The sequence below is a fragment of the Podarcis gaigeae genome, assembly GCF_964106915.1.
Source record: "Podarcis gaigeae genome assembly, chromosome: 3".
NCBI lineage: Eukaryota > Metazoa > Chordata > Lepidosauria > Squamata > Lacertidae > Podarcis > Podarcis gaigeae.
Window position 1 is genome coordinate 14,853,009 of NC_139680.1, and position 71,123 is coordinate 14,924,131.

Here is a 71,123-nt window from a genome sequence, read left to right on the forward strand (position 1 = left end):
AAGCCTTCTGTTTCGACAGCCAAACCTCTCAGGGGAGCATTTGCAACAGTTTTGCACCATTTTTGAGTGAATGGCCGAAAGTCAGATTTTTGATGAAATTGTGACCCCGGGCCTTAGGGATTTTATCAAAAAAATCATTTTCTGCCAGTTAAGTTGTCAAGGGCTGATTTCTCTTCCGGAGATAAAAAGATTTCTGTTTCGACTGCCAAACCTCGCATGGGAGCATTTGCATCCGTTTGGCACCATTTTTGAATGAATGGCAGAAAATCAAATTTTTGATGAAATTTTGACCCCGGGGCTTAGGGATTTTTTCAAAAAAATCTTTTTCTGCCGGTTAAGTTGTCGAGGGCTGATTTCTTTCCCTGAGATAAAAAGCCTTCTGTTTCGACCGCCAAACCTCTCAGGGGAGCATTTGCAACAGTTTTGCACCATTTTTGAGTGAATGGCCGAAAGTCAGATTTTTTATGAAATTGTGACCCCGGGCTTTAGGGATTTTATCAAAAAAATCATTTTCTGCCAGTTAAGTTGTCAAGGGCTGATTTCTTTTCCTGAGATAAAAAGCCTTCTGTTTCGACCGCCAAACCTCACAGGGGAGCATTTGCAAACGTTTGGCACCATTTTTGAGTGAATGGCCGAAAGCCAGATTTTTTATGAAATTGTGACCCCGGGGCATAGGGAATTTTTCAAAAAAATCTTTTTCTGCCGGTTAAGTTGTTGAGAGCTGATTTCTTTCCCTGAGATAAAAAGCCTTCTGTTTCGACTGCCAAACCTCTCAGGGGAGCATTTGCAACCGTTTGGCACCATTTTTGAGTGAATGGCCAAAAGCCAGATTTTTTATGAAATTGTGACCCCGGGACTTTGGGATTTTTTTAAAAAAATCTTTTTCTGCTGTTTAAGTTGTCAAGGGCTGATTTCTTTTCTGAGATAAAAAGCCTTCTGTTTCGACCGCCAAACCTTTCGGGGGAGCATTTGCACCGTTTGGCACCATTTTTGACTGAATTGCAGAAAGTCAAATTTTTGATGAAATTGTGACCCCGGGGCTTAGGGATTTTTTCAAAAAAATCTTTTTCTGCTGTTTAAGTTGTCAAGGGCTGATTTCTTTTCTGAGATAAAAAGCCTTCTGTTTCGACCGCCAAACCTCTCAGGCGAGCATTTGCAACCGTTTGGCACCATTTTTGAGTGAATGGCCGAAAGTCAGATTATAGATCAAATTGTGACCCCGGTGTTTGGGATTTTTTCACAAAAATCTTTTTCTGCCGGTTAAGTTGTCGAGGGCTGATTTCTTTTACTGAGATAAAAAGCCTTCTCTTTCGACCGCCAAACCTCTCAGGGGAGCATTTGCACCGTTTGGCACCATTTTTGACTGAATTGCAGAAAGTCAAATTTCTGATGAAATTGTGACCCCGGGGCTTAGGGATTTTTTCAAAAAAATCTTATTCTGCTGTTTAAGTTGTCAAGGGCTGATTTCTTTTCTGAGATAAAAAGCCTTCTGTTTCGACCGCCAAACCTCTCAGGCGAGCATTTGCAACCGTTTGGCACCATTTTTGAGTGAATGGCCGAAAGTCAGAACTTTGATGAAATTGTGACCCCGGGGCTTCGGGATTTTTCAAAAGAATCTTTTTCTGCCGGTAAAGTTGTCGAGGGATGATTTCTTTTCTTGAGATAAAAAGACTACTTTTTCGACCGCCAAACCTCTCAGGTTTGCAACCGTTTAGAACCATTTTAGAGAGAATGGCCGAAAGTCAGATTTTTCGTCAAATTGTGACCCCGGGGCTTAGGGAATTTTTCAAAAAAATCTTTTTTGCCGGTTAAGTTGTCAAGGGCTGATTTCTTTTCTGAGATAAAAAGCCTTCTGTTTCGACCGCCAAACCTCTCAGGGGAGCATTTGCAACCGTTTGGCACCATTTTTGAGTGAATGGCCGAAAGTCAGATTTTTGATGAAATTGTGACCCCGGGGCTTAGGGATCCTTTCAAAAAAAATAATTCTGCAGTTTAAGTTGTCGAGGGCTGATTTCTTTTCCTGTGATAAAAAGCCTTCTGTTTCGACCGCCAAACCTCTCAGGGGAGCATTTGCAACCGTTTGGTACCATTTTTGAGTAAACAGCCGAAAGTCAGATTTTTGATCAAATTGTGACCCCGGTGTTTGGGATGTTTTCACAAAAATCTTTTTCTGCCGGTTAAGTTGTCGAGGGCTGATTTCTTTTACTGAGATAAAAAGCCTTCTGTTTCGACCGCCAAACCTCTCGGGGGAGCATTTGCACCGTTTGGCACCATTTTTGACTGAATTGCAGAAAGTCAAATTTTTGATGAAATTGTGACCCCGGGGCTTAGGGATTTTTTCAAAAAAATCTTTTTCTGCTCTTTAAGTTGTCAAGGGCTGATTTCTTTTCTGAGATAAAAAGCCTTCTGTTTCGACCGCCAAACCTCTCAGGCGAGCATTTGCAACCGTTTGGCACCATTTTTGAGTGAATGGCCGAAAGTCAGATTTTTGATGAAATTGTGACACCGGGGCTTAGGGATTTTTTCAAAAAAATCATTTTCTGCCAGTTAAGTTGTCAAGGGCTGATTTCTCTTCCGGAGATAAAAAGATTTCTGTTTCGACTGCCAAACCTCGCATGGGAGCATTTGCATCCGTTTGGCACCATTTTTGAATGAATGGCAGAAAATCAAATTTTTGATGAAATTTTGACCCCGGGGCTTAGGGATTTTTTCAAAAAAATCTTTTTCTGCCGGTTAAGTTGTCGAGGGCTGATTTCTTTCCCTGAGATAAAAAGCCTTCTGTTTCGACCGCCAAACCTCTCAGGGGAGCATTTGCAACAGTTTTGCACCATTTTTGAGTGAATGGCCGAAAGTCAGATTTTTTATGAAATTGTGACCCCGGGCTTTAGGGATTTTATCAAAAAAATCATTTTCTGCCAGTTAAGTTGTCAAGGGCTGATTTCTTTTCCTGAGATAAAAAGCCTTCTGTTTCGACCGCCAAACCTCACAGGGGAGCATTTGCAAACGTTTGGCACCATTTTTGAGTGAATGGCCGAAAGCCAGATTTTTTATGAAATTGTGACCCCGGGGCATAGGGAATTTTTCAAAAAAATCTTTTTCTGCCGGTTAAGTTGTTGAGAGCTGATTTCTTTCCCTGAGATAAAAAGCCTTCTGTTTCGACTGCCAAACCTCTCAGGGGAGCATTTGCAACTGTTTGGCACCATTTTAGAGTGAATGGCCAAAAGCCAGATTTTTTATGAAATTGTGACCCCGGGACTTTGGGATTTTTTTTAAAAAAAATAATTCTGCAGTTTAACTTGTCGAGGGCTGATTTCTTTTCCTGTGATATAAAGCCTTCTGTTTCGACCGCCAAACCTCTCAGGGGAGCATTTGCAACCGTTTGGCACCATTTTTGAGTGAATGGCCGAAAGTCAGATTTTTGATGAAATTGTGACCCCGGGCCTTAGGGATTTTATCAAAAAAATCATTTTCTGCCAGTTAAGTTGTCAAGGGCTGATTTCTCTTCCGGAGATAAAAAGATTTCTGTTTCGACTGCCAAACCTCGCATGGGAGCATTTGCATCCGTTTGGCACCATTTTTGAATGAATGGCAGAAAATCAAATTTTTGATGAAATTTTGACCCCGGGGCTTAGGGATTTTTTCAAAAAAATCTTTTTCTGCCGGTTAAGTTGTCGAGGGCTGATTTCTTTCCCTGAGATAAAAAGCCTTCTGTTTCGACCGCCAAACCTCTCAGGGGAGCATTTGCAACAGTTTTGCACCATTTTTGAGTGACTGGCCGAAAGTCAGATTTTTCATGAAATTGTGACCCCGGGACTTAGGGATTTTTTTTAAAAAAAGTAATTCTGCAGTTTAAGTTGTTGAGGGCTGATTTCTTTTCCTGTGATAAAAAGCCTTCTGTTTCGACCGCCAAACCTCTCAGGGGAGCCTTTGCAACCGTTTGGCCCCATTTTTGAGTGAATACCCAAAAGTCAGATTTTTGATGAAATTGTGACCCCGGGGCTTAGGGATTTTTTCAAAAGAATCTTTTTCTGCCGGTTAAGTTGTCGAGGGCTGATTTCTTTTCCTGAGATAGAAAGCCTTCTGTTTCGACCGCCAAACCTCTCAGGGGAGCATTTGCAACCGTTTGGCAACATTTTTGTGTGAATGGCTGAAAGTAAGATTTTTGATGAAATTGTGACCCCGGGGCTTAGGGATTTTTTCAAAAAAATCTTTTTCAGCCGGTTAAGTTGCGGAGGGCTGATTTCTTTTCCTGATATAAAAAGCCTTCTGTTTCGACAGCCAAACCTCTCAGGGGAGCATTTGCCACAGTTTTGCACCATTTTTGAGTGAATGGCAGAAAGTCAAATTTTTGATGAAATTTTGACCCCGGGGCTTAGGGATTTTTTCAAAAAAATCTTTTTCTGCCGGTTAAGTTGTTGATAGCTGATTTCTTTCCCTGAGATAAAAAGCCTTCTGTTTCGACCGCCAAACCTCTCAGGGGAGCATTTGCAACCGTTTGGCACCATTTTTGAGTGAATGGCCAAAAGCCAGATTTTTTATGAAATTGTGACCCCGGGACTTAGCGATTTAAAAATAAAATAAAAAAATTCTGCAGTTTAAGTTGTCGAGGGCTGATTTCTTTATGAAATCAAACCTCTCAGGGGAGCATTTGCAACCGTTTGGCACCATTTTTGAGTGAATGGCCAAAAGCCAGATTTTTTATGAAATTGTGACCCCGGGGCTTAGGGTTTTTTTTAAAAAAAATAATTCTGCTGTTTAAGTTGTCAAGGGCTGATTTCTTTTCCTGAGATAGAAAGCCTTCTGTTTCGACCGCCAAACCTCTCAGGGGAGCATTTGCAACCGTTTGGCAACATTTTTGAGTGAATGGCTGAAAGTCAGATTTTTGATGAAATTGTGACCCCGGTGCTTAGGGATTTTTTCAAAAAAATCTTTTTCATTTAACAATGGAAGAAAAAGATAGATTTCAGAGTGAAACTGGTTTGGAAATAACGAAAAGAGTGAAATATCTGGGGGTGAACTTACCATCTAAGAATGTGAATTTATTTAAAGATAACTATGAAAAATGCTGGACAGAAGTGAAGAAAGATCTACATACATGGTCTAGGTTGAGACTTTCCTTGTTAGGATTGCTGTTATCAAGATGAACGTATTGCCGAGAATGCTGTTTTTATTTCAGACATTACAGATTGTGGACAAAATGGATTGCTTCAAGAGGTGGCAGAAAGATATATCTAAATTTGTCTGATAGGGCAAAAAGCCCAGAATAAAGTTTAAGATCTTAACAGATGTAAAAGATAGAGGGGGATTTGCCCTGCCAGACTTAAAACTCTATTATGAATTAGCAGCATTTTGCTGGCTGAAGCAATGGCTACTTCTTGAGGACACAGACATTTTGGACTTAGAAGGGTATGACAATAACTTTGGTTGGCATGCTTATCTATGGTATGACAAGGTAAAGGTGCATAAGGGCTTTAAAAACCATATTGTTAGGAAAGCATTGTATAACGTTTGGATTCGATATAAAGATTTGTTGGAAAGTAAAACCCCCAGGTGGTTATCACCAATGGAAGCTAAGGCAGTGAAAAAACTTAACATGGACACCAATTGGTCAAAATACTGTGAAATCTTAGAACAAGATGGTGAAAAGCTTAAACTTAAGAGTTATGACAAGCTAAAGCATAAAGTTCGAGATTGGTTACACTATCATCAGATAAATGAGGTATTTAAGCAAGACAGGAAAATAGGATTCCAGAAGGAGAGGTCGAAGTTAGAAACAGAATTGTTAGAACCCAATACTAAGAATCTGTCTAGAATGTATAACTTGCTGCTGAAATGGAATACACAGGAAGAAACGGTTAAATCAGCTATGATTAAATGGGCACAGGATATTGGTTATGACATTATGTTTGCTGACTGGGAGCAGTTATGGACCACTGGTATAAAATTTACGGCATGTAGTGCCTTAAAAGAGAACATAATGAAAATGATTTATAGGTGGTACATGACACCAGTCAAGCTTGCAAAAATATATCACTTGCCCAATAACAAATGCTGGAAATGTAATGAGTCTGAAGGAACCTTTTACCACCTTTGGTGGACCTGCCCAAGGATTAAGGCCTACTGGGAAATGATCTATAATGAACTTAAGAAAGTCCTTAAGTGGACTTTTTCAAAGAAGCCGGAGGCCTTTCTCCTGGGCATGGTTGCCCAATTGGTACCAAAAAAGGATAGGACATTTTTTATGTATGCAACTACATCGGCAAGAATTCTTCAGGCAAAGTATTGGAAGACGCAAGAACTACCCACTCTGGAAGAATGGCAGATGAAGGTGACTAAATTTATGGGACTGGCGGAGATGACCGGCAGAATCCGTGACCAGAGGAAAGAGACAGTGGAGGAGGACTGGAAAAAATTTAAATTATATCTTAAAAACTGTTGTAAGCTTCTGGACTGTTAAGATGTCAGGGGGTAAGAAACAGAGAATTACAGCTGTAAATAATAATATTAAGAAATTGGAGAGAGATACAAATGGAAAAAAGGACCAAAGGGTTGCTAAAAAATTGCAAAACAAGGATGCAGTGTAAGGGAGGGATGGGGAAGTCACATATTTTGTGTTTTGTATATGTCTATTTCTTTTCTTTCTTTTTTTCGTGTCTGTTGTTGTTTTCTTTTTTGTCTTTTGTTAGTTGTGAAAATTAATAAATATTATTTTTTTTAAAAAAAATCTTTTTCAGCCGGTTAAGTTGTCGAGGGCTGATTTCTTTTCCGGAGATAAAAAGCCTTCTGTTTCGACAGCCAAACCTCTCAGGGGAGCATTTGCCACAGTTTTGCACCATTTTTGAGTGAATGGCCGAAAGTCAGATTTTTGATGAAATTGTGACCCCGGGCCTTAGGGATTTTATCAAAAAAATCATTTTCTGCCAGTTAAGTTGTAAAGGGCTGATTTCTTTTCAGGAGATAAAAAGCCTTCTGTTTCGACTGCCAAACCTCGCATTTGCATCCGTTTGGCACCATTTTTGAGTGAATGGCCAAAAGCCAGATTTTTTATGAAATTGTGACCCCGGGACTTAGGGATTTTTTTTAAAAAAAAATAATTCTGCTGTTTAAGTTGTCGAGGGCTGATTTCTTTTCCTGAGATAGAAAGCCTTCTGTTTCGACCGCCAAACCTCTCAGGGGAGCATTTGCAACCGTTTGGCAACATTTTTGAGTGAATGGCTGAAAGTCAGATTTTTGATGAAATTGTGACCCGGGGCTTAGGGATTTTTTCAAAAAAATCTTTTTCAGCCGGTTAAGTTGTCGAGGGCTGATTTCTTTTCCTGAGATAAAAAGCCTTCTGTTTCGACTGCCAAACCTCGCATGGGAGCATTTGCATCCGCTTGGCACCATTTTTGAGTGAATGGCCGAAAGTCAGATTTTTGATGAAATTGTGACCCCGGGCCTTAGGGATTTTATCAAAAAAATCATTTTCTGCCAGTAAAGTTGTCAAGGGCTGATTTCTTTTCCGGAGATAAAAATATTTCTGTTTCGACTGCCAAACCTCGCATGGGAGCATTTGCAACCGTTTGGCACCATTTTTGAGTGAATGGCTGAAAGTCAGATTTTTTATGAAATTGTGACCCCTGGGCTTAGGGATTTTTTCAAAAAAATCTTTTTCTGCCGGTTAAGTTGTCGAGGCCTGATTTCTTTTCATGAGATAAAAAGATTTCTGTTTCGACCGCCAAACTTCTCAGGGGAGCATTTGCAACCGTTGGGCACCATTTTTGAGTGAATGGCCGAAAGTCAGATTTTTGATGAAATTGTGACCCTGGGGCTTAGGGATTTTTTTTAAAAAAGAGTTTCTGCAGTTTAAGTTGTCGAGGGCTGATTTCCTTTCCTGTGATAAAAAGCCTTCTGTTTCGACTGCCAAACCTCTCACGGGAGCATTTGCAACCGTTTGGCACCATTTTTGAGTGAATGGCCGAAAGTCAGATTTTTGATGAAATTGTGAGGCCGGGCTTAGGTATTTTATCAAAAAAATCTTTTTCTGCCAGTTAAGTTGTCGAGGGCTGATTTCTTTTACTGAGATAAAAAGTCTTCTGTTTCGACCGCCAAACCACTCGGGGGAAGCATTTGCAAACGTTTGGCACCATTTATGAATGAATGGCAGAAAGTTAAATTTTTGATGAAATTGTGAACCCGGGAGTTAGGGATTTTTTCAAAAATATCTTTTTCTGCCGGTTAAGTTGTCAAGGGCTGATTTCTTTTCTGGAGATAAAAAGATTTCTGTTTCGACTGCCAAACCTCGCATGGGAGCATTTGCATCCGTTTGGCACCATTTTTGAATGAATGGCAGAAAGTCAAATTTTTGATGAAATTTTGACCCTGGGGCTTAGGGATTTTTTCAAAAAAATCTTTTTCTGCCGGTTAAGTTCTCGAGGGCTGATTTCTTCTCCTGAGATAAAATTCCTTCTGTTTCGACCGCCAAACCTCTCAGGGGAGCATTTGCAACAGTTTTGCACCATTTTTGAGTGAATGGCCCAAAGTCAGATTTTTGATGAAATTGTGACCCTGGGGCGTAGGGATTTTTTTAAAAAAAATAATTATGCCGGTTAAGTTGTCGAGGGCTGATTTCTTTTCCTGAGATAGAAAGCCTTCTGTTTCGACCGCCAAACCTCTCAGGGGAGCATTTGCAACCGTTTGGCACCATTTTTGAGTGAATAGCCGAAAGTCAGATTTTTGATATAATTGTGACCCCGGGGCTTAGGGATTTTTTTAAAAAAAAAAGTTTCTGCAGTTTAAGTTGTCGAGGGCTGATCTCCTTTCCTGTCATAAAAATCCTTCTGTTTCGACCACCAAACCTCTCAGGGGAGCATTTGCAACAGTTTTGCACCATTTTTGAATGAATGGCCGAAAGTCAGATTTTTGATGAAATTTTGACCCCGGGGCTCAGGGATTTTTTTTAAAAAAAAGTTTCTGCAGTTTAAGTTGTCGAGGGCTGATTTCCTTTCCTGTGATAAAAAGCCTTCTGTTTTGACCGCAAACCTCCCAGGGGAGCATTTGCAACCGTTTGGCACCATTTTTGAGTGAATGGCCGAAAGTCAGATTTTTGATGAAATTGTGAGGCCGGGCTTAGGTATTTTATCAAAAAAATCTTTTTCTGCCAGTTAAGTTGTCGAGGGCTGATTTCTTTTACTGAGACAAAAAGCCTTCTGTTTCGACCGCCAAACCACTCAGGGGAGCATTTGCAACAGTTTTGCACCATTTTTGAATAAATGGCAGAAAGTTAAATTTTTGATGAAATTGTGACCCCGGGAGTTAGGGATTGTTTCAAAAAAATCTTTTTCTGCCGGTAAAGTTGTCGAGGGCTGATTTCTTTTCTGGAGATAAAAAGATTTCTGTTTCGACTGCCAAACCTCGCATGGGAGCATTTGCATCCGTTTGGCACCATTTTTGAATGAATGGCAGAAAGTCAGATTTTTGATGAAATTGTGACCCCGGGGCTTATGGATTTTTTTCAAAAAAATCTTTTTCTGCCGGTTAAGTTCTCGAGGGCTGATTTCTTTTCCTGAGATAAAAATCCTTCTGTTTCGACCGCCAAACCTCTCAGGGGAGCATTTGCAACCGTTGGGCACCATTTTTTAGTGAATGGCCGAAAGTCAGATTTTTTATGAAATTGTGACTCAGGGCTTAGTGATTATTTTTTAAAAAAATAATTCTGCAGTTTAAGTTGTCGATGGCTGATTTCTTTTCCTGTGATAGTAAGCCTACTGTTTCGACCACCAAACCTCTCAGGGGAGCATTTGCAAGCGTGTGGCACCATTTTTGAGTGAATGGCCGAAAGTCAGATTTTTGATATAATTGTGACCCCGGGGCTTAGGGATTTTTTTTTTAAAAAAAGTTTCTACAGTTTAAGTTGTCGAGGGCTGATTTCCTTTCCTGTGATAAAAATCCTTCTGTTTCGACCACCAAACCTCTCAGGGGAGCATTTGCAACAGTTTTGCACCATTTTTGTTTTGTTTTTTTTTTATAATAATTTTTATTAAGGTTTTCCAAATTAGAACAAATCAAAACAAATTAAATCCAATCTATTGCCAATAACTAGGACTTTCCCTCCCTACCCCCTCTTGTGTTCCAAATCTTCCAAATAAGCAATTAAATTCAACAAATTCTTATCCCCAAATTACACTCTTCATCAATAACCCAATTTATCCAAATTCCCATCCCCTAAGATCGATCTATACCCTTCAACGAGTTTCCCCCTTTCAAACATAGTACAGATGGAAATAAGATAAATATAAATAGTAATTTTACAGCCTTTGGATTCCAATTTTCCCTCCCCTCTTTCCCCTTTGCGTTTCACCTATCCCTCCACTTCTAATATCTTCCTGGAGTTCCCACATTACACTATGTCCCTCAGGTTCTTTGCCAGTCTTTAATTACGGATGTCCAATCGTAGAAGGAGTCTATCAAATAAGGGCCCATTTCTTCTATCCAGGTTTTTATATCCAGGAGTAAAAACTCCAATTTTGTATCCATAAGCTTGTCAAACCTGAATATCCCAAATGTTCCCCCAGTTCTGTCCAGTTCTTGTTGTTTCCTTGTTCTTATCAATCATTCTCCTCCTTTTTATTTCTCTGTTCTCCCACAGAAATGTTCTTTTTCCAAAAGTTTCTAGTGTCTCTGCAGAGGTTTGTTATTCTTGAAGCAAAGCATTACATCATGTTCCTTTCATTTTCCAACAAATAGTTCCATTGTTTCCTGTAGTGTGTAGACCTCTGTAGACAAAATAGTGTTCCATTCCTGCAGTTTCCCAGGAGATTGAAAGTTCCATTCAACTGTTCACATTTCCTGTGAAAAACACATGCAATGTCCCTCGGCTCCTCTAGAACAAAGTTCCCTTCCAGAATCACATCCACCAGACCAAGTAGCTTGTTGACCGATATTTAAAACAGTTTGTATTCAATTTGTAACAAATATAACCGGCAAAGTCCTTATAACAAAGTCTCTATTTTAATCTTCCTTTTTGACAGCTCTTTGACAGCTGTCAAAACCTCCATCACTTTTCTCCAGGCAGTTTCACGAATCGCTCCAGGGATTCCGGGGGGGTTGCTTTTTTTTTTTTTTTTAAACAATTCCACTTTTCTCCTCCAGCTCAATCTTATAATTTTCCCTCGCGAAGTTGCTGATTCGGCAAGATAAGGTTACACTCGATCTTAGTTGTCCAGTCCTTTGTTTTGGCTCTTCTACAATTTAGGGGTAGGCTGACTTCCTTTTTTCCACCTCCCCCGTTCGCTCCGAATTTTAAAAATTTATCCCCCTTTTTTTTTAGTCCATATTCCAATTACTCACGGGTTCTTCTTTAGAGCCGAATTTTCAATGGAAGAAGTCAGCGCTCTCCGCCGGATGGCATGCGGCTGCGCTCGGCAGGGATAGCAGAGAACTCAAAGCACCACGCTTCTCCCCGGCACCCGATCCGTAGCCTTTAAAAAGGCTCCTTCACGAGTCGGGAGGGCGCTAACGGTGCCAGCCGAGTCTCCATGTCCACGGCCTCAATCTGGCCGTGGTTTTTAAGGGTCCCCGCATCGCCGGTGCGGTAGGACCCAGCCCCTGCCAAGCCGGCTTCCTCCGGAGCTCGGAGGGAGCCCGCCATTCGGCGATGGCGCCGACCCGGAAGACCAGTTTTTGATGAAATTGTGACCCTGGGGCTTAGGGATTTTTTTAAAAAAAAATAATTCTGCAGTTTTAGTTGTCGAGGGCTGATTTCTTTTCCTGTGATAAAAAGCCTTCTGTATCGACTGCCAAACCTCTCAGGGGAGCATTTGCATCCGTTTGGCACCATTGTTGAGTGAATGGCCGAAAGTCAGATTTTTGATCAAATTTTGACGCCGGGGCTTAGGTATTTTATCAAAAAAATCTTTTTCTGCCGGTTAAGTTGTCGAGGGCTGAATTCTTTTCCTGATATAAAAAGACTTCTGTTTCGACCGCCTAACCTCACAGGGGAGCATTTGCAACCGTTTGGCACCATTTTTGAGTGAATAGCCGAAAGTCAGATTTCTGATGAAATTGTGACCCCGGGGCTTAGGGAGTTTTTCAAAAAAAATCTTTTTTCTGCCAGTTAAGTTGTCGAGGACTGATTTCTTTTCCTGTGATAAAAAGCCTTCTGTTTCGACCACCAAACCTATCAGGGGAGCATTTGCAACCGTTGGGCACCATTTTTGAGTGAATGGCCGAAAGTCAGATTTTTCATGAAATTGTGACCCCGGGGCTTAGGCATTTTATCAAAAAAATCTTTTTCTGCCAGTTAAGTTGTCAAGGGCTGATTTCTTTTCCTGAGATAAAAAGCCTTCTGTTTCGACCGCCAAACCTCTCAGGGGAGCATTTGCAACCGTTGGGCACCATTTTTTAGTGAATGGCTGAAAGTCAGATTTTTTATGAAATTGTGACCCTGGGGCTTAGGGATTTTTTCAAAAAAATCTTTTTCTGCCGGTTAAGTTGTCGAGGGCTGAATTCTTTTCCTGTGATAAAAAGTCTTCTGTTTCGACCGCAAACCTCTCAGGGGAGCATTTGCAACCGTTTGGCAACATTTTTGAATGAAAGGCCGAAAGTCAGATTTTTGATGAAAGTTTGACCCTGGGGCTTAGGGATTTTTTTTAAAAAAAAGTTTCTGGAGTTTAAGTTGTCGAGGACTGATTTCTTTTCCTGGAATAAAAAGCCTTCTGTTTCGACCGCCAAACCTCTCAGGGGAGCATTTGCAACCGTTTGGCACCATTTTTGAGTGAATAGCCGAAAGTCAGATTTTTTATGAAATTGTGACCCCGGGGCTTATTGATTTTTTCAAAAGATTCTTTTTCTGCCGGTTAAGTTGTCGAGGACTGATTTCTTTTCCTGTGATAAAAAGCCTTCTGTTTTGACCGCAAACCTCCCAGGGGTGCATTTGCAACCGTTGGGCACCATTTTTGAGTGAATGGCCGAAAGTCAGATTTTTGATGAAATTGTGAGGCCTGGGCTTAGGTATTTTATCAAAAAAATCTTTTTCTGCCAGTTAAGTTGTTGAGGGCTCATTTCTTTTCCTGAGATAAAAAGCCTTCTGTTTCGACCGCCAAACCTCATAGGGGAGCATTTGCAACCGTTTGGCACCATTTTTGAGTGAATGGCCGAAAGCCAGATTTTTTATGAAATTGTGTCTCCGGGACTTAGGGATTTTTAAAAAAATAATAATTCTGCAGTTTAAGTTGTCGAGGGCTGATTTCTTTTCCTGTGATAAAAAGCCTTCTGTTTTGACCGCCAAACCTGTCAGGGGAGCATTTGCAACCGTTTGGCACCGTTTTTGAGTGAATAGCCGAAAGTCAGATTTTTGATGAAATTGTGACCCCGGGGCTTAGGGATTTTTTCAAAAAAATCTTTTTCTGCCGGTTAAGTTGTCGAGGGCTGATTTCATTTCCTGATATAAAAAGCCTTCTGTTTCGACCGCCAAACCTCTCAGGGGAGCATTTGCAACCGTTTGGCAATATTTTTGAGTGAATGGCTGAAAGTCAGAACTTTGATGAAATTGTGATCCTGGGGCTTAGGGATTTTTTCAAAAGAATTTTTTTCCTGCCGGTTAAGTTGTGGAGGGTTAATTTCTTTTCCTGTGATAAAAACCATTCTGTTTCGACCGCCAAACTTCGCGGGGGAGCATTTGCGACCGTTTGGCACCATTTTTGAGTGAATGGCCAAAAGTCAGATATTTGATGAAATTGTGACCCAGGGACGTAGGGATTTTTTCAAAAAAAACTTTTTCTGCCGGTTAAGTTGTCGAGTGCTGATTTCTTTTCCTGAGATAAAAAGCCTTCTCTTTCGACTGCCAAACCTCTCAGGGGAGCATTTCCAACCGTTTGGCACCATTTTTGAGTGAATGGCCGAAAGTCAGATTTTTTATGAAATTGTGACCCCAGGGCTTAGGGATTTTTTCAAAAGAATCTTTTTCTGCCGGTTAAGTTGTCGAGTGCTGATTTCTTTTCCTGAGATAAAAAGCCTTCTCTTTCGACTGCCAAACCTCTCAGGGGAGCATTTCCAACCGTTTGGCACCATTTTTGAGTGAATGGCCGAAAGTCAGATTTTTGATGAAATTCTGACCCTGGGGCTTAGGGATTGTTTCAAAAAAATCTTTTTATACCAGTTAAGTTGTCGAGGGCTGATTTCTTTTCCTGAGATAAAAAACCTTCTGTTTCGACCGCCAAACCTCTCAAGGGAGCATTTGCAATTGTTTGGCACCATTTTTGAATGAATGGCAGAAAGTCAAATTTTTGATGAAATTGTGACCCCGGGGCTTAGGGATTTTTTTTAAAAAAAAGTTTCTGCCAGTTAAGTTGTCGAGGGCTGATTTCCTTTACTGAGATAAAAAGCCTTCTGTTTCGACCGCCAAACCTCTCAGGGGAGCATTTGCAATTGTTTGGCACCATTTTTGAATGAATGGCAGAAAGTCAAATTTTTGATGAAATTGTGACCCCGGGGCTTAGGGATTTTTTCAAAAAAATCTTTTTCTGCCGGTTAAGTTGTTAAGGGCTGATTTCTTTTCCTGAGATAAAAATCCTTCTGTTTCGACCGCCAAACCTCTCAGGGGAGCATTTGCAACAGTTTTGCACCATTTTTGAGTGAATGGCTGAAAGTCAGATTTTTGATGAAATTGTGACCCTGGGGCATAGGGAATTTTTCAAAAAAATATTTTTCTGCCGATTAAGTTGTCGAGGGCTGATTTCTTTTCCTGAGATAAAAAGCCTTCTGTTTCGACCGCCAAACCTCTCAGGGGAGCATTTGCAACCGTTTGGCTCCGTTTTTGAGTGAATAGCCGAAAGTCAGATTTTTGATGAAATTGTGACCCCGGGACATAGGGATTTTTTCAAAAAAATCTTTTTCTGCCGGTTAAGTTGTCGAGGGCTGATTTCTTTTCCTGATATAAAAAGCCTTCTGTTTCGACCGCCAAACCTCTCAGTGGAGCATTTGCAACCGTTTGGCAACATTTTTGAGTGAATGGCTGAAAGTCAGAACTTTGATGAAATTGTGATCCTGGGGCTTAGGGATTTTTTCAAAAGAATTTTTTTTCTGCCGGTTAAGTTGTGAAGGGTTAATTTCTTTTCCTGTGATAAAAACCATTCTGTTTCGACCGCCAAACCTCGCAGGGGAGCATTTGCGACCGTTTGGCACCATTTTTGAGTGAATGCCCAAAAGTCAGATATTTGATGAAACTATTACCCTGGGGGTTAGGGATTTTTTCAAAAAAATCTTTTTCTGCCGGTTAAGTTGTCGAGGGCTGATTTCTTTTCCTGATATAAAAAGCCTTCTGTTTCGACCGCCAAACCTGATAGGGGAGCATTTGCAACCGTTTGGCACCATTTTTGAGTGAATGGCCAAAAGCCAGATTTTTTATGAAATTGTGACCCCGGGACTTAGGGATTTTTAAAAAAAAAATAATTCTGCAGTTTAAGTTGTCGAGGGCTGATTTCTTTTCCTGTGATAAAAAGCCTTCTGTTTTGACCGCAAACCTCCCAGGGGTGCATTTGCAACCGTTGGGCACCATTTTTGAGTGAATGGCCGAAAGTCAGATTTTTGATGAAATTGTGAGGCCTGGGCTTAGGTATTTTATCAAAAAAATCTTTTTCTGCCAGTTAAGTTGTTGAGGGCTCATTTCTTTTCCTGAGATAAAAAGCCTTCTGTTTCGACCGCCAAACCTCATAGGGGAGCATTTGCAACCGTTTGGCACCGTTTTTGAGTGAATAGCCGAAAGCCAGATTTTTTATGAAATTGTGACCCCGGGGCTTAGGGATTTTTTCAAAAAAATCTTTTTCTGCCGGTTAAGTTGTCGAGGGCTGATTTCATTTCCTGATATAAAAAGCATTCTGTTTCGACCGCCAAACCTCTCAGGGGAGCATTTGCAACCGTTTGGCAATATTTTTGAGTGAATGGCTGAAAGTCAGAACTTTGATGAAATTGTGATCCTGGGGCTTAGGGATTTTTTCAAAAGAATTTTTTTCCTGCCGGTTAAGTTGTGGAGGGTTAATTTCTTTTCCTGTGATAAAAACCATTCTGTTTCGACCGCCAAACTTCGTGGGGGAGCATTTGCGACCGTTTGGCACCATTTTTGAGTGAATGGCCAAAAGTCAGATATTTGATGAAATTGTGACCCAGGGACGTAGGGATTTTTTCAAAAAAAACTTTTTCTGCCGGTTAAGTTGTCGAGTGCTGATTTCTTTTCCTGAGATAAAAAGCCTTCTCTTTCGACTGCCAAACCTCTCAGGGGAGCATTTCCAACCGTTTGGCACCATTTTTGAGTGAATGGCCGAAAGTCAGATTTTTTATGAAATTGTGACCCCAGGGCTTAGGGATTTTTTCAAAAGAATCTTTTTCTGCCGGTTAAGTTGTCGAGTGCTGATTTCTTTTCCTGAGATAAAAAGCCTTCTCTTTCGACTGCCAAACCTCTCAGGGGAGCATTTCCAACCGTTTGGCACCATTTTTGAGTGAATGGCCGAAAGTCAGATTTTTGATGAAATTCTGACCCTGGGGCTTAGGGATTGTTTCAAAAAAATCTTTTTATACCAGTTAAGTTGTCGAGGGCTGATTTCTTTTCCTGAGATAAAAAACCTTCTGTTTCGACCGCCAAACCTCTCAAGGGAGCATTTGCAATTGTTTGGCACCATTTTTGAATGAATGGCAGAAAGTCAAATTTTTGATGAAATTGTGACCCCGGGGCTTAGGGATTTTTTTTTAAAAAAAGTTTCTGCCAGTTAAGTTGTCGAGGGCTGATTTCCTTTACTGAGATAAAAAGCCTTCTGTTTCGACCGCCAAACCTCTCAGGGGAGCATTTGCAATTGTTTGGCACCATTTTTGAATGAATGGCAGAAAGTCAAATTTTTGATGAAATTGTGACCCCGGGACTTAGGGATTTTTAAAAAAAAAATAATTCTGCAGTTTAAGTTGTCGAGGGCTGATTTCTTTTCCTGTGATAAAAAGCCTTCTGTTTTGACCGCCAAACCTCTCAGGGGAGCATTTGCAACAGTTTTGCACCATTTTTGAGTGAATGGCTGAAAGTCAGATTTTTGATGAAATTGTGACCCTGGGGCATAGGGAATTTTTCAAAAAAATATTTTTCTGCCGATTAAGTTGTCGAGGGCTGATTTCTTTTCCTGAGATAAAAAGCCTTCTGTTTCGACCGCCAAACCTCTCAGGGGAGCATTTGCAACCGTTTGGCTCCGTTTTTGAGTGAATAGCCGAAAGTCAGATTTTTGATGAAATTGTGACCCCGGGACATAGGGATTTTTTCAAAAAAATCTTTTTCTGCCGGTTAAGTTGTCGAGGGCTGATTTCTTTTCCTGATATAAAAAGCCTTCTGTTTCGACCGCCAAACCTCTCAGTGGAGCATTTGCAACCGTTTGGCAACATTTTTGAGTGAATGGCTGAAAGTCAGAACTTTGATGAAATTGTGATCCTGGGGCTTAGGGATTTTTTCAAAAGAATTTTTTTTTCTGCCGGTTAAGTTGTGAAGGGTTAATTTCTTTTCCTGTGATAAAAACCATTCTGTTTCGACCGCCAAACCTCGCAGGGGAGCATTTGCGACCGTTTGGCACCATTTTTGAGTGAATGCCCAAAAGTCAGATATTTGATGAAATTATTACCCTGGGGCTTAGGGATTTTTTCAAAAAAATCTTTTTCTGCCGGTTAAATTGTCGAGGGCTGATTTCTTTTCCTGATATAAAAAGCCTTCTGTTTCGACCGCCAAACCTGATAGGGGAGCATTTGCAACCGTTTGGCACCATTTTTGAGTGAATGGCCAAAAGCCAGATTTTTTATGAAATTGTGACCCCGGGACTTAGGGATTTTTTTAAAAAAAATAATTCTGCAGTTTAAGTTGTCGAGGGCTGATTTCTTTTCCTGTGATAAAAAGCCTTCTGTTTTCACCGCCAAACCTCTCAGGGGAGCATTTGCAACCGTTTGGCACCGTTTTTGAGTGAATTGCCGAAAGTCAGATTTTTGATGAAATTGTGACCCCGGGGCTTAGGGATTTTTTCAAAAAAATCTTTTTCTGCCGGTTAAGTTGTCGAGGGCTGATTTCTTTTCCTGATATAAAAAGCCTTCTGTTTCGACCGCCTAACCTCACAGGGGAGCATTTGCAACCGTTTGGCACCATTTTTGAGTGAATAGCCGAAAGTCAGATTTCTGATGAAATTGTGACCCCGGGGCTTAGGGAGTTTTTCAAAAAAATCTTTTTTCTGCCAGTTAAGTTGTCGAGGACTGATTTCTTTTCCTGTGATAAAAAGCCTTCTGTTTCGACCACCAAACCTATCAGGGGAGCATTTGCAACCGTTGGGCACCATTTTTGAGTGAATGGCCGAAAGTCAGATTTTTCATGAAATTGTGACCCCGGGGCTTAGGCATTTTATCAAAAAAATCTTTTTCTCCCAGTTAAGTTGTCAAGGGCTGATTTCTTTTCCTGAGATAAAAAGCCTTCTGTTTCGACCGCCAAACCTCTCAGGGGAGCATTTGCAACCGTTGGGCACCATTTTTTAGTGAATGGCTGAAAGTCAGATTTTTTATGAAATTGTGACCCTGGGGCTTAGGGATTTTTTCAAAAAAATCTTTTTCTGCCGGTTAAGTTGTCGAGGGCTGAATTCTTTTCCTGTGATAAAAAGTCTTCTGTTTCGACCGCAAACCTCTCAGGGGAGCATTTGCAACCGTTTGGCAACATTTTTGAATGAAAGGCCGAAAGTCAGATTTTTGATGAAAGTTTGACCCTGGGGCTTAGGGATTTTTTTAAAAAAAAAGTTTCTGGAGTTTAAGTTGTCGAGGGCTGATTTCTTTTCCTGTGATAAAAAGCCTTCTGTTTCGACCGCCAAACCTCTCAGGGGAGCATTTGCAACCGTTTGGCACCATTTTTGAGTGAATAGCCGAAAGTCAGATTTTTTATGAAATTGTGACCCCGGGGCTTATTGATTTTTTCAAAAGATTCTTTTTCTGCCGGTTAAGTTGTCGAGGGCTGATTTCTTTTCCTGTGATAAAAAGCCTTCTGTTTTGACCGCAAACCTCCCAGGGGTGCATTTGCAACCGTTGGGCACCATTTTTGAGTGAATGGCCGAAAGTCAGATTTTTGATGAAATTGTGAGGCCTGGGCTTAGGTATTTTATCAAAAAAATCTTTTTCTGCCAGTTAAGTTGTTGAGGGCTCATTTCTTTTCCTGAGATAAAAAGCCTTCTGTTTCGACCGCCAAACCTCATAGGGGAGCATTTGCAACCGTTTGGCACCATTTTTGAGTGAATGGCCGAAAGCCAGATTTTTTATGAAATTGTGTCTCCGGGACTTAGGGATTTTTAAAAAAATAATAATTCTGCAGTTTAAGTTGTCGAGGGCTGATTTCTTTTCCTGTGATAAAAAGCCTTCTGTTTTGACCGCCAAACCTGTCAGGGGAGCATTTGCAACCGTTTGGCACCGTTTTTGAGTGAATAGCCGAAAGTCAGATTTTTGATGAAATTGTGACCCCGGGGCTTAGGGATTTTTTCAAAAAAATCTTTTTCTGCCGGTTAAGTTGTCGAGGGCTGATTTCATTTCCTGATATAAAAAGCCTTCTGTTTCGACCGCCAAACCTCTCAGGGGAGCATTTGCAACCGTTTGGCAATATTTTTGAGTGAATGGCTGAAAGTCAGAACTTTGATGAAATTGTGATCCTGGGGCTTAGGGATTTTTTCAAAAGAATTTTTTTCCTGCCGGTTAAGTTGTGGAGGGTTAATTTCTTTTCCTGTGATAAAAACCATTCTGTTTCGACCGCCAAACTTCGCGGGGGAGCATTTGCGACCGTTTGGCACCATTTTTGAGTGAATGGCCAAAAGTCAGATATTTGATGAAATTGTGACCCAGGGACGTAGGGATTTTTTCAAAAAAAACTTTTTCTGCCGGTTAAGTTGTCGAGTGCTGATTTCTTTTCCTGAGATAAAAAGCCTTCTCTTTCGACTGCCAAACCTCTCAGGGGAGCATTTCCAACCGTTTGGCACCATTTTTGAGTGAATGGCCGAAAGTCAGATTTTTTATGAAATTGTGACCCCAGGGCTTAGGGATTTTTTCAAAAGAATCTTTTTCTGCCGGTTAAGTTGTCGAGTGCTGATTTCTTTTCCTGAGATAAAAAGCCTTCTCTTTCGACTGCCAAACCTCTCAGGGGAGCATTTCCAACCGTTTGGCACGATTTTTGAGTGAATGGCCGAAAGTCAGATTTTTGATGAAATTCTGACCCTGGGGCTTAGGGATTGTTTCAAAAAAATCTTTTTATACCAGTTAAGTTGTCGAGAGCTGATTTCTTTTCCTGAGATAAAAAACCTTCTGTTTCGACCGCCAAACCTCTCAAGGGAGCATTTGCAATTGTTTGGCACCATTTTTGAATGAATGGCAGAAAGTCAAATTTTTGATGAAATTGTGACCCCGGGGCTTAGGGATTTTTTTTAAAAAAAAGTTTCTGCCAGTTAAGTTGTCGAGGGCTGATTTCCTTTACTGAGATAAAAAGCCTTCTGTTTCGACCGCCAAACCTCTCAGGGGAGCATTTGCAATTGTTTGGCACCATTTTTGAATGAATGGCAGAAAGTCAAATTTTTGATGAAATTGTGACCCCGGGGCTTAGGGATTTTTTCAAAAAAATCTTTTTCTGCCGGTTAAGTTGTTAAGGGCTGATTTCTTTTCCTGAGATAAAAATCCTTCTGTTTCGACCACCAAACCTCTCAGGGGAGCATTTGCAACAGTTTTGCACCATTTTTGAGTGAATGGCTGAAAGTCAGATTTTTGATGAAATTGTGACCCTGGGGCATAGGGAATTTTTCAAAAAAATATTTTTCTGCCGATTAAGTTGTCGAGGGCTGATTTCTTTTCCTGAGATAAAAAGCCTTCTGTTTCGACCGCCAAACCTCTCAGGGGAGCATTTGCAACCGTTTGGCACCGTTTTTGAGTGAATTGCCGAAAGTCAGATTTTTGATGAAATTGTGACCGCGGGGCTTAGGGATTTTTTCAAAAAAATCTTTTTCTGCCGGTTAAGTTGTCGAGGGCTGATTTCTTTTCCTGATATAAAAAGCCTTCTGTTTCGACCGCCAAACCTCTCAGGGGAGCATCTGCAACCGTTTGGCACCGTTTTTGAGTGAATAGCCGAAAGTCAGATTTTTGATGAAATTGTGACCCCGGGACTTCGGGATTTTTTTAAAAAAAATAATTCTGCAGTTTAAGTTGTCGAGGGCTGATTTCTTTTCCTGATATTAAAAGCCTTCTGTTTGGACCGCCAAACCTCTCAGTGGAGCATTTGCAACCGTTTGGCAACATTTTTGAGTGAATGGCTGAAAGTCAGAACTTTGATGAAATTGTGATCCTGGGGCTTAGGGATTTTTTCAAAAGAATTTTTTTTCTACCGGTTAAGTTGTGAAGAGTTAATTTCTTTTCCTGTGATAAAAACCAATCTGTTTCGAATGCCAAACCTCGCAGGGGAGCATTTGCGACCGTTTGGCACCATTTTTGAGTGAATGGCCAAAAGCCAGATATTTGATGAAATTGTGACCCCGGGACTTAGGGATTTTTTTAAAAAAAATAATTCTGCAGTTTAAGTTTTCGAGGGCTGATTTCTTTTCCTGTGATAAAAAGCCTTCTGTTTTCACCGCCAAACCTCTCAGGGGAGCATTTGCAACCGTTTGGCACCGTTTTTGAGTGAATAGCCGAAAGTCAGATTTTTGATGAAATTGTGACCCCGGGGCTTACGGATTTTTTCAAAAAAATCTTTTTCTGCCGGTTAAGTTGTCGAGGGCTGATTTCTTTTCCTGATATAAAAAGCCTTCTGTTTCGACCGCCAAACCTCTCAGTGGAGCATTTGCAACCATATGGCAACATTTTTGAGTGAATGGCTGAATGTCAGAACTTTGATGAAATTGTGATCCTGGGGCTTAGGGATTTTTTCAAAAGAATTTTTTTCTGCCGGTTAAGTTGTCGAGGGCTGATTTCTTTTCCTGTGATAAAAAGCCTTCTGTTTTCACCGCCAAACCTCTCAGGGGAGCATTTGCAACCGTTTGGCACCGTTTTTGAGTGAATAGCCGAAAGTCAGATTTTTGATGAAATTGTGACCCCGGGGCTTAGGGATTTTTTCAAAAAAATCTTTTTCTGCCGGTTAAGTTGTCGAGGGCTGATTTCTTTTCCTGATATAAAAAGCCTTCTGTTTCGACCGCCAAACCTCTCAGTGGAGCATTTGCAACCATATGGCAACATTTTTGAGTGAATGGCTGAATGTCAGAACTTTGATGAAATTGTGATCCTGGGGCTTAGGGATTTTTTCAAAAGAATTTTTTTCTGCCGGTTAAGTTGTCGAGGGCTGATTTCTTTTCCTGTGATAAAAAACCTTCTCTTTCGACCGCCAAACCTCTCAAGGGAGCATTTGCAACCGTTTGGCAACATTTTTGAATGAAAGGCCGAAAGTCAGATTTTTGATGAAATTGTGACCCCGGGGCTTAGGGATTTTTTCAAAAAAAATAATTCTGCAGTTTAAGTTGTCGAGGGCTGATTTCTTTTCCTGTGATAAAAAGCCTTCTGTTTCGACCGCCAAACATTTCAGGGGAGCATTTGCAACCGTTTGGCACCGTTTTTGAGTGAATAGCCGAAAGTCAGATTTTTGATGAAATTGTGACCCCGGGGCTTAGGGATTTTTTCAAAAAAAATCGTTTAATACCGGTTAAGTTGTTGAGGGCTGATTTCGTTTCCTGAGATAAAAATCCTTCTGTTTCGACCGCCAAACCTCTCAGGGGAGCATCTGCAACCGTTTGGCACCGTTTTTGAGTGAATAGCTGAAAGTCAGATTTTTGATGAAATTGTGACCCCGGGACTTAGGGATTTTTTCAAAAAAATCTTTTTCTGCCGGTTAAGTTGTCGAGGGCTGATTTCTTTTCCTGACATAAAAAGCCTTCTGTTTCGACCGCCAAACCTCTCAAGGGAGCATTTGCAACCGTTTGGCAACATTTTTGAATGAAAGGGCGAAAGTCAGATTTTTGATGAAATTGTGACCCAGGGGCTTAGAGATTTTTCTTTAAAAAAAGTTTCTGCCAGTTAAGTTGTCGAGGGCTGATTTCTTTTACTGAGATAAAAAGCCTTCTGTTTCGACCGCCAAACCTCTCAGGGGAGCATTTGCAATTGTTTGGCACCATTTTTGAATGAATGGCAGAAAGTCAGATTTTTGATGAAATTGTGACCCCGGGGATTAGGGATTTTTTCAAAAAAATCTTTTTCTGCCGGTTAAGTTGTCAAGGGCTGATTTCTTTTCCTGAGATAAAAATCCTTCTGTTTCGACCGCCAAACCTCTCAGGGGAGCATTTGCAACAGTTTTGCACCATTTTTGAGTGAATGGCTGAAAGTCAGATTTTTGATGAAATTGTGACCCTGGGGCATTGGGAATTTTTCAAAAAAATCTTTTTCTGCCGGTTAAGTTATCGAGGGCTGATTTCTTTTCCTGAGATAAAAAGCCTTCTGTTTTGACCGCCAAACCTCTCAGGGGAGCATCTGCAACCGTTTGGCACCGTTTTTGAGTGAATAGCCGAAAGTCAGATTTTTGATGAAATTGTGACCCAGGGACTTAGGGATTTTTTCAAAAAAATCTTTTTCTGCCGGTTAAGTTGTCGAGGGCTGATTTCTTTTCCTGTAATAAAAAACCTTCTGTTTCGACCGCCAAACCTCATAGGGGAGCATTTGCAACCGTTTGGCACCATTTTTGAGTGAATGGCCAAAAGCCAGATTTTTGATGAAATTGTGTCCCCGGGACTTAGGGATTTTTTTAAAAAAAATAATTCTGCAGTTTAAGTTGTCGAGGGCTGATTTCTTTTCCTGTGATAAAAATCCTTCTGTTTCGACCGCCAAACCTCTCAGGGGAGCATTTGCAACAGTTTTGCACCATTTTTGAGTGAATGGCTGAAAGTCAGATGTTTGATGAAATTGTGACCCTGGGGCATTGGGAACTTTTCAAAAAAATCTTTTTCTGCCGGTTAAGTTGTCGAGGGCTGATTTCTTTTCCTGAGATAAAAAGCCTTCTGTTTCAACCGCCAAACCTCTCAGGCGAGCATCTGCAACCGTTTGGCACCGTTTCTGAGTGAATAGCCGAAAGTCAGATTTTTGATGAAATTGTGACCCCGGGGCTTAGGGATTTTTTCAAAAGAATCTTTTTCTGCCGGTTAAGTTGTCGAGGGCTGATTTCTTTTCCTGTAATAAAAAACCTTCTCTTTCGACCGCCAAACCTCTCAAGGGAGCATTTGCAACCGTTTGGCAACATTTTTGAATGAAAGGCCGAAAGTCAGATTTTTGATGAAATTGTGACCCCGGGGCTTAGGGATTTTTTCAAAAAAAATCGTTTAATACCGGTTAAGTTGTTGAGGGCTGATTTCGTTTCCTGAGATAAAAATCCTTCTGTTTCGACCGCCAAACCTCTCAGGGGAGCATCTGCAACCGTTTGGCACCGTTTTTGAGTGAATAGCTGAAAGTCAGATTTTTGATGAAATTGTGACCCCGGGACTTAGGGATTTTTTCAAAAAAATCTTTTTCTGCCGGTTAAGTTGTCGAGGGCTGATTTCTTTTCCTGACATAAAAAGCCTTCTGTTTCGACCGCCAAACCTCTCAAGGGAGCATTTACAACCGTTTGGCAACATTTTTGAATGAAAGGCCGAAAGTCAGATTTTTGATGAAATTGTGACCCAGGGGCTTAGAGATTTTTCTTTAAAAAAAGTTTCTGCCAGTTAAGTTGTCGAGGGCTGATTTCTTTTACTGAGATAAAAAGCCTTCTGTTTCGACCGCCAAACCTCTCAGGGGAGCATTTGCAATTGTTTGGCACCATTTTTGAATGAATGGCAGAAAGTCAGATTTTTGATGAAATTGTGACCCCGGGGCTTAGGGATTTTTTCAAAAAAATCTTTTTCTGCCGGTTAAGTTGTCAAGGGCTGATTTCTTTTCCTGAGATAAAAATCCTTCTGTTTCGACCGCCAAACCTCTCAGGGGAGCATTTGCAACAGTTTTGCACCATTTTTGAGTGAATGGCTGAAAGTCAGATTTTTGATGAAATTGTGACCCTGGGGCATTGGGAATTTTTCAAAAAAATCTTTTTCTGCCGGTTAAGTTATCGAGGGCTGATTTCTTTTCCTGAGATAAAAAGCCTTCTGTTTTGACCGCCAAACCTCTCAGGGGAGCATCTGCAACCGTTTGGCACCGTTTTTGAGTGAATAGCCGAAAGTCAGATTTTTGATGAAATTGTGATCCTGGGGCTTAGGGATTTTTTCAAAAAAATCTTTTTCTGCCGGTTAAGTTGTCGAGGGCTGATTTCTTTTCCTGATATAAAAAGCCTTCTGTTTCGACCGCCAAACCTCATAGGGGAGCATTTGCAACCGTTTGGCACCATTTTTGAGTGAATGGCCAAAAGCCAGATTTTTTATGAAATTGTGTCCCCGGGACTTAGGGATTTTTTTAAAAAAAATAATTCTGCAGTTTAAGTTGTCGAGGGCTGATTTCTTTTCCTGTGATAAAAATCCTTCTGTTTCGACCGCCAAACCTCTCAGGGGAGCATTTGCAACCGTTTTGCACCATTTTTGAGTGAATGGCTGAAACTCAGATTTTTGATGAAATTTTGACCCTGGGGCATTGGGAATTTTTCAAAAAAATCTTTTTCTGCCGGTTAAGTTGTCGAGGGCTGATTTCTTTTCCTGAGATAAAAAGCCTTCTGTTTCAACCGCCAAACCTCTCAGGGGAGCATCTGCAACCGTTTGGCACCGTTTTTGAGTGAATAGCCGAAAGTCAGATTTTTGATGAAATTGTGACCCAGGGACATAGGGATTTTTTCAAATAAATCTTTTTCTGCCGGTTAAGTTGTCGAGGGCTGATTTCTTTTCCTGAGATAAAAAGCCTTCTGTTTCGACCGCCAAAACTTTCAGGGGAGCATTTGCAAACGTTTGGCACCGTTTTTGAGTGAATAGCCGAAAGTCAGATTTTTGATGAAATTGTGACCCAGGGGCATAGGGATTTTTTCAAAAGAATCTTTTTCTGCCGGTTAAGTTGTCAAGGGCTGATTTCTTTTCCTGTGATAAAAAGCCTTCTGTTTCGACCGCCAAACCTCATAGGGGAGCATTTGCAACCGTTTGGCACCATTTTTGAGTGAATGGCTGAAAGTCAGATTTTTGAAGAAATTGTGACCCTGGGGCATAGGGAATTTTTCAAAAAAATCTTTTTCTGCCGGTTAAGTTGTCGAGGGCTGATTTCTTTTCCTGAGATAAAAAGCCTTCTGTTTCGACCGCCAAACCTCTCAGGGGAGCATTTGCAACCGTTTGGCACCGTTTTTGAGTGAATAGCCGAAAGTCAGATTTTTGATGAAATTGTGACCCCGGGGCTTAGGGATTTTTTCAAAAAAATCTTTTTCTGCCGGTTAAGTTGTCGAGGGCTGATTTCTTTTCCTGATATAAAAAGCCTTCTGTTTCGACCGCCAAACCTCTCAGTGGAGCATTTGCAACCGTTTGGCAACATTTTTGAGTGAATGGCTGAAAGTCAGAACTTTGATGAAATTGTGATCCTGGGGCTTAGGGATTTTTTCAAAAGAATTTTTTTTCTGCCGGTTAAGTTGTGAAGGGTTAATTTCTTTTCCTGTGATAAAAACCATTCTGTTTCGACCGCCAAACCTCGCAGGGGAGCATTTGCGACCATTTGGCACCATTTTTGAGTGAATGGCCAAAAGTCAGATATTTGTTGAAATTGTGACCCCGGGGCTTAGGGATTTTTTAAAAAAAAATCTTTTAATACCGGTTAAGTTGTTGAGGGCTGATTTCGTTTCCTGAGATAAAAATCCTTCTGTTTCGACCGCCAAACCTCTCAGGGGAGCATTTGCATCCGTTTGGCACCATTTTTGAGTGAATGGCCAAAAGTCAGATATTTGATGAAATTGTGACCCCGGGGCTTAGGGATTTTTTCAAAAAAATCTTTTTCTGCCGGTTAAGTTGTCGAGTGCTGATTTCTTTTCCTGAGATAAAAAGCCTTCTCTTTCGACTGCCAAACCTCTCAGGGGAGCATTTGCAATTGTTTGGCACCATTTTTGAATGAATGGCAGAAAGTCAGATTTTTGATGAAATTGTGACCCCGGGGCTTAGGGATTTTTTCAAAAAAATCTTTTTCTGCCGGTTAAGTTGTCAAGGGCTGATTTCTTTTCCTGAGATAAAAATCCTTCTGTTTCGACCGCCAAACCTCTCAGGGGAGCATTTGCAACCGTTTGGCACCATTTTTGAGTGAATGGCTGAAAGTCAGATTTTTGATGAAATTGTGATCCTGGGGCTTAGGGATTTTTCTTTAAAAAAAGTTTCTGCCAGTTAAGCTGTTGAGGGCTGATTTCTTTTACTGAGATAAAAATCCTTCTGTTTCGACCGCCAAACCTCTCAGGGGAGCATTTGCAACAGTTTTGCACCATTTTTGAGTGAATGGCTGAAAGTCAGATTTTTGATGAAATTGTGACCCTGGGTCATTGGGAATTTTTCAAAAAAATCTTTTTCTGCAGGTTAAGTTGTCGAGTGCTGATTTCTTTTCCTGAGATAAAAAGCCTTCTGTTTCGACCGCCAAACCTCTCAGGGGAGCATCTGCAACCGTTTGGCACCGTTTTTGAGTGAATAGCCGAAAGTCAGATTTTTGATGAAATTGTGACCCCGGGACTTAGGGATTTTTTCAAAAAAATCTTTTTCTGCCGGTTAAGTTGTCGAGGGCTGATTTCTTTTCCTGAGATAAAAAGTCTTCTGTTTCGACCGCCAAACCTCTCAGGGGAGCATCTGCAACCGTTTGGCACCGTTTTTGAGTGAACAGCCGAAAGTCAGATTTTTGATGAAATTGTGACCCCGGGACTTAGGGATTTTTTCAAAAAAATCTTTTTCTGCCGGTTAAGTTGTCCAGGGCTGATTTCTTTTCCGGATATAAAAAGCCTTCTGTTTCGACCGCCAAACCTCATAGGGGAGCATTTGCAACCGTTTGGCACCATTTTTGAGTGAATGGCCGAAAGCCAGATTTTTTATGAAATTGTGACCCCGGGACTTAGGAATTTTTTTAAAAAAAATAATTCTGCAGTTTAAGTTGTTGAGGGCTGATTTCTTTTCCTGTGATAAAAAGCCTTCTGTTTCGACCGCCAAACCTCTCAGGGGAGCATTTGCAACCGTTAGGCACCGTTTTTGAGTGAATAGCCGAAAGTCAGATTTTTGATGAAATTGTGACCCCGGGACTTAGGGATTTTTTCAAAAAAATCTTTTTCTGCCGGTTAAGTTGTCCAGGGCTGATTTCTTTTCCGGATATAAAAAGCCTTCTGTTTCGACCGCCAAACCTCATAGGGGAGCATTTGCAACTGTTTGGCACCATTTTTGAGTGAATGGCCGAAAGCCAGATTTTTTATGAAATTGTGACCCCGGGACTTAGGGATTTTTTTTAAAAAAATAATTCTGCAGTTTAAGTTGTCGAGGGCTGATTTCTTTTCCTGTGATAAAAAGCCTTCTGTTTCGACCGCCAAACCTCTCAGGGGAGCATTTGCAACCGTTAGGCACCGTTTTTGAGTGAATAGCCGAAAGTCAGATTTTTGATGAAATTGTGACCCCGGGGCTTAGGGATTTTTTCAAAAAAATCTTTTTCTGCCGGTTAAGTTGTCGAGGGCTGATTTCTTTTCCTGATATAAAAAGCCTTCTGTTTCGACCGCCAAACCTCTCAGTGGAGCATTTGCAACCGTTTGGCAACATTTTTGAGTGAATGGCTGAAAGTCAGAACTTTGATGAAATTGTGATCCTGGGGCTTAGGGATTTTTTCAAAAGAATTTTTTTTCTGCCAGTTAAGTTGTGGAGGGTTAATTTCTTTTCCTGAGATAAAAATCCTTCTGTTTCGACCGCCAAACCTCTCAGGGGAGCATTTGCAACCGTTTGGCACCGTTTTTGAGTGAATAGCCGAAAGTCAGTTTTTTGATGAAATTGTGACCCCGGGGCTTAGGGATTTTTTCAAAAAAAACTTTTTCTGCCGGTTAAGTTGTCGAGGGCTGATTTCTTTTCCTGATGTAAAAAGCTTTCTGTTTCGACCGCCAAACCTCTCAGTGGATCATTTGCAACCGTTTGGCAACATTTTTGAGTGAATGGCTGAAAGTCAGAACTTTGATGAAATTGTGATCCTGGGGCTTAGGGATTTTTTCAAAAGAATTTTTTTTCTGCCGGTTAAGTTGTGAAGGGTTAATTTCTTTTCCTGTGATAAAAACCATTCTGTTTCGACCGCCAAACCTCGCAGGGGAGCATTTGCGACCGTTTGGCACCATTTTTGAGTGAATGGCCAAAAGTCAGATATTTGATGAAATTATTACCGTGGGGCTTAGGGATTTTTTCAAAAAAATCTTTTTATAGCAGTTAAGTTGTCGAGGGATGATTTCTTTTCCTGAGATAAAAAACCTTCTGTTTCGACCGCCAAACCTCTCAAGGGAGCATTTGCAACTGTTTGGCAACATTTTTGAATGAAAGGCCGAAAGTCAGATTTTTGATGAAATTGTGACCCTGGGGCTTAGGGATTTTTTTTAGAAAAAGTTTCTGCAGTTTAAGTTGTCGAGGGCTAATTTCTTTTCCTGTGATAAAAAGCCTTCTGTTTCGACCGCCAAACCTCTCAGGGGAGCATTTGCAATTGTTTGGCACCATTTTTGAATGAATGGCAGAAAGTCAGATATTTGATGAAATTGTGACCCAGGGACTTAGGGATTTTTTCATAAAATTTTTTTTCTGCCGGTTAAGTTGTTGAGAGCTGATTTCTTCCCCGAGATAAAAATCCTTCTGTTTCGACCGCCAAACCTCTCAGGGGAGCATTTGCAACAGTTTTGCACCATTTTTGAGTGAATGGCTGAAAGTCAGATTTTTGAAGAAATTGTGACCCTGGGGCATAGGGAATTTTTCAAAAAAATCTTTTTCTGCCGGTTAAGTTGTCGAGGGCTGATTTCTTTTCCTGAGATAAAAAGCCTTCGGTTTCGACCGCCAAACCTCTCAGGGGAGCATTTGCATCCGTTTGGCACCATTTTTGAGTGAATGGCCAAAAGCCAGATTTTTGATGAAATTGTGACCCCGGGACTTAGGGATTTTTTTTAAAAAAATAATTCTGCAGTTTAAGTTTTCGAGGGCTGATTTTTTTTCCTGTGATAAAAAGCCTTCTGTTTTGACCGCCAAACCTCTCAGGGGAGCATTTGCAACCGTTTGGCACCGTTTTTGAGTGAATAGCCGAAAGTCAGTTTTTTGATGAAATTGTGAACGCGGGGCTTAGGGATTTTTTCAAAAAAATCTTTTTCTGCCGGTTAAGTTGTCGAGGGCTGATTTCTTTTCCTGATATAAAAAGCCTTCTGTTTCGACCGCCAAACCTCTCAGTGGAGCATTTGCAACCGTTTGGCAACATTTTTGAGTGAATGGCTGAAAGTCAGAACTTTGATGAAATTGTGATCCTGGGGCTTAGGGATTTTTTCAAAAGAATTTTTTTTCTGCCGGTTAAGTTGTGAAAGGTTAATTTCTTTTCCTGTGATAAAAACCATTCTGTTTCGACCGCCAAACCTCGCAGGGGAGCATTTGCGACCGTTTGGCACCATTTTTGAGTGAATGGCCAAAAGTCAGATATTTGATGAAATTGTGACCCCGGGGCTTAGGGATTTTTTCAAAAAAAATCTTTTAATACCGGTTAAGTTGTCGAGGGCTGATTTCTTTTCCTGATATAAAAAGCCTTCTGTTTCGACCGCCAAACCTCTCAGTGGAGCATTTGCAACCGTTTGGCAACATTTTTGAGTGAATGGCTGAAAGTCAGAACTTTGATGAAATTGTGATCCTGGGGCTTAGGGATTTTTTCAAAATAATTTTTTTTCTGCCAGTTAAGTTGTGGAGGGTTAATTTCTTTTCCTGAGATAAAAATCCTTCTGTTTCGACCGCCAAACCTCTCAGGGGAGCATTTGCAACCGTTTGGCACCGTTTTTGAGTGAATAGCCGAAAGTCAGTTTTTTGATGAAATTGTGACCCCGGGGCTTAGGGATTTTTTCAAAAAAAACTTTTTCTGCCGGTTAAGTTGTCGAGGGCTGATTTCTTTTCCTGATGTAAAAAGCTTTCTGTTTCGACCGCCAAACCTCTCAGTGGATCATTTGCAACCGTTTGGCAACATTTTTGAGTGAATGGCTGAAAGTCAGAACTTTGATGAAATTGTGATCCTGGGGCTTAGGGATTTTTTCAAAAGAATTTTTTTTCTGCCGGTTAAGTTGTGAAGGGTTAATTTCTTTTCCTGTGATAAAAACCATTCTGTTTCGACCGCCAAACCTCGCAGGGGAGCATTTGCGACCGTTTGGCACCATTTTTGAGTGAATGGCCAAAAGTCAGATATTTGATGAAATTATTACCGTGGGGCTTAGGGATTTTTTCAAAAAAATCTTTTTATAGCAGTTAAGTTGTCGAGGGATGATTTCTTTTCCTGAGATAAAAAACCTTCTGTTTCGACCGCCAAACCTCTCAAGGGAGCATTTGCAACTGTTTGGCAACATTTTTGAATGAAAGGCCGAAAGTCAGATTTTTGATGAAATTGTGACCCTGGGGCTTAGGGATTTTTTTTAGAAAAAGTTTCTGCAGTTTAAGTTGTCGAGGGCTAATTTCTTTTCCTGTGATAAAAAGCCTTCTGTTTCGACCGCCAAACCTCTCAGGGGAGCATTTGCAATTGTTTGGCACCATTTTTGAATGAATGGCAGAAAGTCAGATATTTGATGAAATTGTGACCCAGGGACTTAGGGATTTTTTCATAAAATTTTTTTTCTGCCGGTTAAGTTGTTGAGAGCTGATTTCTTCCCCGAGATAAAAATCCTTCTGTTTCGACCGCCAAACCTCTCAGGGGAGCATTTGCAACAGTTTTGCACCATTTTTGAGTGAATGGCTGAAAGTCAGATTTTTGAAGAAATTGTGACCCTGGGGCATAGGGAATTTTTCAAAAAAATCTTTTTCTGCCGGTTAAGTTGTCGAGGGCTGATTTCTTTTCCTGAGATAAAAAGCCTTCGGTTTCGACCGCCAAACCTCTCAGGGGAGCATTTGCATCCGTTTGGCACCATTTTTGAGTGAATGGCCAAAAGCCAGATTTTTGATGAAATTGTGACCCCGGGACTTAGGGATTTTTTTTAAAAAAATAATTCTGCAGTTTAAGTTTTCGAGGGCTGATTTTTTTTCCTGTGATAAAAAGCCTTCTGTTTTGACCGCCAAACCTCTCAGGGGAGCATTTGCAACCGTTTGGCACCGTTTTTGAGTGAATAGCCGAAAGTCAGTTTTTTGATGAAATTGTGAACGCGGGGCTTAGGGATTTTTTCAAAAAAATCTTTTTCTGCCGGTTAAGTTGTCGAGGGCTGATTTCTTTTCCTGATATAAAAAGCCTTCTGTTTCGACCGCCAAACCTCTCAGTGGAGCATTTGCAACCGTTTGGCAACATTTTTGAGTGAATGGCTGAAAGTCAGAACTTTGATGAAATTGTGATCCTGGGGCTTAGGGATTTTTTCAAAAGAATTTTTTTTCTGCCGGTTAAGTTGTGAAAGGTTAATTTCTTTTCCTGTGATAAAAACCATTCTGTTTCGACCGCCAAACCTCGCAGGGGAGCATTTGCGACCGTTTGGCACCATTTTTGAGTGAATGGCCAAAAGTCAGATATTTGATGAAATTGTGACCCCGGGGCTTAGGGATTTTTTCAAAAAAAATCTTTTAATACCGGTTAAGTTGTTGAGGGCTGATTTTGTTTCCTGAGATAAAAATCCTTCTGTTTCGACCGCCAAACCTCTCAGGGGAGCATTTGCATCCGTTTGGCACCATTTTTGAGTGAATGGCCAAAAGTCAGATATTTGATGAAATTGTGACCCAGGGACTTAGGGATTTTTTCAAAAAAATCTTTTTCTGCCGGTTAAGTTGTCGAGTGCTGATTTCTTTTCCTGAGATAAAAAGCCTTCTCTTTCGACTGCCAAACCTCTCAGGGGAGCATTTCCAACCGTTTGGCAACATTTTTGAGTGAATGGCCGAAAGTCAGATTTTTTATGAAATTGTGAACCCAGGGCTTAGGGATTTTTTCAAAAGAATTTTTTTTCTGCCGGTTAAGTTGTAAAGTGTTAATTTCTTTTCCTGTGATAAAAACCATTCTGTTTCGACCCCCAAACCTCGCAGGGGAGAATTTGCGACCGTTTGGCACCATTTTTGAGTGAATGGCCAAAAGTCAGATATTTGATGAAATTGTGACCCCGGGGCTTAGGGATTTTTTCAAAAAAAATCTTTTAATACCGGTTAAGTTGTTGAGGGCTGATTTCTTTTCCTGAGATAAAAATCCTTCTGTTTCGACCGCCAAACCTCTCAAGGGAGCATTTGCAACTTTTTGGCAACATTTTTGAATGAAAGGCCGAAAGTCAGATTTTTGATGAAATTGTGACCCTGGGGCTTAGGGATTTTTTTTAAAATAAGTTTCTGCAGTTTAAGTTGTCGAGGGCTGATTTCTTTTCCTGTGATAAAAAGTCTTCTGTTTCGACCGCCAAACCTCTCAGGGGAGCATTTGCAACCGTTTGGCACCATTTTTGAGTGAATGGCCGAAAGTCAGATTTTTTATGAAATTGTGACCCCGGGGCTAAGGGATTTTTTCATAAAAATCTTTTTCTGCCAGTTAAGTTGTTGAGAGCTGATTTCTTTCCCTGAGATAAAAAGCCTTCTGTTTCGACCGCCAAACCTCTCAGGGGAGCATTTGCATCCGTTTGGCACCATTTTTGAGTGAATGGCCAAAAGTCAGATATTTGATGAAATTGTGACCCCGGGGCTTAGGGATTTTTTCAAAAAAAATCTTTTAATACCGGTTAAGTTGTTGAGGGTTGATTTCTTTTCCTGAGATAAAAATCCTTCTGTTTCGACCGCCAAACCTCTCAGGGGAGCATTTGCAACCGTTTGGCAACATTTTTGAGTGAATGGCTGAAAGTCAGAACTTTGATGAAATTGTGATCCTGGGGCTTAGGGATTTTTTCAAAAGAATTTTTTTTCTGCCGGTTAAGTTGTGAAAGGTTAATTTCTTTTCCTGTGATAAAAACCATTCTGTTTCGACCGCCAAACCTCGCAGGGGAGCATTTGCGACCGTTTGGCACCATTTTTGAGTGAATGGCCAAAAGTCAGATATTTGATGAAATTGTGACCCCGGGGCTTAGGGATTTTTTCAAAAAAAATCTTTTAATACCGGTTAAGTTGTTGAGGGCTGATTTTGTTTCCTGAGATAAAAATCCTTCTGTTTCGACCGCCAAACCTCTCAGGGGAGCATTTGCATCCGTTTGGCACCATTTTTGAGTGAATGGCCAAAAGTCAGATATTTGATGAAATTGTGACCCAGGGACTTAGGGATTTTTTCAAAAAAATCTTTTTCTGCCGGTTAAGTTGTCGAGTGCTGATTTCTTTTCCTGAGATAAAAAGCCTTCTCTTTCGACTGCCAAACCTCTCAGGGGAGCATTTCCAACCGTTTGGCAACATTTTTGAGTGAATGGCCGAAAGTCAGATTTTTTATGAAATTGTGAACCCAGGGCTTAGGGATTTTTTCAAAAGAATTTTTTTTCTGCCGGTTAAGTTGTAAAGTGTTAATTTCTTTTCCTGTGATAAAAACCATTCTGTTTCGACCCCCAAACCTCGCAGGGGAGAATTTGCGACCGTTTGGCACCATTTTTGAGTGAATGGCCAAAAGTCAGATATTTGATGAAATTGTGACCCCGGGGCTTAGGGATTTTTTCAAAAAAAATCTTTTAATACCGGTTAAGTTGTTGAGGGCTGATTTCTTTTCCTGAGATAAAAATCCTTCTGTTTCGACCGCCAAACCTCTCAAGGGAGCATTTGCAACTTTTTGGCAACATTTTTGAATGAAAGGCCGAAAGTCAGATTTTTGATGAAATTGTGACCCTGGGGCTTAGGGATTTTTTTTAAAATAAGTTTCTGCAGTTTAAGTTGTCGAGGGCTGATTTCTTTTCCTGTGATAAAAAGTCTTCTGTTTCGACCGCCAAACCTCTCAGGGGAGCATTTGCAACCGTTTGGCACCATTTTTGAGTGAATGGCCGAAAGTCAGATTTTTTATGAAATTGTGACCCCGGGGCTAAGGGATTTTTTCATAAAAATCTTTTTCTGCCAGTTAAGTTGTTGAGAGCTGATTTCTTTCCCTGAGATAAAAAGCCTTCTGTTTCGACCGCCAAACCTCTCAGGGGAGCATTTGCATCCGTTTGGCACCATTTTTGAGTGAATGGCCAAAAGTCAGATATTTGATGAAATTGTGACCCCGGGGCTTAGGGATTTTTTCAAAAAAAATCTTTTAATACCGGTTAAGTTGTTGAGGGTTGATTTCTTTTCCTGAGATAAAAATCCTTCTGTTTCGACCGCCAAACCTCTCAAGTGAGCATTTGCAACTGTTTGGCAACATTTTTGAATGAAAGGCCGAAAGTCAGATTTTTGATGAAATTGTGACCCTGGGGCTTAGGGATTTTTTAAAAAACAAGTTTCTGCAGTTTAAGTTGTCGACGGCTGATTTCTTTTCCTGTGATAAAAAGTCTTCTGTTTCGACCGCCAAACCTCTCAGGGGAGCATTTGCAACCGTTTGGCACCATTTTTGAGTGAATGGCCAAAAGTCAGATTTTTTATGAAATTGTGACCCCGGGGCTAAGGGATTTTTTCATAAAAATCTTTTTCTGCCAGTTAAGTTGTTGAGAGCTGATTTCTTTCCCTGAGATAAAAAGCCTTCTGTTTCGACCGCCAAACCTCTCAGGGGAGCATTTGCATCCGTTTGGCACCATTTTTGAGTGAATGGCCAAAAGTCAGATATTTGATGAAATTGTGACCCAGGGACTTAGGGATTTTTTCAAAAAAATCTTTTCCTGCTGGTTAAGTTGTCGAGTGCTGATTTCTTTTCCTGAGATAAAAAGCCTTCTCTTTCGACTGCCAAACCTCTCAGGGGAGCATTTGCAACAGTTTTGCATCATTTTTGAGTGAATGGCTGAAAGTCAGATTTTTGATGAAATTGTGACCCCGGGACTTAGGGATTTTTTCAAAAAAATCTTTTTCTGCCAGTTAAGTTGTCGAGGGCTGATTTCTTTTCCTGAGATAAAAAGCCTTCTGTTTCGACCGCCAAACCTCTCAGGGGAGCATCTGCAACCGTTTGGCACCGTTTTTGAGTGAATGGCCAAAAGCCAGATTTTTTATGAAATTGTGTCCCCGGGACTTAGGGATTTTTTTAAAAAAAAATAATTCTACAGTTTAAGTTGTCGAGGGCTGATTTCTTTTCCTGAGATAAAAAGCCGAAAGTCAGTTTTTTGATGAAATTGTGACCCCGGGGCTTAGGGATTTTTTCAAAAAAATCTTTTTCTGCCGGTTAAGTTGTCGAGGGCTGATTTCTTTTCCTGATATAAAAAGCCTTCTGTTTCGACCGCCAAACCTCATAGGGGAGCATTTGCAACCGTTTGGCACCATTTTTGAGTGAATGGCCAAAAGCCAGATTTTTTATGAAATTGTGCCCCGGGACTTAGGAATTTTTTTTAAAAAAAATAATTCTACAGTTTAAGTTGTCGAGGGCTGATTTCTTTTCCTGAGATAAAAAGCCTTCTGTTTCGACCGCCAAACCTCTCAGGGGAGCATTTGCATCCGTTTGGCACCATTTTTGAGTGAATGGCCAAAAGTCAGATATTTGATGAAATTGTGACCCAGGGACTTTGGGATTTTTTCAAAAAAATCTTTTCCTGCCGGTTAAGTTGTCGAGTGCTGATTTCTTTTCCTGAGATAAAAAGCCTTCTCTTTCGACTGCCAAACCTCTCAGGGGAGCATTTGCAACAGTTTTGCATCATTTTTGAGTGAATGGCTGAAAGTCAGATTTTTGATGAAATTGTGACCCCGGGACTTAGGGATTTTTTCAAAAAAATCTTTTTCTGCCGGTTAAGTTGTCGAGGGCTGATTTCTTTTCCTGAGATAAAAAGCCTTCTGTTTCGACCGCCAAACCTCTCAGGGGAGCATCTGCAACCGTTTGGCACCGTTTTTGAGTGAATGGCCAAAAGCCAGATTTTTTATGAAATTGTGTCCCCGGGACTTAGGGATTTTTTAAAAAAATAATAATTCTACAGTTTAAGTTGTCGAGGGCTGATTTCTTTTCCTGAGATAAAAAGCCAAAAGTCAGTTTTTTGATGAAATTGTGACCCCGGGGCTTAGGGATTTTTTCAAAAAAATCTTTTTCTGCCGGTTAAGTTGTCGAGGGCTGATTTCTTTTCCTGATATAAAAAGCCTTCTGCTTCGACCGCCAAACCTCAAAGGGGAGCATTTGCAACCGTTTGGCACCATTTTTGAGTGAATGGCCAAAAGCCAGATTTTTTATGAAATTGTGTCCCCGGGACTTAGGGATTTTTTTAAAAAAAAATAATTCTACAGTTTAAGTTGTCGAGGGCTGATTTCTTTTCCTGAGATAAAAAGCCTTCTGTTTCGACCGCCAAACCTTTCAGGGGAGCATTTGCATCCGTTTGGCACCATTTTTGAGTGAATGGCCAAAAGTCAGATATTTGATGAAATTGTGACCCAGGGACTTAGGGATTTTTTCAAAAAAATCTTTTCCTGCCGGTTAAGTTGTCGAGTGCTGATTTCTTTTCCTGAGATAAAAAGCCTTCTCTTTCGACTGCCAAACCTCTCAGGGGAGCATTTGCAACAGTTTTGCATCATTTTTGAGTGAATGGCTGAAGGTCAGATTTTTGATGAAATTGTGACCCCGGGACTTAGGGATTTTTTCAAAAAAATCTTTTTCTGCCGGTTAAGTTGTCGAGGGCTGATTTCTTTTCCTGAGATAAAAAGCCTTCTGTTTCGACCGCCAAACCTCTCAGGGGAGCATCTGCAACCGTTTGGCACCGTTTTTGAGTGAATGGCCAAAAGCCAGATTTTTTATGAAATTGTGTCCCCGGGACTTAGGGATTTTTTTAAAAAAAAATAATTCTACAGTTTAAGTTGTCGAGGGCTGATTTCTTTTCCTGAGATAAAAAGCCGAAAGTCAGTTTTTTGATGAAATTGTGACCCCGGGGCTTAGGGATTTTTTCAAAAAAATCTTTTTCTGCCGGTTAAGTTGTCGAGGGCTGATTTCTTTTCCTGAGATAAAAAGCCTTCTGTTTCGACCGCCAAACCTTTCAGGGGAGCATTTGCATCCGTTTGGCACCATTTTTGAGTGAATGGCCAAAAGTCAGATATTTGATGAAATTGTGACCCAGGGACTTAGGGATTTTTTCAAAAAAATCTTTTCCTGCCGGTTAAGTTGTCGAGTGCTGATTTCTTTTCCTGAGATAAAAAGCCTTCTCTTTCGACTGCCAAACCTCTCAGGGGAGCATTTCCAACCGTTTGGCAACATTTTTGAGTGAATGGCCGAAAGTCAGATTTTTTATGAAATTGTGAACCCAGGGCTTAGGGATTTTTTCAAAAGAATTTTTTTTCTGCCGGTTAAGTTGTAAAGTGTTAATTTCTTTTCCTGTGATAAAAACCATTCTGTTTCGACCGCCAAACCTCGCAGGGGAGAATTTGCGACCGTTTGGCACCATTTTTGAGTGAATGGCCAAAAGTCAGATATTTGATGAAATTGTGACCCCGGGGCTTAGGGATTTTTTCAAAAAAAATCTTTTAATACCGGTTAAGTTGTTGAGGGCTGATTTCTTTTCCTGAGATAAAAATCCTTCTGTTTCGACCGCCAAACCTCTCAAGGGAGCATTTGCAACTTTTTGGCAACATTTTTGAATGAAAGGCCGAAAGTCAGATTTTTGATGAAATTGTGACCCTGGGGCTTAGGGATTTTTTTTAAAATAAGTTTCTGCAGTTTAAGTTGTCGAGGGCTGATTTCTTTTCCTGTGATAAAAAGTCTTCTGTTTCGACCGCCAAACCTCTCAGGGGAGCATTTGCAACCGTTTGGCACCATTTTTGAGTGAATGGCCGAAAGTCAGATTTTTTATGAAATTGTGACCCCGGGGCTAAGGGATTTTTTCATAAAAATCTTTTTCTGCCAGTTAAGTTGTTGAGAGCTGATTTCTTTCCCTGAGATAAAAAGCCTTCTGTTTCGACCGCCAAACCTCTCAGGGGAGCATTTGCATCCGTTTGGCACCATTTTTGAGTGAATGGCCAAAAGTCAGATATTTGATGAAATTGTGACCCCGGGGCTAAGGGATTTTTTCAAAAAAAATCTTTTAATACCGGTTAAGTTGTTGAGGGCTGATTTCTTTTCCTGAGATAAAAATCCTTCTGTTTCGACCGCCAAACCTCTCAAGTGAGCATTTGCAACTGTTTGGCAACATTTTTGAATGAAAGGCCGAAAGTCAGATTTTTGATGAAATTGTGACCCTGGGGCTTAGGGATTTTTTAAAAAACAAGTTTCTGCAGTTTAAGTTGTCGACGGCTGATTTCTTTTCCTGTGATAAAAAGTCTTCTGTTTCGACCGCCAAACCTCTCAGGGGAGCATTTGCAACCGTTTGGCACCATTTTTGAGTGAATGGCCGAAAGTCAGATTTTTTATGAAATTGTGACCCCGGGGCTAAGGGATTTTTTCATAAAAATCTTTTTCTGCCAGTTAAGTTGTTGAGAGCTGATTTCTTTCCCTGAGATAAAAAGCCTTCTGTTTCGACCGCCAAACCTCTCAGGGGAGCATTTGCATCCGTTTGGCACCATTTTTGAGTGAATGGCCAAAAGTCAGATATTTGATGAAATTGTGACCCAGGGACTTAGGGATTTTTTCAAAAAAATCTTTTCCTGCTGGTTAAGTTGTCGAGTGCTGATTTCTTTTCCTGAGATAAAAAGCCTTCTCTTTCGACTGCCAAACCTCTCAGGGGAGCATTTGCAACAGTTTTGCATCATTTTTGAGTGAATGGCTGAAAGTCAGATTTTTGATGAAATTGTGACCCCGGGACTTAGGGATTTTTTCAAAAAAATCTTTTTCTGCCAGTTAAGTTGTCGAGGGCTGATTTCTTTTCCTGAGATAAAAAGCCTTCTGTTTCGACCGCCAAACCTCTCAGGGGAGCATCTGCAACCGTTTGGCACCGTTTTTGAGTGAATGGCCAAAAGCCAGATTTTTTATGAAATTGTGTCCCCGGGACTTAGGGATTTTTTTAAAAAAAAATAATTCTACAGTTTAAGTTGTCGAGGGCTGATTTCTTTTCCTGAGATAAAAAGCCGAAAGTCAGTTTTTTGATGAAATTGTGACCCCGGGGCTTAGGGATTTTTTCAAAAAAATCTTTTTCTGCCGGTTAAGTTGTCGAGGGCTGATTTCTTTTCCTGATATAAAAAGCCTTCTGTTTCGACCGCCAAACCTCATAGGGGAGCATTTGCAACCGTTTGGCACCATTTTTGAGTGAATGGCCAAAAGCCAGATTTTTTATGAAATTGTGCCCCGGGACTTAGGGATTTTTTTAAAAAAAAATAATTCTACAGTTTAAGTTGTCGAGGGCTGATTTCTTTTCCTGAGATAAAAAGCCGAAAGTCAGTTTTTTGATGAAATTGTGACCCCGGGGCTTAGGGATTTTTTCAAAAAAATCTTTTTCTGCCGGTTAAGTTGTCGAGGGCTGATTTCTTTTCCTGAGATAAAAAGCCTTCTGTTTCGACCGCCAAACCTTTCAGGGGAGCATTTGCATCCGTTTGGCACCATTTTTGAGTGAATGGCCAAAAGTCAGATATTTGATGAAATTGTGACCCAGGGACTTAGGGATTTTTTCAAAAAAATCTTTTCCTGCCGGTTAAGTTGTCGAGTGCTGATTTCTTTTCCTGAGATAAAAAGCCTTCTCTTTCGACTGCCAAACCTCTCAGGGGAGCATTTCCAACCGTTTGGCAACATTTTTGAGTGAATGGCCGAAAGTCAGATTTTTTATGAAATTGTGAACCCAGGGCTTAGGGATTTTTTCAAAAGAATTTTTTTTCTGCCGGTTAAGTTGTAAAGTGTTAATTTCTTTTCCTGTGATAAAAACCATTCTGTTTCGACCGCCAAACCTCGCAGGGGAGAATTTGCGACCGTTTGGCACCATTTTTGAGTGAATGGCCAAAAGTCAGATATTTGATGAAATTGTGACCCCGGGGCTTAGGGATTTTTTCAAAAAAAATCTTTTAATACCGGTTAAGTTGTTGAGGGCTGATTTCTTTTCCTGAGATAAAAATCCTTCTGTTTCGACCGCCAAACCTCTCAAGGGAGCATTTGCAACTTTTTGGCAACATTTTTGAATGAAAGGCCGAAAGTCAGATTTTTGATGAAATTGTGACCCTGGGGCTTAGGGATTTTTTTTAAAATAAGTTTCTGCAGTTTAAGTTGTCGAGGGCTGATTTCTTTTCCTGTGATAAAAAGTCTTCTGTTTCGACCGCCAAACCTCTCAGGGGAGCATTTGCAACCGTTTGGCACCATTTTTGAGTGAATGGCCGAAAGTCAGATTTTTTATGAAATTGTGACCCCGGGGCTAAGGGATTTTTTCATAAAAATCTTTTTCTGCCAGTTAAGTTGTTGAGAGCTGATTTCTTTCCCTGAGATAAAAAGCCTTCTGTTTCGACCGCCAAACCTCTCAGGGGAGCATTTGCATCCGTTTGGCACCATTTTTGAGTGAATGGCCAAAAGTCAGATATTTGATGAAATTGTGACCCCGGGGCTTAGGGATTTTTTCAAAAAAAATCTTTTAATACCGGTTAAGTTGTTGAGGGCTGATTTCTTTTCCTGAGATAAAAATCCTTCTGTTTCGACCGCCAAACCTCTCAAGTGAGCATTTGCAACTGTTTGGCAACATTTTTGAATGAAAGGCCGAAAGTCAGATTTTTGATGAAATTGTGACCCTGGGGCTTAGGGATTTTTTAAAAAACAAGTTTCTGCAGTTTAAGTTGTCGACGGCTGATTTCTTTTCCTGTGATAAAAAGTCTTCTGTTTCGACCGCCAAACCTCTCAGGGGAGCATTTGCAACCGTTTGGCACCATTTTTGAGTGAATGGCCGAAAGTCAGATTTTTTATGAAATTGTGACCCCGGGGCTAAGGGATTTTTTCATAAAAATCTTTTTCTGCCAGTTAAGTTGTTGAGAGCTGATTTCTTTCCCTGAGATAAAAAGCCTTCTGTTTCGACCGCCAAACCTCTCAGGGGAGCATTTGCATCCGTTTGGCACCATTTTTGAGTGAATGGCCAAAAGTCAGATATTTGATGAAATTGTGACCCAGGGACTTAGGGATTTTTTCAAAAAAATCTTTTCCTGCTGGTTAAGTTGTCGAGTGCTGATTTCTTTTCCTGAGATAAAAAGCCTTCTCTTTCGACTGCCAAACCTCTCAGGGGAGCATTTGCAACAGTTTTGCATCATTTTTGAGTGAATGGCTGAAAGTCAGATTTTTGATGAAATTGTGACCCCGGGACTTAGGGATTTTTTCAAAAAAATCTTTTTCTGCCAGTTAAGTTGTCGAGGGCTGATTTCTTTTCCTGAGATAAAAAGCCTTCTGTTTCGACCGCCAAACCTCTCAGGGGAGCATCTGCAACCGTTTGGCACCGTTTTTGAGTGAATGGCCAAAAGCCAGATTTTTTATGAAATTGTGTCCCCGGGACTTAGGGATTTTTTTTAAAAAAAATAATTCTACAGTTTAAGTTGTCGAGGGCTGATTTCTTTTCCTGAGATAAAAAGCCGAAAGTCAGTTTTTTGATGAAATTGTGACCCCGGGGCTTAGGGATTTTTTCAAAAAAATCTTTTTCTGCCGGTTAAGTTGTCGAGGGCTGATTTCTTTTCCTGATATAAAAAGCCTTCTGTTTCGACCGCCAAACCTCATAGGGGAGCATTTGCAACCGTTTGGCACCATTTTTGAGTGAATGGCCAAAAGCCAGATTTTTTATGAAATTGTGCCCCGGGACTTAGGAATTTTTTTTAAAAAAAATAATTCTACAGTTTAAGTTGTCGAGGGCTGATTTCTTTTCCTGAGATAAAAAGCCTTCTGTTTCGACCGCCAAACCTCTCAGGGGAGCATTTGCATCCGTTTGGCACCATTTTTGAGTGAATGGCCAAAAGTCAGATATTTGATGAAATTGTGACCCAGGGACTTTGGGATTTTTTCAAAAAAATCTTTTCCTGCCGGTTAAGTTGTCGAGTGCTGATTTCTTTTCCTGAGATAAAAAGCCTTCTCTTTCGACTGCCAAACCTCTCAGGGGAGCATTTGCAACAGTTTTGCATCATTTTTGAGTGAATGGCTGAAAGTCAGATTTTTGATGAAATTGTGACCCCGGGACTTAGGGATTTTTTCAAAAAAATCTTTTTCTGCCGGTTAAGTTGTCGAGGGCTGATTTCTTTTCCTGAGATAAAAAGCCTTCTGTTTCGACCGCCAAACCTCTCAGGGGAGCATCTGCAACCGTTTGGCACCGTTTTTGAGTGAATGGCCAAAAGCCAGATTTTTTATGAAATTGTGTCCCCGGGACTTAGGGATTTTTTTAAAAAATAATAATTCTACAGTTTAAGTTGTCGAGGGCTGATTTCTTTTCCTGAGATAAAAAGCCGAAAGTCAGTTTTTTGATGAAATTGTGACCCCGGGGCTTAGGGATTTTTTCAAAAAAATCTTTTTCTGCCGGTTAAGTTGTCGAGGGCTGATTTCATTTCCTGATATAAAAAGCCTTCTGCTTCGACCGCCAAACCTCAAAGGGGAGCATTTGCAACCGTTTGGCACCATTTTTGAGTGAATGGCCAAAAGCCAGATTTTTTATGAAATTGTGTCCCCGGGACTTAGGGATTTTTTTTAAAAAAAATAATTCTACAGTTTAAGTTGTCGAGGGCTGATTTCTTTTCCTGAGATAAAAAGCCTTCTGTTTCGACCGCCAAACCTTTCAGGGGAGCATTTGCATCCGTTTGGCACCATTTTTGAGTGAATGGCCAAAAGTCAGATATTTGATGAAATTGTGACCCAGGGACTTAGGGATTTTTTCAAAAAAATCTTTTCCTGCCGGTTAAGTTGTCGAGTGCTGATTTCTTTTCCTGAGATAAAAAGCCTTCTCTTTCGACTGCCAAACCTCTCAGGGGAGCATTTGCAACAGTTTTGCATCATTTTTGAGTGAATGGCTGAAAGTCAGATTTTTGATGAAATTGTGACCCCGGGACTTAGGGATTTTTTCAAAAAAATCTTTTTCTGCCGGTTAAGTTGTCGAGGGCTGATTTCTTTTCCTGAGATAAAAAGCCTTCTGTTTCGACCGCCAAACCTCTCAGGGGAGCATCTGCAACCGTTTGGCACCGTTTTTGAGTGAATGGCCAAAAGCCAGATTTTTTATGAAATTGTGTCCCCGGGACTTAGGGATTTTTTTAAAAAAAAATAATTCTACAGTTTAAGTTGTCGAGGGCTGATTTCTTTTCCTGAGATAAAAAGCCGAAAGTCAGTTTTTTGATGAAATTGTGACCCCGGGGCTTAGGGATTTTTTCAAAAAAATCTTTTTCTGCCGGTTAAGTTGTCGAGGGCTGATTTCTTTTCCTGAGATAAAAAGCCTTCTGTTTCGACCGCCAAACCTTTCAGGGGAGCATTTGCATCCGTTTGGCACCATTTTTGAGTGAATGGCCAAAAGTCAGATATTTGATGAAATTGTGACCCAGGGACTTAGGGATTTTTTCAAAAAAATCTTTTCCTGCCGGTTAAGTTGTCGAGTGCTGATTTCTTTTCCTGAGATAAAAAGCCTTCTCTTTCGACTGCCAAACCTCTCAGGGGAGCATTTCCAACCGTTTGGCAACATTTTTGAGTGAATGGCCGAAAGTCAGATTTTTTATGAAATTGTGAACCCAGGGCTTAGGGATTTTTTCAAAAGAATTTTTTTTCTGCCGGTTAAGTTGTAAAGTGTTAATTTCTTTTCCTGTGATAAAAACCATTCTGTTTCGACCGCCAAACCTCGCAGGGGAGAATTTGCGACCGTTTGGCACCATTTTTGAGTGAATGGCCAAAAGTCAGATATTTGATGAAATTGTGACCCCGGGGCTTAGGGATTTTTTCAAAAAAAATCTTTTAATACCGGTTAAGTTGTTGAGGGCTGATTTCTTTTCCTGAGATAAAAATCCTTCTGTTTCGACCGCCAAACCTCTCAAGGGAGCATTTGCAACTTTTTGGCAACATTTTTCAATGAAAGGCCGAAAGTCAGATTTTTGATGAAATTGTGACCCTGGGGCTTAGGGATTTTTTTAAAAATAAGTTTCTGCAGTTTAAGTTGTCGAGGGCTGATTTCTTTTCCTGTGATAAAAAGTCTTCTGTTTCGACCGCCAAACCTCTCAGGGGAGCATTTGCAACCGTTTGGCACCATTTTTGAGTGAATGGCCGAAAGTCAGATTTTTTATGAAATTGTGACCCCGGGGCTAAGGGATTTTTTCATAAAAATCTTTTTCTGCCAGTTAAGTTGTTGAGAGCTGATTTCTTTCCCTGAGATAAAAAGCCTTCTGTTTCGACCGCCAAACCTCTCAGGGGAGCATTTGCATCCGTTTGGCACCATTTTTGAGTGAATGGCCAAAAGTCAGATATTTGATGAAATTGTGACCCCGGGGCTTAGGGATTTTTTCAAAAAATTCTTTTAATACCGGTTAAGTTGTTGAGGGCTGATTTCTTTTCCTGAGATAAAAATCCTTCTGTTTCGACCGCCAAACCTCTCAAGTGAGCATTTGCAACTGTTTGGCAACATTTTTGAATGAAAGGCCGAAAGTCAGATTTTTGATGAAATTGTGACCCTGGGGCTTAGGGATTTTTTAAAAAACAAGTTTCTGCAGTTTAAGTTGTCGACGGCTGATTTCTTTTCCTGTGATAAACAGTCTTCTGTTTCGACCGCCAAACCTCTCAGGGGAGCATTTGCAACCGTTTGGCACCATTTTTGAGTGAATGGCCGAAAGTCAGATTTTTTATGAAATTGTGACCCCGGGGCTAAGGGATTTTTTCATAAAAATCTTTTTCTGCCAGTTAAGTTGTTGAGAGCTGATTTCTTTCCCTGAGATAAAAAGCCTTCTGTTTCGACCGCCAAACCTCTCAGGGGAGCATTTGCATCCGTTTGGCACCATTTTTGAGTGAATGGCCAAAAGTCAGATATTTGATGAAATTGTGACCCAGGGACTTAGGGATTTTTTCAAAAAAATCTTTTCCTGCTGGTTAAGTTGTCGAGTGCTGATTTCTTTTCCTGAGATAAAAAGCCTTCTCTTTCGACTGCCAAACCTCTCAGGGGAGCATTTGCAACAGTTTTGCATCATTTTTGAGTGAATGGCTGAAAGTCAGATTTTTGATAAAATTGTGACCCCGGGACTTAGGGATTTTTTCAAAAAAATCTTTTTCTGCCAGTTAAGTTGTCGAGGGCTGATTTCTTTTCCTGAGATAAAAAGCCTTCTGTTTCGACCGCCAAACCTCTCAGGGGAGCATCTGCAACCGTTTGGCACCGTTTTTGAGTGAATGGCCAAAAGCCAGATTTTTTATGAAATTGTGTCCCCGGGACTTAGGGATTTTTTTTAAAAAAAATAATTCTACAGTTTAAGTTGTCGAGGGCTGATTTCTTTTCCTGAGATAAAAAGCCGAAAGTCAGTTTTTTGATGAAATTGTGACCCCGGGGCTTAGGGATTTTTTCAAAAAAATCTTTTTCTGCCGGTTAAGTTGTCGAGGGCTGATTTCTTTTCCTGATATAAAAAGCCTTCTGTTTCGACCGCCAAACCTCAAAGGGGAGCATTTGCAACCGTTTGGCACCATTTTTGAGTGAATGGCCAAAAGCCAGATTTTTTATGAAATTGTGCCCCGGGACTTAGGAATTTTTTTAAAAAAAAATAATTCTACAGTTTAAGTTGTCGAGGGCTGATTTCTTTTCCTGAGATAAAAAGCCTTCTGTTTCGACCGCCAAACCTCTCAGGGGAGCATTTGCATCCGTTTGGCACCATTTTTGAGTGAATGGCCAAAAGTCAGATATTTGATGAAATTGTGACCCAGGGACTTTGGGATTTTTTCAAAAAAATCTTTTCCTGCCGGTTAAGTTGTCGAGTGCTGATTTCTTTTCCTGAGATAAAAAGCCTTCTCTTTCGACTGCCAAACCTCTCAGGGGAGCATTTGCAACAGTTTTGCATCATTTTTGAGTGAATGGCTGAAAGTCAGATTTTTGATGAAATTGTGACCCCGGGACTTAGGGATTTTTTCAAAAAAATCTTTTTCTGCCGGTTAAGTTGTCGAGGGCTGATTTCTTTTCCTGAGATAAAAAGCCTTCTGTTTCGACCGCCAAACCTCTCAGGGGAGCATCTGCAACCGTTTGGCACCGTTTTTGAGTGAATGGCCAAAAGCCAGATTTTTTATGAAATTGTGTCCCCGGGACTTAGGGATTTTTTTTAAAAAAAATAATTCTACAGTTTAAGTTGTCGAGGGCTGATTTCTTTTCCTGAGATAAAAAGCCGAAAGTCAGTTTTTTGATGAAATTGTGACCCCGGGGCTTAGGGATTTTTTCAAAAAAATCTTTTTCTGCCGGTTAAGTTGTCGAGGGCTGATTTCTTTTCCTGATATAAAAAGCCTTCTGCTTCGACCGCCAAACCTCATAGGGGAGCATTTGCAACCGTTTGGCACCATTTTTGAGTGAATGGCCAAAAGCCAGATTTTTTATGAAATTGTGTCCCCGGGACTTAGGGATTTTTTTAAAAAATAATAATTCTACAGTTTAAGTTGTCGAGGGCTGATTTCTTTTCCTGAGATAAAAAGCCTTCTGTTTCGACCGCCAAAACTTTCCGGGGAGCATTTGCATCCGTTTGGCACCATTTTTGAGTGAATGGCCAAAAGTCAGATATTTGATGAAATTGTGACCCAGGGACTTAGGGATTTTTTCAAAAAAATCTTTTCCTGCCGGTTAAGTTGTCGAGTGCTGATTTCTTTTCCTGAGATAAAAAGCCTTCTCTTTCGACTGCCAAACCTCTCAGGGGAGCATTTGCAACAGTTTTGCATCATTTTTGAGTGAATGGCTGAAAGTCAGATTTTTGATGAAATTGTGACCCCGGGACTTAGGGATTTTTTCAAAAAAATCTTTTTCTGCCGGTTAAGTTGTCGAGGGCTGATTTCTTTTCCTGAGATAAAAAGCCTTCTGTTTCGACCGCCAAACCTCTCAGGGGAGCATCTGCAACCGTTTGGCACCGTTTTTGAGTGAATGGCCAAAAGCCAGATTTTTTATGAAATTGTGTCCCCGGGACTTAGGGATTTTTTTAAAAAAAAATAATTCTACAGTTTAAGTTGTCGAGGGCTGATTTCTTTTCCTGAGATAAAAAGCCGAAAGTCAGTTTTTTGATGAAATTGTGACCCCGGGGCTTAGGGATTTTTTCAAAAAAATCTTTTTCTGCCGGTTAAGTTGTCGAGGGCTGATTTCTTTTCCTGATATAAAAAGCCTTCTGTTTCGACCGCCAAACCTCATAGGGGAGCATTTGCAACCGTTTGGCACCATTTTTGAGTGAATGGCCAAAAGCCAGATTTTTTATGAAATTGTGTCCCCGGGACTTAGGGATTTTTTTTAAAAAAAATAATTCTACAGTTTAAGTTGTCGAGGGCTGATTTCTTTTCCTGAGATAAAAAGCCTTCTGTTTCGACCGCCAAACCTTTCAGGGGAGCATTTGCAAACGTTTGGCACTGTTTTTGAGTGAATAGCCGAAAGTCAGATTTTTGATGAAATTGTGACCCCGGGGCTTAGGGATTTTTTCAAAAGAATCTTTTTCTGCCGGTTAAGTTGTCGAGGGCTGATTTCTTTTCCTGTGATAAAAAACCTTCTGTTTCTACCGCCAAACCTCTCAGGGGAGCATTTGCAACCGTTTGGCACCATTTTTGAGTGAATGGCTGAAAGTCAGATTTTTGAAGAAATTGTGACCCTGGGGCATAGGGAATTTTTCAAAAAAATCTTTTTCTGCCGGTTAAGTTGTCGAGGGCTGATTTCTTTTCCTGAGATAAAAAGCCTTCTGTTTCGACCGCCAAACCTCTCAGGGGAGCATTTGCAACCGTTTGGCACCGTTTTTGAGTGAATAGCCGAAAGTCAGATATTTGATGAAATTGTGACCCCGGGACTTAGGGATTTTTTCAAAAAAATCTTTTTCTGCCGGTTAAGTTGTCCAGGGCTGATTTCTTTTCCTGATATAAAAAGCCTTCTGTTTCGACCGCCAAACCTCATAGGGGAGCATTTGCAACCGTTTGGCACCATTTTTGAGTGAATGGCCGAAAGCCAGATTTTTTATGAAATTGTGATCCCGGGGCTAAGGGATTTTTTCATAAAAATCTTTTTCTGCCAGTTAAGTTGTTGAGAGCTGATTTCTTTCCCTGAGATAAAAAGCCTTCTGTTTCAACCGCCAAACCTCTCAGGGGAGCATTTGCATCCGTTTGGCACCATTTTTGAGTGAATGGCCAAAAGTCAGATATTTGATGAAATTGTGACCCCGGGGCTTAGGGATTTTTTCAAAAAAAATCTTTTAATACCGGTTAAGTTGTCGAGGGCTGATTTCTTTTCCTGAGATAAAAATCCTTCTGTTTCGACCGCCAAACCTCTCAAGGGAGCATTTGCAACTGTTTGGCAACATTTTTGAATGAAAGGCCGAAAGTCAGATTTTTGATGAAATTGTGACCCTGGGGCTTAGGGATTTTTTAAAAAACAAGTTTCTGCAGTTTAAGTTGTCGACGGCTGATTTCTTTTCCTGTGATAAAAAGTCTTCTGTTTCGACCGCCAAACCTCTCAGGGGAGCATTTGCAACCGTTTGGCACCATTTTTGAGTGAATGGCCGAAAGTCAGATTTTTTATGAAATTGTGACCCCGGGGCTAAGGGATTTTTTCATAAAAATCTTTTTCTGCCAGTTAAGTTGTTGAGAGCTGATTTCTTTCCCTGAGATAAAAAGCCTTCTGTTTCGACCGCCAAACCTCTCAGGGGAGCATTTGCATCCGTTTGGCACCATTTTTGAGTGAATGGCCAAAAGTCAGATATTTGATGAAATTGTGACCCAGGGACTTAGGGATTTTTTCAAAAAAATCTTTTCCTGCTGGTTAAGTTGTCGAGTGCTGATTTCTTTTCCTGAGATAAAAAGCCTTCTCTTTCGACTGCCAAACCTCTCAGGGGAGCATTTGCAACAGTTTTGCATCATTTTTGAGTGAATGGCTGAAAGTCAGATTTTTGATGAAATTGTGACCCTGGGACTTAGGGATTTTTTCAAAAAAATCTTTTTCTGCCGGTTAAGTTGTCGAGTGCTGATTTCTTTTCCTGAGATAAAAAGCCTTCTGTTTCGACCGCCAAACCTCTCAGGGGAGCATCTGCAACCGTTTGGCACCGTTTTTGAGTGAATGGCCAAAAGCCAGATTTTTTATGAAATTGTGTCCCCGGGACTTAGGGATTTTTTAAAAAAAAAATAATTCTACAGTTTAAGTTGTCGAGGGCTGATTTCTTTTCCTGAGATAAAAAGCCGAAAGTCAGTTTTTTGATGAAATTGTGACCCCGGGGCTTAGGGATTTTTTCAAAAAAATCTTTTTCTGCCGGTTAAGTTGTCGAGGGCTGATTTCTTTTCCTGATATAAAAAGCCTTCTGTTTCGACCGCCAAACCTCATAGGGGAGCATTTGCAACCGTTTGGCACCATTTTTGAGTGAATGGCCAAAAGCCAGATTTTTTATGAAATTGTGCCCCGGGACTTAGGAATTTTTTTTAAAAAAAATAATTCTACAGTTTAAGTTGTCGAGGGCTGATTTCTTTTCCTGAGATAAAAAGCCTTCTGTTTCGACCGCCAAACCTCTCAGGGGAGCATTTGCATCCGTTTGGCACCATTTTTGAGTGAATGGCCAAAAGTCAGATATTTGATGAAATTGTGACCCAGGGACTTTGGGATTTTTTCAAAAAAATCTTTTCCTGCCGGTTAAGTTGTCGAGTGCTGATTTCTTTTCCTGAGATAAAAAGCCTTCTCTTTCGACTGCCAAACCTCTCAGGGGAGCATTTGCAACAGTTTTGCATCATTTTTGAGTGAATGGCTGAAAGTCAGATTTTTGATGAAATTGTGACCCCGGGACTTAGGGATTTTTTCAAAAAAATCTTTTTCTGCCGGTTAAGTTGTCGAGGGCTGATTTCTTTTCCTGAGATAAAAAGCCTTCTGTTTCGACCGCCAAACCTCTCAGGGGAGCATCTGCAACCGTTTGGCACCGTTTTTGAGTGAATGGCCAAACGTCAGATTTTTTATGAAATTGTGTCCCCGGGACTTAGGGATTTTTTTAAAAAAAAATAATTCTACAGTTTAAGTTGTCGAGGGCTGATTTCTTTTCCTGAGATAAAAAGCCGAAAGTCAGTTTTTTGATGAAATTGTGACCCCGGGGCTTAGGGATTTTTTCAAAAAAATCTTTTTCTGCCGGTTAAGTTGTCGAGGGCTGATTTCTTTTCCTGATATAAAAAGCCTTCTGCTTCGACCGCCAAACCTCATAGGGGAGCATTTGCAACCGTTTGGCACCATTTTTGAGTGAATGGCCAAAAGCCAGATTTTTTATGAAATTGTGTCCCCGGGACTTAGGGATTTTTTTAAAAAAAAATAATTCTACAGTTTAAGTTGTCGAGGGCTGATTTCTTTTCCTGAGATAAAAAGCCTTCTGTTTCGACCGCCAAACCTTTCCGGGGAGCATTTGCATCCGTTTGGCACCATTTCTGAGTGAATGGCCAAAAGTCAGATATTTGATGAAATTGTGACCCAGGGACTTAGGGATTTTTTCAAAAAAATCTTTTCCTGCCGGTTAAGTTGTCGAGTGCTGATTTCTTTTCCTGAGATAAAAAGCCTTCTCTTTCGACTGCCAAACCTCTCAGGGGAGCATTTGCAACAGTTTTGCATCATTTTTGAGTGAATGGCTGAAAGTCAGATTTTTGATGAAATTGTGACCCCGGGACTTAGGGATTTTTTCAAAAAAATCTTTTTCTGCCGGTTAAGTTGTCGAGGGCTGATTTCTTTTCCTGAGATAAAAAGCCTTCTGTTTCGACCGCCAAACCTCTCAGGGGAGCATCTGCAACCGTTTGGCACCGTTTTTGAGTGAATGGCCAAAAGCCAGATTTTTTATGAAATTGTGTCCCCGGGACTTAGGGATTTTTTAAAAAAAAAATAATTCTACAGTTTAAGTTGTCGAGGGCTGATTTCTTTTCCTGAGATAAAAAGCCGAAAGTCAGTTTTTTGATGAAATTGTGACCCCGGGGCTTAGGGATTTTTTCAAAAAAATCTTTTTCTGCCGGTTAAGTTGTCGAGGGCTGATTTCTTTTCCTGATATAAAAAGCCTTCTGTTTCGACCGCCAAACCTCATAGGGGAGCATTTGCAACCGTTTGGCACCATTTTTGAGTGAATTGCCAAAAGCCAGATTTTTTATGAAATTGTGCCCCGGGACTTAGGAATTTTTTTTAAAAAAAATAATTCTACAGTTTAAGTTGTCGAGGGCTGATTTCTTTTCCTGAGATAAAAAGCCTTCTGTTTCGACCGCCAAACCTCTCAGGGGAGCATTTGCATCCGTTTGGCACCATTTTTGAGTGAATGGCCAAAAGTCAGATATTTGATGAAATTGTGACCCAGGGACTTAGGGATTTTTTCAAAAAAATCTTTTCCTGCCGGTTAAGTTGTCGAGTGCTGATTTCTTTTCCTGAGATAAAAAGCCTTCTCTTTCGACTGCCAAACCTCTCAGGGGAGCATTTGCAACAGTTTTGCATCATTTTTGAGTGAATGGCTGAAAGTCAGATTTTTGATGAAATTGTGACCCCGGGACTTAGGGATTTTTTCAAAAAAATCTTTTTCTGCCGGTTAAGTTGTCGAGGGCTGATTTCTTTTCCTGAGATAAAAAGCCTTCTGTTTCGACCGCCAAACCTCTCAGGGGAGCATCTGCAACCGTTTGGCACCGTTTTTGAGTGAATGGCCAAACGTCAGATTTTTTATGAAATTGTGTCCCCGGGACTTAGGGATTTTTTTAAAAAAAAATAATTCTACAGTTTAAGTTGTCGAGGGCTGATTTCTTTTCCTGAGATAAAAAGCCGAAAGTCAGTTTTTTGATGAAATTGTGACCCCGGGGCTTAGGGATTTTTTCAAAAAAATCTTTTTCTGCCGGTTAAGTTGTCGAGGGCTGATTTCTTTTCCTGATATAAAAAGCCTTCTGCTTCGACCGCCAAACCTCATAGGGGAGCATTTGCAACCGTTTGGCACCATTTTTGAGTGAATGGCCAAAAGCCAGATTTTTTATGAAATTGTGTCCCCGGGACTTAGGGATTTTTTTTAAAAAAAATAATTCTACAGTTTAAGTTGTCGAGGGCTGATTTCTTTTCCTGAGATAAAAAGCCTTCTGTTTCGACCGCCAAACCTTTCCGGGGAGCATTTGCATCCGTTTGGCACCATTTCTGAGTGAATGGCCAAAAGTCAGATATTTGATGAAATTGTGACCCAGGGACTTAGGGATTTTTTCAAAAAAATCTTTTCCTGCCGGTTAAGTTGTCGAGTGCTGATTTCTTTTCCTGAGATAAAAAGCCTTCTCTTTCGACTGCCAAACCTCTCAGGGGAGCATTTGCAACAGTTTTGCATCATTTTTGAGTGAATGGCTGAAAGTCAGATTTTTGATGAAATTGTGACCCCGGGACTTAGGGATTTTTTCAAAAAAATCTTTTTCTGCCGGTTAAGTTGTCGAGGGCTGATTTCTTTTCCTGAGATAAAAAGCCTTCTGTTTCGACCGCCAAACCTCTCAGGGGAGCATCTGCAACCGTTTGGCACCGTTTTTGAGTGAATGGCCAAAAGCCAGATTTTTTATGAAATTGTGTCCCCGGGACTTAGGGATTTTTTTAAAAAAAAATAATTCTACAGTTTAAGTTGTCGAGGGCTGATTTCTTTTCCTGAGATAAAAAGCCGAAAGTCAGTTTTTTGATGAAATTGTGACCCCGGGGCTTAGGGATTTTTTCAAAAAAATCTTTTCCTGCCGGTTAAGTTGTCGAGTGCTGATTTCTTTTCCTGAGATAAAAAGCCTTCTCTTTCGACTGCCAAACCTCTCAGGGGAGCATTTGCAACAGTTTTGCATCATTTTTGAGTGAATGGCTGAAAGTCAGATTTTTGATGAAATTGTGACCCCGGGACTTAGGGATTTTTTCAAAAAAATCTTTTTCTGCCGGTTAAGTTGTCGAGGGCTGATTTCTTTTCCTGAGATAAAAAGCCTTCTGTTTCGACCGCCAAACCTCTCAGGGGAGCATCTGCAACCGTTTGGCACCGTTTTTGAGTGAATGGCCAAAAGCCAGATTTTTTATGAAATTGTGTCCCCGGGACTTAGGGATTTTTTTTAAAAAAAATAATTCTACAGTTTAAGTTGTCGAGGGCTGATTTCTTTTCCTGAGATAAAAAGCCGAAAGTCAGTTTTTTGATGAAATTGTGACCCCGGGGCTTAGGGATTTTTTCAAAAAAATCTTTTTCTGCCGGTTAAGTTGTCGAGGGCTGATTTCTTTTCCTGATATAAAAAGCCTTCTGTTTCGACCGCCAAACCTCATAGGGGAGCATTTGCAACCGTTTGGCACCATTTTTGAGTGAATTGCCAAAAGCCAGATTTTTTATGAAATTGTGCCCCGGGACTTAGGAATTTTTTTTAAAAAAAATAATTCTACAGTTTAAGTTGTCGAGGGCTGATTTCTTTTCCTGAGATAAAAAGCCTTCTGTTTCGACCGCCAAACCTCTCAGGGGAGCATTTGCATCCGTTTGGCACCATTTTTGAGTGAATGGCCAAAAGTCAGATATTTGATGAAATTGTGACCCAGGGACTTTGGGATTTTTTCAAAAAAATCTTTTCCTGCCGGTTAAGTTGTCGAGTGCTGATTTCTTTTCCTGAGATAAAAAGCCTTCTCTTTCGACTGCCAAACCTCTCAGGGGAGCATTTGCAACAGTTTTGCATCATTTTTGAGTGAATGGCTGAAAGTCAGATTTTTGATGAAATTGTGACCCCGGGACTTAGGGATTTTTTCAAAAAAATCTTTTTCTGCCGGTTAAGTTGTCGAGGGCTGATTTCTTTTCCTGAGATAAAAAGCCTTCTGTTTCGACCGCCAAACCTCTCAGGGGAGCATCTGCAACCGTTTGGCACCGTTTTTGAGTGAATGGCCAAACGTCAGATTTTTTATGAAATTGTGTCCCCGGGACTTAGGGATTTTTTTAAAAAAAAATAATTCTACAGTTTAAGTTGTCGAGGGCTGATTTCTTTTCCTGAGATAAAAAGCCGAAAGTCAGTTTTTTGATGAAATTGTGACCCCGGGGCTTAGGGATTTTTTCAAAAAAATCTTTTTCTGCCGGTTAAGTTGTCGAGGGCTGATTTCTTTTCCTGATATAAAAAGCCTTCTGCTTCGACCGCCAAACCTCATAGGGGAGCATTTGCAACCGTTTGGCACCATTTTTGAGTGAATGGCCAAAAGCCAGATTTTTTATGAAATTGTGTCCCCGGGACTTAGGGATTTTTTTTAAAAAAAATAATTCTACAGTTTAAGTTGTCGAGGGCTGATTTCTTTTCCTGAGATAAAAAGCCTTCTGTTTCGACCGCCAAACCTTTCCGGGGAGCATTTGCATCCGTTTGGCACCATTTCTGAGTGAATGGCCAAAAGTCAGATATTTGATGAAATTGTGACCCAGGGACTTAGGGATTTTTTCAAAAAAATCTTTTCCTGCCGGTTAAGTTGTCGAGTGCTGATTTCTTTTCCTGAGATAAAAAGCCTTCTCTTTCGACTGCCAAACCTCTCAGGGGAGCATTTGCAACAGTTTTGCATCATTTTTGAGTGAATGGCTGAAAGTCAGATTTTTGATGAAATTGTGACCCCGGGACTTAGGGATTTTTTCAAAAAAATCTTTTTCTGCCGGTTAAGTTGTCGAGGGCTGATTTCTTTTCCTGAGATAAAAAGCCTTCTGTTTCGACCGCCAAACCTCTCAGGGGAGCATCTGCAACCGTTTGGCACCGTTTTTGAGTGAATGGCCAAAAGCCAGATTTTTTATGAAATTGTGTCCCCGGGACTTAGGGATTTTTTTTAAAAAAAATAATTCTACAGTTTAAGTTGTCGAGGGCTGATTTCTTTTCCTGAGATAAAAAGCCGAAAGTCAGTTTTTTGATGAAATTGTGACCCCGGGGCTTAGGGATTTTTTCAAAAAAATCTTTTTCTGCCGGTTAAGTTGTCGAGGGCTGATTTCTTTTCCTGATATAAAAAGCCTTCTGTTTCGACCGCCAAACCTCATAGGGGAGCATTTGCAACCGTTTGGCACCATTTTTGAGTGAATTGCCAAAAGCCAGATTTTTTATGAAATTGTGCCCCGGGACTTAGGAATTTTTTTTTAAAAAAATAATTCTACAGTTTAAGTTGTCGAGGGCTGATTTCTTTTCCTGAGATAAAAAGCCTTCTGTTTCGACCGCCAAACCTCTCAGGGGAGCATTTGCATCCGTTTGGCACCATTTTTGAGTGAATGGCCAAAAGTCAGATATATGATGAAATTGTGACCCAGGGACTTAGGGATTTTTTCAAAAAAATCTTTTCCTGCCGGTTAAGTTGTCGAGTGCTGATTTCTTTTCCTGAGATAAAAAGCCTTCTCTTTCGACTGCCAAACCTCTCAGGGGAGCATTTGCAACAGTTTTGCATCATTTTTGAGTGAATGGCTGAAAGTCAGATTTTTGATGAAATTGTGACCCCGGGACTTAGGGATTTTTTCAAAAAAATCTTTTTCTGCCGGTTAAGTTGTCGAGGGCTGATTTCTTTTCCTGAGATAAAAAGCCTTCTGTTTCGACCGCCAAACCTCTCAGGGGAGCATCTGCAACCGTTTGGCACCGTTTTTGAGTGAATGGCCAAAAGCCAGATTTTTTATGAAATTGTGTCCCCGGGACTTAGGGATTTTTTTTTAAAAAAATAATTCTACAGTTTAAGTTGTCGAGGGCTGATTTCTTTTCCTGAGATAAAAAGCCGAAAGTCAGTTTTTTGATGAAATTGTGACCCCGGGGCTTAGGGATTTTTTCAAAAAAATCTTTTTCTGCCGGTTAAGTTGTCGAGGGCTGATTTCTTTTCCTGATATAAAAAGCCTTCTGTTTCGACCGCCAAACCTCATAGGGGAGCATTTGCAACCGTTTGGCACCATTTCTGAGTGAATGGCCAAAAGCCAGATTTTTTATGAAATTGTGTCCCCGGGACTTAGGGATTTTTTTTTAAAAAAATAATTCTACAGTTTAAGTTGTCGAGGGCTGATTTCTTTTCCTGAGATAAAAAGCCTTCTGTTTCGACCGCCAAACCTTTCAGGGGAGCATTTGCAAACGTTTGGCACTGTTTTTGAGTGAATAGCCGAAAGTCAGATTTTTGATGAAATTGTGACCCCGGGGCTTAGGGATTTTTTCAAAAGAATCTTTTTCTGCCGGTTAAGTTGTCGAGGGCTGATTTCTTTTCCTGTGATTAAAAAACCTTCTGTTTCGACCGCCAAACCTCTCAGGGCAGCATTTACAACCGTTTGGCACCATTTTTGAGTGAATGGCTGAAAGTCAGATTTTTGAAGAAATTGTGACCCTGGGGCATAGGGAATTTTTCAAAAAAATCTTTTTCTGCCGGTTAAGTTGTCGAGGGCTGATTTCTTTTCCTGAGATAAAAAGCCTTCTGTTTCGACCGCCAAACCTCTCAGGGGAGCATTTGCAACCGTTTGGCACCGTTTTTGAGTGAATAGCCGAAAGTCAGATATTTGATGAAATTGTGACCCCGGGGCTTAGGGATTTTTTCAAAAAAATCTTTTTCTGCCGGTTAAGTTGTCGAGGGCTGATTTCTTTTCCTGATATAAAAAGCCTTCTGTTTCGACCGCCAAACCTCATAGGGGAGCATTTGCAACCGTTTGGCACCATTTTTGAGTGAATTGCCAAAAGCCAGATTTTTTATGAAATTGTGCCCCGGGACTTAGGAATTTTTTTTAAAAAAAATAATTCTACAGTTTAAGTTGTCGAGGGCTGATTTCTTTTCCTGAGATAAAAAGCCTTCTGTTTCGACCGCCAAACCTCTCAGGGGAGCATTTGCATCCGTTTGGCACCATTTTTGAGTGAATGGCCAAAAGTCAGATATATGATGAAATTGTGACCCAGGGACTTAGGGATTTTTTCAAAAAAATCTTTTCCTGCCGGTTAAGTTGTCGAGTGCTGATTTCTTTTCCTGAGATAAAAAGCCTTCTCTTTCGACTGCCAAACCTCTCAGGGGAGCATTTGCAACAGTTTTGCATCATTTTTGAGTGAATGGCTGAAAGTCAGATTTTTGATGAAATTGTGACCCCGGGACTTAGGGATTTTTTCAAAAAAATCTTTTTCTGCCGGTTAAGTTGTCGAGGGCTGATTTCTTTTCCTGAGATAAAAAGCCTTCTGTTTCGACCGCCAAACCTCTCAGGGGAGCATCTGCAACCGTTTGGCACCGTTTTTGAGTGAATGGCCAAAAGCCAGATTTTTTATGAAATTGTGTCCCCGGGACTTAGGGATTTTTTTTTAAAAAAATAATTCTACAGTTTAAGTTGTCGAGGGCTGATTTCTTTTCCTGAGATAAAAAGCCGAAAGTCAGTTTTTTGATGAAATTGTGACCCCGGGGCTTAGGGATTTTTTCAAAAAAATCTTTTTCTGCCGGTTAAGTTGTCGAGGGCTGATTTCTTTTCCTGATATAAAAAGCCTTCTGTTTCGACCGCCAAACCTCATAGGGGAGCATTTGCAACCGTTTGGCACCATTTCTGAGTGAATGGCCAAAAGCCAGATTTTTTATGAAATTGTGTCCCCGGGACTTAGGGATTTTTTTTTAAAAAAATAATTCTACAGTTTAAGTTGTCGAGGGCTGATTTCTTTTCCTGAGATAAAAAGCCTTCTGTTTCGACCGCCAAACCTTTCAGGGGAGCATTTGCAAACGTTTGGCACTGTTTTTGAGTGAATAGCCGAAAGTCAGATTTTTGATGAAATTGTGACCCCGGGGCTTAGGGATTTTTTCAAAAGAATCTTTTTCTGCCGGTTAAGTTGTCGAGGGCTGATTTCTTTTCCTGTGATTAAAAAACCTTCTGTTTCGACCGCCAAACCTCTCAGGGCAGCATTTACAACCGTTTGGCACCATTTTTGAGTGAATGGCTGAAAGTCAGATTTTTGAAGAAATTGTGACCCTGGGGCATAGGGAATTTTTCAAAAAAATCTTTTTCTGCCGGTTAAGTTGTCGAGGGCTGATTTCTTTTCCTGAGATAAAAAGCCTTCTGTTTCGACCGCCAAACCTCTCAGGGGAGCATTTGCAACCGTTTGGCACCGTTTTTGAGTGAATAGCCGAAAGTCAGATATTTGATGAAATTGTGACCCCGGGACTTAGGGATTTTTTCAAAAAAATCTTTTTCTGCCGGTTAAGTTGTCCAGGGCTGATTTCTTTTCCTGATATAAAAAGCCTTCTGTTTTGACCGCCAAACCTCATAGGGGAGCATTTCCAACCGTTTGGCACCATTTTTGAGTGAATGGCCGAAAGCCAGATTTTTTATGAAATTGTGATCCCGGGGCTAAGGGATTTTTTCATAAAAATCTTTTTCTGCCAGTTAAGTTGTTGAGAGCTGATTTCTTTTCCTGAGATAAAAAGCCTTCTGTTTCGACCGCCAAACCTCTCAGGGGAGCATTTGCATCCGTTTGGCACCATTTTTGAGTGAATGGCCAAAAGTCAGATATTTGATGAAATTGTGACCCAGGGACTTAGGGATTTTTTCAAAAAAATCTTTTCCTGCCGGTTAAGTTGTCGAGTGCTGATTTCTTTTCCTGAGATAAAAAGCTTTCTCTTTCGACTGCCAAAACTCTCAGTGGAGCATTTGCAACCGTTTGGCACCATTTTTGAATGAAAGGCCGAAAGTCAGATTTTTTATGAAATTGTTACCCCTGGATTTAGGGATTTTTTCAAAAGAATCTTTTTCTGCCGGTTAAGTTGTCGAGGGCTGATTTCTTTTCCTGATATAAAAATCCTTCTGTTTCGACCGCCAAACCTCATAGGGGAGCATTTGCAACCGTTTGGCACCATTTTTGAATGAAAGGCCGAAAGTCAGATTTTTTATGAAATTGTTACCCCTGGATTTAGGGATTTTTTCAAAAGAATCTTTTTCTGCCGGTTAAGTTGTCGAGGGCTGATTACTTTTCCGAAGATAAAAAGCCTTCTCTTTTGACTGCCAAACCTCTCAGGGGAGCATTTGCAACCGTTTGGCACCATTTTTGAGTGAATGGCAGAAAGTCAGATTTTTGATGAAATTGTGACCCCGGGGCTTAGGGAATTTTTCAAAAAAAACTTTTTCCGCCGGTTAAGTTGTGGAGGGTTAATTTCTTTTCCTGTGATAAAAACCATTCTGTTTCGACCGCCAAACCTCGCAGGGGAGCATTTGCGACCGTTTGGCACCATTTTTGAGTGAATGGCCAAACGTCAGATTTTTGATGAAATTGTGACCCCGGGACTTAGGGATGTTTTCAAAAAAAATCTTTTAATACCGGTTAAGTTGTCGAGGGCTGATTTCTTTTCCTGATATAAAAATCCTTCTGTTTCGACCGCCAAACCTCATAGGGAAGCATTTGCAACCGTTTCGCACCATTTTTGAGTAAATAGCCGAAAGTCAGATTTTTGATGAAATTGTGACCCCGGGGCTTAGGGATTTTTTCAAAAAAATCTTTTTCTGCCGGTTAAGTTGTCGAGGGCTGATTTCTTTTCCTGATATAAAAAGCCTTTTGTTTCGACCGCCAAAACTCTCAGTGGAGCATTTGCAACCGTTTGGCAACATTTTTGAGTGAATGCCTGAAAGTCAGAACTTTGATGAAATTGTGATCCTGGGGCTTAGGGATTTTTTCAAAAAAAACTTTTTCTGCCGGTTAAGTTGTCGAGGGCTGATTTCTTTTCCTGTGATAAAAAGCCTTCTGTTTCGACCGCAAACCTCTCAGGGGAGCATTTGCAACCGTTTGGCACCATTTTTGAATGAAAGGCCGAAAGTCAGATTTTTTATGAAATTGTTACCCCTGGATTTAGGGATTTTTTCAAAAGAATCTTTTTCTGCCGGTTAAGTTGTCGAGGGCTGATTTCTTTTCCTGATATAAAAAGCCTTTTGTTTCGACCGCCAAAACTCTCAGTGGAGCATTTGCAACCGTTTGGCAGCATTTTTGAGTGAATGGCCAAACGTCAGATTTTTGATGAAATTGTGACCCCGGGACTTAGGGATGTTTTCAAAAAAAATCTTTTAATACCGGTTAAGTTGTTGAGGGCTGATTTCGTTTCCTGAGATAAAAATCCTTCTGTTTCGACCGCCAAACCTCGCAGGGAAGCATTTGCGACCGTTTGGAACCATTTTTGAGTGAATGGCCGAAAGTCAGATTTTTGATGAAATTGTGACCCCGGGATTTAGGGATGTTTTCAAAAAAATCTTTTTATACCGGTTAAGTTGTCGAGGGCTGATTTCTTTTCCTGAGATAAAAAACCTTCTGTTTCGACCGCCAAACCTCTCAAGGGAGCATTTGAAACCGTTTGGCAACATTTTTGAATGAAAGGCCGAAAGTCAGATTTTTGATGAAATTGTGACCCTGGGGCTTAGGGATTTTTTTAAAAAAAAGTTTCTGCAGTTTAAGTTGTCGAGGGCTGATTTCTTTTCCTGTGATAAAAAGCCTTCTGTTTCGACCGCCAAACCTCTCAAGGGAGCATTTGCAACCGTTTGGCACCGTTTTTGAGTGAATAGCCGAAAGTCAGATTTTTTATGAAATTGTTACCCCTGGATTTAGTGATTTTTTTAAAAGAATCTTTTTCTGCCGGTTAAGTTGTCGAGGGCTGATTTCGTTTCCTGAGATAAAAAACCTTCTGTTTCGACCGCCAAACCTCTCAAGGGAGCATTTGCAACTGTTTGGCAACATTTTTGAATGAAAGGCCGAAAATCAGATTTTTGATGAAATTGTGACCCTGGGGCTTAGGGATTTTTTTTAAAAAAAGTTTCTGCAGTTTAAGTTGTCGAGGGCTGATTTCTTTTCCTGTGATAAAAAGCCTTCTGTTTCGACCGCCAAACCTCTCAAGGGAGCATTTGCAACCGTTTGGCACCGTTTTTGAGTGAATAGCCGAAAGTCAGATTTTTTATGAAATTGTTACCCCTGGATTTAGTGATTTTGTTAAAAGAATCTTTTTCTGCCGGTTAAGTTGTCGAGGGCTGATTTCTTTTCCTGAGATAAAAAGCCTTCTCTTTTGACTGCCAAACCTCTCAGGGGAGCATTTGCAACCGTTTGGCACCGTTTTTGAGTGAATAGCCGAAAGTCAGATTTTTGATGAAATTGTGACCCCGGGGCTTAGGGATTTTTTCAAAAAAATCTTTTTCTGCCGGTTAAGTTGTCGAGTGCTGATTTCTTTTCCTGAGATAAAAAGCCTTCTCTTTCGACTGCCAAACCTCTCAGGGGTGCATTTCCAACCGCTTGGCACCATTTTTGAGTGAATGGCCAAAAGTCAGATATTTGATGAAATTGTGACCCCGGGACTTAGGGATTTTTTCAAAAAAATCTTTTTCTGCCGGTTAAGTTGTCGAGGGCTGATTTCTTTTCCTGATATAAAAATCCTTCTGTTTCGACCGCCAAACCTCATAGGGAAGCATTTGCAACCGTTTGGCACCATTTTTGAGTGAATGGCTGAAAGTCAGATTTTTGATGAAATTGTGACCCTGGGGCATTGGGAATTTTTCAAAAAAATCTTTTTCTGCCGGTTAAGTTGTCGAGGGCTGATTTCTTTTCCTGAGATAAAAAACCTTCTGTTTCGACCGCCAAACCTCTCAAGGGAGCATTTGCAACTGTTTGGCAACATTTTTGAATGAAAGGCCGAAAGTCAGATTTTTGATGAAATTGTGACCCTGGGGCTTAGGGATTTTTTTTAAAAAAAGTTTCTGCAGTTTAAGTTGTCGAGGGCTGATTTCTTTTCCTGTGATAAAAAGCCTTCTGTTTCGACCGCCAAACCTCTCAAGGGAGCATTTGCAACCGTTTGGCACCGTTTTTGAGTGAATAGCCGAAAGTCAGATTTTTTATGAAATTGTTACCCCTGGATTTAGTGATTTTGTTAAAAGAATCTTTTTCTGCCGGTTAAGTTGTCGAGGGCTGATTTCTTTTCCTGAGATAAAAAGCCTTCTCTTTTGACTGCCAAACCTCTCAGGGGAGCATTTGCAACCGTTTGGCACCGTTTTTGAGTGAATAGCCGAAAGTCAGATTTTTGATGAAATTGTGACCCCGGGGCTTAGGGATCTTTTCAAAAAAATCTTTTTCTGCCGGTTAAGTTGTCGAGTGCTGATTTCTTTTCCTGAGATAAAAAGCCTTCTCTTTCGACTGCCAAACCTCTCAGGGGTGCATTTCCAACCGCTTGGCACCATTTTTGAGTGAATGGCCAAAAGTCAGATATTTGATGAAATTGTGACCCCGGGACTTAGGGATTTTTTCAAAAAAATCTTTTTCTGCCGGTTAAGTTGTCGAGGGCTGATTTCTTTTCCTGATATAAAAATCCTTCTGTTTCGACCGCCAAACCTCATAGGGAAGCATTTGCAACCGTTTGGCACCATTTTTGAGTGAATAGCCGAAAGTCAGAACTTTGATGAAATTGTGATCCTGGGGCTTAGGGATTTTTTCAAAAAAAACTTTTTCTGCCGGTTAAGTTGTCGAGGGCTGATTTCTTTTCCTGTGATAAAAAGCCTTCTGTTTCGACCGCAAACCTCTCAGGGGAGCATTTGCAACCGTTTGGCACCATTTTTGAATGAAAGGCCGAAAGTCAGATTTTTTATGAAATTGTTACCCCTGGATTTAGGGATTTTTTCAAAAGAATCTTTTTCTGCCGGTTAAGTTGTCGAGGGCTGATTTCTTTTCCAAAGATAAAAAGCCTTCTCTTTTGACTGCCAAACCTCTCAGGGGAGCATTTGCAACCGTTTGGCACCGTTTTTGAGTGAATGGCCGAAAGTCAGATTTTTTATGAAATTGTGACCCCGGGGCTTAGGGAATTTTTCAAAAAAAACTTTTTCCGCCGGTTAAGTTGTGGAGGGTTAATTTCTTTTCCTGTGATAAAAACCATTCTGTTTCGACCGCCAAACCTCCCAGGGGAGCATTTGCGACCATTTGGCACCATTTTTGAGTGAATGGCCAAACGTCAGATTTTTGATGAAATTGTGACCCCGGGACTTAGGGATGTTTTCAAAAAAAATCTTTTAATACCGGTTAACTTGTTGAGGGCTGATTTCGTTTCCTGAGATAAAAATCCTTCTGTTTCGACCGCCAAACCTCGCAGGGGAGCATTTGCGACCGTTTGGCACCCTTTTTTAATGAATGGCCGAAAGTCAGATTTTTGATGAAATTGTGACCCTGGGGCTTAGGGATTTTTTCAAAAAAATCTTTTTATACCTGTTAAGTTGTCGAGGGCTGATTTCGTTTCCTGAGATAAAAAACCTTCTGTTTCGACCGCCAAACCTCTCAAGGGAGCATTTGCAACTGTTTGGCAACATTTTTGAATGAAAGGCCGAAAGTCAGATTTTTGATGAAATTGTGACCCTGGGGCTTAGGGATTTTTTTAAAAAAAAGTTTCTGCAGTTTAAGTTGTCGAGGGCTGATTTCTTTTCCTGTGATAAAAAGCCTTCTGTTTCGACCGCCAAACCTCTCAAGGGAGCATTTGCAACCGTTTGGCACCGTTTTTGAGTGAATAGCCGAAAGTCAGATTTTTGATGAAATTGTTACCCCTGGATTTAGTGATTTTGTTAAAAGAATCTTTTTCTGCCGGTTAAGTTGTCGAGGGCTGATTTCTTTTCCTGAGATAAAAAGCCTTCTCTTTTGACTGCCAAACCTCTCAGGGGAGCATTTGCAACCGTTTGGCACCGTTTTTGAGTGAATAGCCGAAAGTCAGATTTTTGATGAAATTGTGACCCCGGGGCTTAGGGATTTTTTCAAAAAAATCTTTTTCTGCCGGTTAAGTTGTCGAGTGCTGATTTCTTTTCCTGAGATAAAAAGCCTTCTCTTTCGACTGCCAAACCTCTCAGGGGTGCCTTTCCAACCGCTTGGCACCATTTTTGAGTGAATGGCCAAAAGTCAGATATTTGATGAAATTGTGACCCCGGGACTTAGGGATTTTTTCAAAAAAATCTTTTTCTGCCGGTTAAGTTGTCGAGGGCTGATTTCTTTTCCTGATATAAAAATCCTTCTGTTTCGACCGCCAAACCTCATAGGGAAGCATTTGCAACCGTTTGGCACCATTTTTGAGTGAATAGCCGAAAGTCAGAACTTTGATGAAATTGTGATCCTGGGGCTTAGGGATTTTTTCAAAAAAAACTTTTTCTGCCGGTTAAGTTGTCGAGGGCTGATTTCTTTTCCTGTGATAAAAAGCCTTCTGTTTCGACCGCAAACCTCTCAGGGGAGCATTTGCAACCGTTTGGCACCATTTTTGAATGAAAGGCCGAAAGTCAGATTTTTTATGAAATTGTTACCCCTGGATTTAGGGATTTTTTCAAAAGAATCTTTTTCTGCCGGTTAAGTTGTCGAGGGCTGATTTCTTTTCCAAAGATAAAAAGCCTTCTCTTTTGACTGCCAAACCTCTCAGGGGAGCATTTGCAACCGTTTGGCACCGTTTTTGAGTGAATACCCGAAAGTCAGATTTTTTATGAAATTGTGACCCCGGGGCTTAGGGAATTTTTCAAAAAAAACTTTTTCCGCCGGTTAAGTTGTGGAGGGTTAATTTCTTTTCCTGTGATAAAAACCATTCTGTTTCGACCGCCAAACCTCCCAGGGGAGCATTTGCGACCATTTGGCACCATTTTTGAGTGAATGGCCAAACGTCAGATTTTTGATGAAATTGTGACCCCGGGACTTAGGGATGTTTTCAAAAAAAATCTTTTAATACCGGTTAACTTGTTGAGGGCTGATTTCGTTTCCTGAGATAAAAATCCTTCTGTTTCGACCGCCAAACCTCGCAGGGGAGCATTTGCGACCGTTTGGCACCCTTTTTTAATGAATGGCCGAAAGTCAGATTTTTGATGAAATTGTGACCCTGGGGCTTAGGGATTTTTTCAAAAAAATCTTTTTATACCTGTTAAGTTGTCGAGGGCTGATTTCTTTTCCTGAGATAAAAAAACCTTCTGTTTCGACTGCCAAACCTCATACGGGAGCATTTGCAACCGTTTGGCACCATTTTTGAGTGAATAGCCGAAAGTCAGATTTTTGATGAAATTGTGACCCCGGGGCTTAGGGATTTTTTCAAAAAAATCTTTTTCTGCCATTAAGTTGTCGAGGGCTGATTTCTTTTCCTGATATAAAAAGCCTTCTGTTTCGACCGCCAAACCTCTCAAGGGAGCATTTGCAACCGTTTGGCAACATTTTTGAATGAAAGGCCGAAAGTCAGATTTTTGATGAAATTGTGACCCTGGGGCTTAGGGATTTTTCTTTAAAAAAAGTTTCTGCCAGTTAAGTTGTCGAGGGCTGATTTCTTTTACTGAGATAAAAAGCCTTCTGTTTCGACTGCCAAACCTCTCAGGGGAGCATTTGCAATTGTTTGGCACCATTTTTGAATGAATGGCAGAAAGTCAGATTTTTGATGAAATTGTGACCCCGGGCCTTAGGGATTTTTTCAAAAAAATCTTTTTCTGCCGGTTAAGTTGTCAAGGGCTGATTTCTTTTCCTGAGATAAAAATCCTTCTGTTTCGACCGCCAAACCTCTCAGGGGAGCATTTGCAACAGTTTTGCACCATTTTTGAGTGAATGGCTGAAAGTCAGATTTTTGATGAAATTGTGACCCTGGGGCATTGGGAATTTTTCAAAAAAATCTTTTTCTGCCGGTTAAGTTGTCGAGGGCTGATTTCTTTTCCTGAGATAAAAAGCCTTCTGTTTCGACCGCCAAAACTCTCAGGGGAGCATCTGCAACCGTTTGGCACCGTTTTTGAGTGAATAGCCGAAAGTCAGATTTTTTATGAAATTGTGACCCCGGGACTTAGGGATTTTTTCAAAAAAATCTTTTTCTGCCGGTTAAGTTGTCGAGGGCTGATTTCTTTTCCGAAGATAAAAAGCCTTCTCTTTTGACTGCCAAACCTCTCAGGGGAGCATTTGCAACCGTTTGGCACCATTTTTGAGTGAATGGCCAAAAGTCAGATTTTTTATGAAATTGTGACCCCGGGGCTTAGGGAATTTTTCAAAAAAAACTTTTTCCGCCGGTTAAGTTGTGGAGGGTTAATTTCTTTTCCTGTGATAAAAACCATTCTGTTTCGACCGCCAAACCTCGCAGGGGAGCATTTGCGACCGTTTGGCACCATTTTTGAGTGAATGGCCAAACGTCAGATTTTTGATGAAATTGTGACCCCGGGACTTAGGGATGTTTTCAAAAAAAATCTTTTAATACCGGTTAAGTTGTTGAGGGCTGATTTCGTTTCCTGAGATAAAAATCCTTCTGTTTCGACCGCCAAACCTCGCAGGGGAGCATTTGCGACCGTTTGGCACCCTTTTTTAATGAATGGCCGAAAGTCAGATTTTTGCTGAAATTGTGACCCTGGGGCTTAGGGATTTTTTCAAAAAAATCTTTTTATACCTGTTAAGTTGTCGAGGGCTGATTTCTTTTCCTGAGATAAAAAACCTTCTGTTTCGACTGCCAAACCTCATACGGGAGCATTTGCAACCGTTTGGCACCATTTTTGAGTGAATGGCCGAAAGTCCGATTTTTGATGAAATTGTTACCCCTGGATTTAGGGATTTTTTTCAAAATAATCTCTTTATACCGGTTAAGTTGTCGAGGGTTAATTTCTTTTCCTGTGATAAAAACCATTCTGTTTCGACCGCCAAACCTCTCAGGGGAGCATTTGCAACCGTTTGGCAGCATTTTTGAGTGAATAGCCGAAAGTCAGATTTTTTATGAAATTGTCACCCCGGGGCTTAGGGAATTTTTCAAAAAAAACTTTTTCCGCCGGTTAAGTTGTGGAGGGTTAATTTCTTTTCCTGTGATAAAAACCATTCTGTTTCGACCGCCAAACCTCGCAGGGGAGCATTTGCGACCGTTTGGCACCATTTTTGAGTGAATGGCCAAACGTCAGATTTTTGATGAAATTGTGACCCCGGGACTTAGGGATTTTTTCAAAAAAATCTTTTTCCGCCGGTTAAGTTGTCGAGGGCTGATTACCTTTCCTGAGATAAAAAGCCTTCTCTTTCGACTGCCGAACCTCTCAGGGGAGCATTTCCAACCGTTTGGCACCATTTTTAATGAAAGGCCGAAAGTCAGATTTTTGATGAAATTGTGACCCCAGGGCTTAGGGATGTTTTCAAAAAAAAATCTTTTAATACCGGTTAAGTTGTTGAGGGCTGATTTCGTTTCCTGAGATAAAAATCCTTCTGTTTCGACAGCCAAACCTTGCAGGGGAGCATTTGCGACCGTTTGGCACCCTTTTTTAATGAATGGCCGAAAGTCAGATTTTTGATGAAATTGTGACCCTGGGGCTTAGGTATTTTTTCAAAAAAATCTTTTTATACCTGTTAAGTTGTCGAGGGCTGATTTCTTCTCCTGAGATAAAAAACCTTCTGTTTCGACTGCCAAACCTCATAGGGGAGCATTTGCAACCGTTTGGCACCATTTTTGAGTGAATGGCCAAAAGTCCGATTTTTGATGAAATTGTTACCCCTGGATTTAGGGATTTTTTTCAGAATAATCTCTTTATACCGGTTAAGTTGTCGAGGGTTAATTTCTTTTCCTGTGATAAAAACCATTCTGTTTTGACCGCCAAACCTTTCAGGGGAGCATTTGCAACCGATTGGCACCATTTTTGAGTGAATGGCCGAAAGTCAGATTTTTCATCAAATTGTGACCCCGGGGCTTAGGGATTTTTTCAAAAAAGAAAATTCTGCAAGTTAAGTTGTCGAGGGCTGATTTCTTTTCCTGAGATAAAAAGCCTTCTCTTTCGACTGCCAAACCTCTCAGGGGAGCATTTGCAACCGTTTGGCACCATTTTTGAGTGAATGGCCGGAAGTCAGATTTTTTATGAAATTGTGACCCCGGGGCTTAGGGATTTTTTCAAAAGAATCTTTTTCTGCCGGTTAAGTTGTCGAGGGCTGATTTCTTTTCCTGAGATAAAAAGCCTTCTGTTTCGACCGCCAAACCTCGCAGGGGAGCATTTGCGACCGTTTGGCACCATTTTTGAGTGAATGGCCGGAAGTCAGATTTTTTATGAAATTGTGACCCCGGGGCTTAGGGATGTTTTCAAAAAAAAAAAAATTCTGCAAGTTAAGTTTTCGAGGGCTGATTTCTTTTCCTGTGATAAAAAGCCTTCTGTTTCGACCACCAAACGTCTCAGGGGAGCATTTGCAACCGTATGGCAGCATTTTTGAGTGAATAGGAGAATTTCAGATTTTTGCTGAAGTTATGACCCCGGGGCTTAGAATTTTTTTTTCACAGGTTAAGTTGTCGTGGGCTGATTTCTTGGCCTATGATAAAAAGCCTTCTCTTACCACCGCCAAACCTTTCAGGGGAAAATTTGCAACAGTTTGGCATCAGTTTTGAGTGAATTGGAAAATTTCAGATTTTTGCTGAAGTTGTGACCCTGGGGCTTAAAAAAAAAATTTCCCACAGGTTATGTCTTCGAGGGCTGATTTCATGTCCCATGATAAAAAGCCTTCTGTTTCCACTGCCAAACCGTTCAGGGGAGAATTTGTAACAGTTTGGCAGCAGTTTTGAGTGAATTGGAAAATATCAGATTTTTGATGAAGTTGTGACCTCGGGGCTTAGATATATTTTTTTTTCACAGGTTAAATTGTCGAGGGCTGATTTATTGGCCTATGATAAAAAGCCTTCTGTTTCCACCGCCAAACCTTTCAGGGGAGAATTTGCTACAGTTTCGCAGCATTTTTGAGTGAATTGGAAAATTTCAGATTTTTGCTGAAGTTGTGACCCTGGGGCTTACAAAAAAATTTTCCCACATGTTTTGTCTTCAAGGGCTAATTTCATGTCCTATGATAAAAAGCATTCTGTTTCCACTGCCAAACCTTTCAGGGGAGAATTTGCAACAGTTTGGCAGCAGATTTGAGTGAATTGCAGAATTTCAGATTTTTGCTGAAGTTGTGACCCCGGGGCTTAGAAAATTTTGATTTCACAGGTTAATTTGTCGAGGGCTGATTTATTGGCCTATAATAAAAAGCCTTCTGTTTCCACCGCCAAACCTTTTCAGGGGAGAATGTGCAACAGTTTGGCAGTAGTTTTGAGTGAATTGGAGAATTTCAGATTTTTGCTGAAGTTGTGACCCCGGGGCTTAGAATTATGTTTTTTACAAGTTAAGTTGTCGAGGGCTGATTTATTGGCCTATGATAAAAAGCCTTCTGTTTCCACCGCCAAACCTTTGAGGGGAGAATTTGGAATACTTTGGCACCATTTTTGTTTTTTGTTTTTTTAATAAATTTTTTATTGTAAAAATAATTCAACATTAATGCACATACAAAAATACAAACATACATTTCATACAACATATCTACATACATACAACATACCTACAACATACCTACACCCAATCCCACAGATAATTCCCCTCACCATCCACCACCCCTCACCCTTTGTGTTAGACTTCCAATCTACTCAATTGCAATTTCTTTCCACTTCTATTACTTTCTTTCACACACCTTTAAACTAATTTCATACTTCTTTTTCTATTACACATTGTTATCCATCTTATTTAGTATTCCAATATTTGAAACGAAACTTGTTTATTCTAATAGGAGTTCTGATTTTTCGATATAGTTTTGCAAGTTTCTTTTAAACTCCTTCCAGTCCCTGTCTGCCTTCTCTTTTGAGATCCTTCCAATTTCTCCCATTGTTTTGGATATATTGTAGTACTCCAATACTCCAATACTGATTTCATGTCCTATTATAAAAAGCCTTCTGTTTCCACCGCCAAACCTTTCAGGGGAGAATTTGCAACAGTTTGGCACCAGTTTTGAGTGAATTGGAGAATTTCAGATTTTTGCTGAAATTGTGACCACGGGGCTTAGAAATCCCCCCCCCCCCAGGTTAAGTTTCTGAGGGCTGATTTCATGTCCTATGATAAAAAGCCTTCTGTTTCCACCGCCAAACCTTTCAGGGGAGAATTTGCAACACTTTGGCAGCATTTTTTAGTGAATTGGAGAATTTCGGATTTTTGCTGAAATTGTGACCGCGCGGCTTAGGGATTTTTTTTATAAAAAGGTTTTTCCGC